Genomic DNA, 71,182 nt, shown 5'->3' with positions numbered 1-71,182 from the left:
TCTTTGGCGATGTTAGACCAAAGTTTGCTTACTAAATTTATATCAAAGGTTCCCTGAGATGGCCATTCAGTATTTTGTTTCGGCCACTCTAATTCACATAACGTTCTCAAGCGCTCTGGCGTCATTTTGACTCCATATGCCCCTGAGAAGGCTTTCTTAAAATTATTTAACATACATTCAAGAGGTGTATTTCCCCCCTTTGAACCTCCAACTCCCATTATATGGGCCTGTGAAGTATCCACTCAGTCACTCACACACTCGCCTTACTGAGAAACGAAGTAGTACCCACTCCACACTTACAGATTGTACTTTCTCACACATACAATGCGCTGGATACTTCACCACACTCTACCTCCCAACCTTTCCCTTTTCCCTACATCAGATCACCATCTGATGTACCCAGCCATGTAGCGTACTCAGTTTCCCCTTACTGAGACGCAGAAGTTTGATCAGGACTTCTCTTCCTCCTAATTAATTGGAGGGCCAAAACCCTTTGTGCACTTACCCTTAGCTGGTTCCCAGTTTATTTCTCTGGTTACCCCCGGTCCGTCGCCGTCGGTGGGCAGGGTATCAGACAGACGAGACTTCTGCGTTCCCCTGGAAAAAATGTTCCAGTGCGCGCTGGGTAAGCAGTTAGTGGTCCTCCCTCTTGTACCCTGCCCAGTAAGGCGAAGGGGCTGCGTTCCAGCAGACCACTTATCCGAGTCACAGAGGCACCATAAAATGTAGCACCCTGCTTGTGGTTAACGCTTAGCTGGAATGAAATATTCAACGCAGCAATAGAGAAATTAAAATAATAATTTATTTGTCGGACAAATAAATAAGAGGCACAGTGGTATATGGTTACCAAGCTCTGGCCTGGCCTCCTGCCATTATGGCCAGCACTTATATTCCCTCAGCTCAGCCCCCTTGCTCCTCCTTTGGCTGCCTCTGTCCAATCAGCCTGGTTAAAATTCCTATTGGCTGTTTGCTAGAACCAATCATAAAAGATACACCCATTTCCTATTACCTGTTATGGGAGACAAAGAGCTATATTTCCTTCTATTTATAATTGGCAAATAAGTAGTCATATATCTTACATTTACCTCGACCAGGCACCTTAATTACCAGATAACCTTTTGCCCTAGACTAGGCGCCTTAACTAACATTTCATCTTTTGCCCTATTGCCCTATTCACTCCAAAACAGATGGTGGCTAATTTTATCTGAACAGATCTTTTTGTTCATCTCCCCACACATTATCAATGAAAGATCTCCTTCTTTGGAGGTCATTAAGCAAAGGCTCAACAACCATATGTCAGGAGTGCTCTGATGGTGTTTTTTCTTGCTTGGCAGGGGTCTGGACTCGATGGCCCTTGTGGTCTCTTCCAACTCTTCTATGATTCTATGATTCTATGATTTCTTACTTTCTAAATCCTTTGCATAATTACATTTAAGCCAATATTTCATACATATATAGTTTTTTTAGAAGAAAGGGAACTTAGTAAAAGCTAAGCTAAATTCTAAGTTTTCTCTAAATTCTCTGAAGCTTCAAAGCAGCTTCAGAGAGAAGCCTCTTCCCTATCCAGCTGCTGTTTGTATTAGCTCTTGCCCTTTTAACCTTAGGAAGATGTGGCTCAAGTTTAATGGGAGGCACAATAATTATTACTATTTGTGTTTTTGCAACCTTGATTGTATTCTATAATTTGTATGGTCAGTGTGACCTTTTGTTCCCAGCCTGTAATTTCCTTTTACAACCCTGAGACACTGCTATAGATCAGGGGGGCCCTTGATCAAGAAGATAAACAGCTGCCAGAGTATGGTTTCTGCCTGGCATGAGAGATACAAACATTTACAAATATATATTTCTTTAAGGTCATTTTTAGAATACAGGAATCTGATCAAAATATAAGCCTTGATTAAAAATGCAGGCTATGATCAGATGCCTCACTCTTTCACTCTCATTAAGAGGTTCTTTAATTCCTCCTCACTTCCTGCCATCAAAGTTGTGTCAATTGATACCTTAGCTTCCTTCTTTTCATAATATTCTTGCTCGCAGTTTGTTTTAAACCACTTAGAGGGTGACCTCCTCCTCCTCTTTTTTTAGCTTCTGAATTGTTAGCCAAGTGCTGCACGTACCTTCTTTGAAGTTATTTTTGTTTTGCTGTTTGACTGTCTTATTGTTTTAGTCTCAAATTGTGGAAAAATCTGTCACTTGGCTGTTCAGGGCTCAAAGCATCTCATAGAAAGGGAAGGCTCCGTTTTTTGCGCTGAGATTCTGCCTTTCTCTCCATCACCTTACAAAGTGCAGGCACAGCCAGGAAACCCTTTTCTGCACCGCTTGGTTCAGTCAAAGCTCAGAACCCCTTCCTGAACCTTTTTAGGGGGCTGTGTCACCTTAGCTCCCTCCTTATACCCCTTTCTATGATCGAGTCATCCTGCTGAGCTCACTGGATGAACTCACAACCTGATCACAGCCATGACAAACCAGATGCCTGAGAGAGAGTTACTTACTTACTTATTTCATAAAAACTTATACATCGCTTGGTTGCTAAAAATAACCCCCCCACACACAAAGCAGTTTATAAAATATAAAGTGACGTTATAAAAAAATATATAAGAAAGGAAAGGCACCGGGCCCAGATCAGCTTCTTTTTACAGTGGTACCTCACGTTTTACAGTGGTACCTTGCGTTAAGTACTTAATTTGTTCCGGAGGTCCGTACTTAACCTGAAACTGTTCTTAACCTGAAGCACCACTTTAGCTAATGGGGCCTCCTGCTGCTGCTGCTGCCGCACCGCCGGAGCATGATTTCTGTTCTCATCTTGAAGCAAAGTTCTTAACCTGAAGCACTATTTCTGGGTTAGCGGAGTCTGTAACCTGAAGCGTATGTAACCTGAAACGTATGTAACCCCGGGTAGCACTGTATAAGTCTTTTGAAGATGAACTTTTACAGCTCTTGCAACTGACAATGAATATTTTACAGACACCAGCTAGTTGGAGAAAGGCCAACATTATGTATATACCTAAAGAGGCTCTAAGAATTGACTTAAAAAAAAAAATTATTGACCTTTTTTTTTTAAATTGAATAATGGCTGTAAGTTATTTACAGAGTTTGAAAAGGATTCTACAGGATTTTATTTATCATTATCAAGGTAGATTCTTGCTTAAAAGACAGTTAAGAGATAATGTCAGAAATGTGATAGATATTTTGGAATGTCTGAATTACCATAATGAGAAACAAGCTCCGTTGATTATTTTGCATGCAGAAAACGCATTTGACAATGTGAACTGGGTGTTTCTGTTTGAAGTCTTGAAATAAATGAATTTTGGAGATAATTTTTATTGAATGGGTAAAATCAATTTATACATCACAGGCAGCCCAAATAATTTGTTACTGGATAATTGACAAAACCTTGTGAGATACAGAAGGAGTCAAGGCATTGTCATTGTCCTTGCTCCTTTTTATTTTGGTCTTGGAAGTTTTGCTTAGAGACATTAGAAAAGATGAAATAATTCTGGGGGTAAAGAATAAAAAAGAAACTTAAAAGTTTTGGGCCTTGTCTGGTGATTTGGAAAATCTATGGGGAACATAGACTTATGGATAAATTAAATGAGTTTGATACAGTAGCAGGTTTTAATGTCAATCAATAGAAAATGTTAACAAAGGATATGACATTAGAAAATCAAAAGCTTTGAAGACATGCTTTCAAATTGAGAACAAAATAAAATATTTGGGAATGATCATGACAAATGTGAATTGTATATTGTTTCAGAACATCTTAAGACATAACATGGAAGGACTTATTATTACCTACTACGGAAGGATGGTTGTTGAAATTAATGGATTTGGCTGAGATGGCAACGTTGATGTGTTTAATTATAGAAAAATCATTGTTGACATTTATTAATGATTGGAAATTGCTTATGGACTTTATGTACAAAAATGGAAAATGAGCTTGTGGTATTTGGGTTTGAAGACTGAAAATAGATTGGTTTGTGGAAAGTACAGTAGAAGAGTTGGATGCTATCAGTGGCAGAGCTTCATGCTCTGGCACTGGGGGGTGGAGAGCAGGTGGGGCGGGGCTAGTGCGCATCCTGGGGGAGGGGCGTGCTGCCTGCAGGGGCATGACACGCGTTCTGGGGGCGTGGTGCGCCGCCTGCGGGAGCGGGGCGCCCAGCATGGGGGGGGCAGCCACGATGGCCCCCTGCTGGGATCATGCTGCCGGGGGCAGTGCGCTCCCCCCACACTCCTCTTCCTCCACCAGTGGATGCCATTATGGAGCAAGGATTTGCATAAGTCTATAAAACTGATACGTGGAAATTTTTCTTTCTTTTCTTTTAGTTGTTATCTTTTTAAAAAGTTTGGTATCTGATGTTAACTTTTGTATGTTGCTTTTCCATTCTTTTTTTTGTTAAGCTTTAATAAAAATAGCTTTCTAAAAAACAAAACCACACACACAAAATAACCTTGCCCAAGAAGAGGAGATTGGCAACTGGCTAGTGGTTAGTTAGCTTTTTTGAATCAAGAGAGGGTTTCTGGAGTGTGTGTGTGTTTGTTTGTGTTGTGTTCTATTGATTTTCAGTTACAAACAAATTGGATATAGAAAATGAGATAAAAGATAATAACATCAGCAATAAAAACAAGTTAGAGTACAGACCCATCACAAAAAGGGAGAAAATATAAAAGAAGCAATCCCAGTTGTGGTTCATTGAACATACAGTAGCCAGATGAAAGTGCCATTCCACAATGTTCTGTGTGTTGAGGGTGGAAGGAAACCATGCTCAATAGAGTGTGAATATTTAATAAAAATACACCATGTTGCATAAAGATTTGTACTTTTCTTTCCAGTATGATGCTCTCGTTGTAAGACCAGTAATTTGTCCATAAGTATGTCAAAGAATAATTTTAATAAAAAGGTAAAATTAGGTCTGGATAGCTTTTTGTAGAATTGAGCAACAAAGCCATCTGGGCCAGGTGCTTTATGAATGACTGCTCTCCACATCAAACAGAGGGCACCCTTTGCATGCCCGCATGCAACACCCCTGAGCCTAGACTCCCGGCAGAGCACTCCTGGACCATCTCCCCAAGTCATGAACCTTGAGGTTCCCGCCAAACCTCAGTTCAAATAACGAATCGCAACTGGGGAGGTGGAGCCAGGGGAGTGAATCAGGTAAGGGTAGGACTCTTTAAGCATAAAAGGGGGTGGAGCCTACCCGGGAGCTCTCAGTCGGCTGCGGGCTTGCAATGATTGCTGTTAAAGGGCTGGGAAGGAATTTTCCCTGCATTGGCAGGTTTCGCCTTTCCCGTAGCAAAACGTCACAACTTTGGCAGTTTTAGGCCTTGGGCAGAATCCTTTAGTCTATCTTCCCTAAATGGGGAGGGGGGAGGCATGAAGTTGTGACACACGTGCCCCCTGCAGCGGTGATTCCAGGGTTCCCTGTTAAAGGGGATTGTGTTGAGGGGAGCCACTGGCCATACCCTGAAAGGTTGACAGTGCACTCTGCTGTGTTGTGGTGAAATGGGGAATGGGTGGGTGGGCTCTCTGCTTAAACATACCGTATTTTTTGCTCTATAGGACGAACTTTTTCCCCTCCAAAAATGAAGGGGGAAAGTGTGTGCGTCCTATGGAGCGAATGCAGGCTTTCGCTGAAGCCTGGAGAGCGAGAGGGGTCAGTGCGCACCGACCCCTCTAGCGTTTCAGGTTTCAGGAAGCTATCCGCAAGCCTGAGGGGGCCCGGCGGGAACTCCCGCCGGGCTCCGCAGGCTTGCGGATAGCTGCCTGCAGCCCGAAGCTCGGGGAGCACAGCGCTGCACACCCTGGGCTTCGGGCAGCTCTCCGCAAGCCTGCGGAGCCCGGCGGGAGTTCCTGCCGGGCTCCCAAGGCTTGCGGATAGCAGCCTGCTGTCCCTGAAGCCAAAACAGCGAGATGGGGCACTGCGTAGCCCTCTGTCTCGCTGTTCCAGCTTCGAGACGGCTGTGCAAAGCCTCTGCAGGGCGGCGGGGTGAAGGCACCCTACCGCCCTGCGGAGGCTTGAAAGGCTGCCCTGAAAGCAGTGCTTCCCCCCACCACCAGCCCCACAAGCTTGGGGGGCAGCGGCAAGGCCTGCTCTTGAACGCACCTTGAATGCACCTTGTTTTTGAGGGGGAGAACAAGAAAAAAATGTTTCCCCCTATTCTCCCCCTCCTATGGTCCGGTGCGTCCTATGGTCCGGTGCGTCTAATAGAGCAAAAAATGCGGTACGTCTTCCAGACCCAGCCCAATCCCCAGACAGATTGGTTAACCCTGATGTGCTCCAGATCCCTGGCTGGGTACTGGGAGGGATAAATGCCCAATGCCTAAGCTAAGGTCTTGTTACATCTGAAAGTTTAATAAAGTTGTGGCCAATTTTAATCCCATAACACATTGTCAGGAGTCATTATTCCACCCGGGGGCCACCTGGGGTCTTGGGGTCTCTGCCTGGGCATGCAAATTTCATACATTTGATCCCAACTTCTATTTCTTCTAAAGTGAAAGGCCAGTCTAGATATACTTTATGACTTGGAGTAAGTTTTTGGTATTTGAATAATATTTTAAAACTCTTTAAGTCCTTCTTTCTAGATTTGGTGACTTTGCTTTATATAGTGTGGAATAGAAAAACTGAAATTCACTGAGGATCTCAGGGTGTTTAAATATCTTTTTATCCTTTTGCCTTTTAAGAGATTTTATTGTTCTCTCCGGTTGTTTTTTATGCAATTGTCAAGCCAATAGAGACAAGTTTTTATTATTAAATTCAAAGAAATGTTGATGTACCCTCTGGAGAAATTGGAGGGATTTCTAAGGATTTTAATTCTGCTCTTTTCCTCAATAGTTTCTTATAGGTCATTTTATTTGTGTTTGTTTATGTTGCACTTCTAATTCCTGTATTTCTTGGAGCAAGGCGATATTTGTACTATACAGTGGTACCTCGGGTTAAGAACTTAATTCGTTCCGGAGGTCCGTTCTTAACCTGAAACTGTTCTTAACCTGAGGTACCACTTTAGCTAATGGGGCCTCCAGCTGCCACCGCGCCGCCAGAGCATGATTTCTGTTCTCATCCTGAAGCAAAGTTCTTAACCCGAGGTACTACTTCCAAGTTAGCGGAGTCTGTAACCTGAAGCATCTGTAACCTGAAGCGTCTGTAACCCAAGGTACCACTGTACTTCTCTTTTAAAATCCTACATCTTTCGCTTATACAAAAATACCTTGCATCATGGCTTTAAAACTGTCCCAAACCACAGAAATATCTTGCTCTCCTATGTCATTAAATTCAAAGAACTCAGGGCAATAGATTTCTGCATTGTAGGGGGTTAGACTAAATTACCCTTATGGTTCCCTCCAACTCTACAGTTCTATGCTATGATTTCTTTAGAAAGTTTCTTTTTTTTGTGAAAATATTTTTTAGAACCCATCTAATTTCCAATAATACTGCTTAATGTATTGTTGCCCTCAGTGTAGTTTTGTCAGAACAGGGGCATGATCAAAGACATTTAGTTTTGTTCTCCTCTCCCTCTTTTCTTTATTTGGTGCCATCCTACCTCTTCAATATCACTGTTTTTTCTGCTGTCTCCTCTTTTTTGGGTTTAGAACCCAGGTGGCGCTGTGGGTTAAGCCACAGAGGCTAGGACTTGCTGATCATAAGGTCGGCGGTTCGAATCCCCCTGACGGGGTGAGCTCCCGTTGCTCGGTCCCTGCTCCTGCCAACCTAGCAGTTCGAAAGCACGTCCAAGTGCAAGTAGATAAATAGGTACCGCTCCGGCGGGAAGGTAAATGGCGTTTCCATGTGCTGCTCTGGTTCGCCAGAAGCGGCTTAGTCATGCTGGCCATATGACCCAGAAGCTGTATGCCGGCTCCCTCGGCCAACAAATTGAGATGAGCGCCGCAATCCCAGAGTCGGCCACGACTGGACCTAATAGTCAGGGGTCCCTTTACCTTTACCTTTAAGCAATACCCCAACCCAAGAGTCATTTCAGCGGCCTCATCTTTTGTAGCTGGAGTAAATTAGGGTTCTGTATAAAGGTTTTTAGCCAGTCTGTTCTTGGTGGGGGGCCCTAAAAATTTTTTCCCACAGGGGCCCAAACCTGCTCTCAGACACCCAACTCTCCATATGCTCCTGAACTCTCTCTTTTTGCCTTTTGCCATATGTCCCATATGAGGAACGCTTTATCTCAGTGTTCTCCTGTCAATTTCCCCCAGGTATTACCCATTACGCTAGAAACATGATGGCCACAACTGATGACAGCATTCCAGCTGAATAACTGAGCCAACCTTGCCTATTTCCACAAAGAGTCACTTGCGTCGATCCTGGAATGCTCCCATCTGCCATGCAGCCTCTTTGCAAGCAAACCAAAATTAGTTCTCGGAATCTTTCTGTCTGTTGCCTTCTAAAGATAATCATATAAAATACCTGCCATATTGCATCATATGAATAAGAATTTGCTGGCCACTTCCTTGAAGAGGATGGGAAAAAAATAGAGAAGCACCTTTAGGACTGCAGCCATAAGTGCATAAGAAGAGTCTGCTGGATCAGGCCACTGGCCCACCTAATCCCGATTCCTCTTCTCACAGTGGGAAACTTGCAAGCAGGATTCAAGCACAAGAGCACTCTCCTGTGGTTCTCAGCACATAGTATTCAGAAGCATTGCTGGTTCTGAGTGTGGGGCAGAGCAGAGCCATCAATACAATAATCTATATTGTCATTGTCCCATACAGAACAACGAAATTAAAAAATCTACACCAGACATTCAAAAACCAACAAGCCTGCTATCCCAGCCTGGTTAGCCCCCTAAAAACTCTGATACCCCATAATTAAATACAATATACTCCCATAAAGACTACCTTACACTGTGTTTAAAACCAAAATTGCATTTGAATAGAAACTGTTTCTCAGACGGCTAGTCCTAGTCTTTATAACCCTGTACCTTCTTCCAGAAGGCAGAAGCTGAAAGAGATCATTTCCAGGGTGCGCACTATCCTGCACTATCTCTGCAGCTTTCTTATGGCACCTGGAAGCATAGATTTGATCCAAGGTGAGAAGAGTGCACCCAATTATTCTCTCCGCAGTCTTTACAACGCTGGACAGCATTGTTTTCCCCCTGACCATGCAGCTCCCAAACCACACACACAGACCATAAGTTAATACAGTACACTCTCCACAGTACAATAGCTAGTATCAGCTAATAGCCCTCTCCTCTTCTATGAATTGTTCAGTCTTCTTTTAGAGCAGTCTAGGTCAGTGGCCATCACTGCCTCTTGTGGGAATGAGTTCCATGGTCTAACTCTGTGCTGTGTGAAGGAGGATTCTCTTTTAGCTGTCCTGAATCTTCATTGGATGTCCATGAGTTATGAGAGAGGGAGAAAAACTTTTCCCTTTCCACTTTCCTCATGCCACATATAATCTTATAAATTTCTATCATGTCACTACTCGCTAACTTTTGTTCTAAGGAATTGGGATGATATTACCATATGTGGTGGCACAAGATTTCTGGGCGAAAGGCATTTCGAGCTCACTTCCTTAGTGCAACAAATTATCCCTCCAGACCAGGGTCCAGCACTGCTTTTCCTCTTTCAAGAAATCATGCAGAACCACACTATCCACCTAGCAACAGTGGCTAGGTTGGAACTGGCCCAGAACTGGAGATCTTATTTCTACTTCACCTTAAAGGATGGTGAAATAGTATGTGACAGTTGGCTGTTGTAAAAAATAAAATAACAAAATTACAGAGCATAAAAGACAAATTAGGGCTTATCCACAATTACCTTTCATCTGTTCATTGCAGGCACAGTCCACCATTTCATAGAACTGTAGAGTTGTAAGGGACCCCGAGGGTCATCTAGTCCAACCCCTTGCAATGTGGGAATCTCAACTAAAGCATCTTTGATAGATGGCTGTCCAACCTAGGCTTAGAAACCTCAAATGAAGGCAAGTCCACCACCTCTTGAGGGAATCTATTCCACTGTCTAACAGCTCTTACAGTCCGAAAGTTCTTACTGATGTTTAATCAAAATTTCCTTTCTTGTAATTTGGATCCATTGGTTTGAATCCTACCCTCTGGAGCAGGAGGAAACAAGCTTGCTCCATCTTCCATGTGACAGGCCTTTAGATACTGATAATTTAAGGTGGCTATCATATTTCCTCTCAGTCTCCTCTTTTCCAGGCTAAACATACCTGGCTCCCTCAACCATTCCTCATAAGGCTTGGTTTCCAGACACTGGATCATCTTAGCTGCTTTCCTCTGCACATTTTCCAGCTTGTCAGTATTCTTCTTAAATTGTGGTGCCCAGAATTGGACACAGTATTCCAGGTGTGGTCTAACCAAGACAGGAAAAAGTGATACTATTACCTCCCTTGATCGGGACACTATACGTCTGTTGATGCAACCTAGAATAGCATTAGCCTTTTTTGCTCATGCATCACACTGTTGACTCATTGTAAGCCTGTGGTCTACTAAGACCCCTAGATCCTTTACTAGATTTTCCTCATCTTCCATTTGTGCAGCTGTTTTTTCCTGCCTAAGTATAGAACCTTACATATGTCCCTGCTGAATTTTATTCTTTTAGTGCCAAACTAAGTCCACAGTTAAGTTATGACACATGTGTCTTGCATGTAATATTTTTAACTTGAAAAATTAATGATGATGATGGTGATCATCTATTTTCTTCAATCAGCTTCACAGCCAGTGGTGGTTTTCTTTTTTTTTAAGACCTGCCTTAAAAGGACTACTTGGTTTGTCCCGGTAAGTTGCGTCCCGGTTCCTCTGAAGGGCAGAGAGGACTTGCAGTGGCTCATCAGAGGCCTAGGTCTCCCATGAACAACCTGAGAAAACTCTCTGACCCTGATGAAAGTTGTGTGCTTTGATCCTCTATTATGAGGCTTGTGCTTGCTCACTCGTGAAAAGAACAAAGGAGTCATTCTGTTTGCCTTTTCTTTTCTTTTCTTTCTTTTCTGCTCCAACAGAAACATAACCTGGAATATACATGGCGGTTGAAATTAATTTCATATCAGAAGCAAAAACAAACACTAAACCCAGCTTATTAAAGGTGAAATTAAATGAGTTATGGGGTAGGGTGAAAACCTGCCTCTTGATGTCAGGTAGGCGCCTTTGCTGGATCGGGAAGTTTATACAGAGTTTTAATCTGTTTTTTGTTTATAGGAATTTCAACTTTTCAAACATGTTAAATTATTGTTGGGTTTTTTTGCTGACAGTATTACCTTTTTTGTAAATTGCTTTCCGGGTGTGTGAGTTGGTTTTCTTTTAACACTCTAGTGGTATGTAAATTTTATGAAGTAAATTAAATAAATATTCAACTGCTTGGCTCAGAATAAGGCAAACCCATTTGCTTCATTTTGCAAGTGAATAGAATTGCCCAGCCCAGATTCCTCCACCAAAGAAGTATGGAAAACACCACCTGCATCCATCTTCCCATTCATCTTCCTTGCAAATATTCCCAGTTTTCTTACCTGTCCTTTGAAAAAGGGATCCATCTCACCTTGCCCAGCAAGACATTCTGCATACCCAGGCAACATAATTTTATAGTGTGCATGTGTGTGTGTGTGTGTGTGTGTGTGTGCGCGTGTGTGCTGCAGTTGGGGACCTGCCCAGCCAGAGTTCAATCCTGATTAATTACAGTAAGAAACTTGCCCATTCCTGTTCATTTGTTTAAGTTTTCTTTCTTTTTTACTGGAACGAACAGGGACCACTCCAGAAAGAGTTCAGATTAGTTTGGCCAAGTTTGCCTTCAGAGATCCAAGATATTCAGCTTTTGACATTTGAAGCATCCAACTTCAGAAATTCTTCTTTTTCCAGACTATTGGGATACAAAAGAACAGGATATTGGAGAGGGCCAATTGTATCTTATTTATTTATTTATTACATCTCTAGCCCAACATTTTTCTCCAAGGAGCTCAAGGGGGTATAATACATGGTTCTCCCCTTCCCCATTTAATCCCCACAACTACCCTGTGAGATAGGCTAGGTTGAGAGTGAGTGACTGACCCAAGGTCACCCAATGAGCTTCATGCCCATGTGGGATTTGAAACCTGGTCTCTCCCAGGTCCTAGTTCAGCAATCTCACCACAACACTACACTGGCACTCAAGCAATAGCATGGGTGGGTGGAGGTCACATCATGTGGATCTGGCCCACATACAGACATTTGGCCGTAGCTCAGGAAATCTGTTCACCCTTGAACTATGCTTGGGCTTACGGATACTCTTGGCCAGCAGGGGTGTATGTGCAAGGAGGTGGGGGGAGAAGCAGCTTTTGCCAAGGAAATGCATCTTCCCTGCCCAAAATAAATCAAATAAATTAAGAGCGTTTGGACAGATATCCTTTTTTCTTTTTAAGTCTTTCCATTTTCAGATTGAAATGTTGACTTCTTCCCCTTCTCAGACTTCTTAGAATAACCAGGATTCCTTCTTTACTCCCCCACAAAAACAACAAACACAGATGTGGAGAGTCTTATTAAGTGGTCGTGGAGGGGAAGTCCGGAGCATCAGCTTCAAGGTGTGCACTGGTCATGTCAAGGGAAGGAACAGTCCCGCTCTCTTCTGCCTTGACACACCACACCCAGAGTCGTGTGTCCAGTTCTGGGTGCCACAATTTAAGAAGGCTTAGAAGACGCCCCTTATCATGTTCTAAGTTCAAAATGAGAGATTCTTCACAAGCCTGGATAAGAAATATGCAAGAGAAAGATGAAGAGCAATTTAGCCTGGAAAAGAGGAAACTGAGAGGAGATATGATAGCCATCTTCAAATATCTAAAGGGCTGTCACATGGAAGAGGAAACTTGCTTGTTTTCTCCTGCTCTGGAAAGTAGGACTCGAACCAACGGCTTCAAGTTACAAGAAAGGAGGTTCTGACTAAGCATCAGGAATACCTTTCTGACAGTAATAGCTGTTCGCCAGTGGAACCGACTCCCACAAGAGGTGGTAGACTCCCCTTCTGTGGAGGTTTTTAAGCAGAGGTTGGATGGCCATCTGTCATGGATTCCTGCATTGCAGGGGGTGGACTAGAAGACCCTTTGGTAGGGTTGCCATATTTCAAAAAGTAAAAAACAGGAGACCCTGAAAGTTGCTGAGCTTTTTAAAGTAAAATCTAAGCACTTTTGGCATTATTTAACTTCTGTTGCCGGTTTTCCAGCACATTTCCAAAAAAATAATCCAGGATGCCATTTTCAGAGGCGAATACCAGGACATGTCCTGGAAAATCAGGATATACGGCAGCCCTACCTTGGGTCTCTCTATGATTCTATGAATTTGGGGTTTTTGAAAGAGTTGTGTGAGAAGTTCCAAGCTGTGCATTTAGTGACCATCTGTACTTTCTGCCACTAGAGGGGAAGAGGAGGAAGAGGAGGAGTTTGTTGTGGGGGATGAAGGGGAAGAAGATTGTTAGCCGCTTTGAGACTCCTTAAGGGGAGTGAAAGGTGGAATATCAAGTCCAAACTCCTCCTCTTCCTCCACCTTTCACTCCCCTTAAGGAGTCTCAAAGCGGCTAACAATCTTCTTCCCCTTCATCCCCCACAACAAACTGTGAGGTGAGTGAGGCTGAGAGACTTCAGAGAAGTGTGACTAGCCCAAGGTCACCCAGCAGCTGCATGTGGAGGAGCAGGGAAGTGAACCTGGTTCACCAGATTATGAGTCCACTGCTCTTAACCACAAGTTGCTGCTCTGAAGCCAACAATGGCCTAAAAACAAGTTGCAGGCATTTCATCCCAGTTCAGTTAAGTGGGCAGACACCATTCCTTGAACAGAGGCAGATTCTTACAAGGTTGATTGGCTCACTGTTCAGTAGTCTGCTTGAGTTTGAGGGTGTGCTTATGGTCCAGGCAGCTGTTGTCCTTTGCCTTCATCAGGCAGTACTGCAGGCAGTTGATTTGGGCAGAGGAAGCAAAACCCATGGAGTGGAGAGAGAGGAAAAGGAATCATACAATTGTGGGGATGGAAGGGACCCCCAATAGTCATCTAGTCCAGCCCTCTGCACTTCAGAAATCCCAGCTAAAGAATCCCAGACAGGTGGTGGAGGTGATTCTGGAGGAGTGGAATGAAACCATGGAGAGATGGAGAGACATCTTAATTTGGGGGCATTAGAGCTGAGAGAGAAAGGGCTCTGTGTACAACTCAGAGTAAATTCAGAGGGAAAAGCTATCAAATCCCTGGCACTTTTCATGGGGGAAAATGGAAGAAGCATAAATGGAAGCAGTAATTTTTAAAGACAAGGACAAAGAAACATGGAAAGCACAAGAGGAAATGGGAACAGAAGATATAGCACTGGATGCAAATTAATGGATACATAACAAGAAAAGAGCTATGGAATAATATCTCAATATATGATCACAGAGGAGAGACTCTTATATAGACAAAGTCAGAAAGACTTACTGTTGTTTAATATGGTGAGATGGTTGTTCAAGTTATTGGAGGCAAAGGTATATGTTTGATTAAAAAAAAAACATTGCTGACATTTATTCAGTACTATTTTTCTAGAAAATGAGGTGCCAGAACTCATCACGAATACCTCCCTTATTCTCTTAGAATGGCAATGGCTCCCACCTGATAGGTGCCAGAACCCACTTGAGAGGTGCTGGAACTGAGTTCCTGTGAGTTCCCCCTGAAAAAAGCCCTGCATTTATTAATAACAATAATTAGAGAACCCTTTTGGACTTTTTTTTAATAGATATTTATTAAAGTTTTACAAAAACAAAAACACAAAAGCATATAAAGAGAAAAAAGAAAAAATACATGAAAAAAGAAAAAAAGAAAAAATGGAAATAGAAAAAAAATACAACATATAAAAGACAGGTAAAAAGTAAAAAAGTTAAAAACAAATCCGTTTTTTCTTAACTTTAAGCTCCTTTGCTTATTTCTTTGACCTCCTCACACCTCCCCTTTTTGTATTCCCATTTACATAATCAGATCAGCAAATCCTTACCCTCTTTCATTAGCTTTAACTCTGTATCTTAACATTTTATATCTCTATATTTTCATCCAATATCAATTCATTTTTGCATATTCTTGTTGACTTTGTTGCTAATACCACTTATTTTCAATCCAACATCATTTTAACATTCATTAATTTTACAATGTTTCTGCAAATAGTCTTTAAATTTCTTCCAATCTTCTTCCACCAACTCTTCTCCCAGGTCTCGGATTCTGCCAGTCATTTCCGCCAATTCCATATAGTCCATCACCTTCATCTGCCACTCCCCTTTTGGACTTTTTGTGTGAAAAGGAAAATGAATGAATTTGAGACATTTGGCTTTGAAGATTGAGAAAATATCGCTTAAGAGAAAATTGAACAGTTGGATTCCATCCTAGAGTGAATGTTTTGTATAATTTCTTTTATGTAACTTACAGACAGAAAATCTAAATTTATTTTTCCTTTCTTCTTTCTTTCTTTCTTTCTTTCTTTCTTTCTTTCTTTCTTTTCTTTTCTTTTCTTTTCTTTTCTTTTCTTTTCTTTTCTTTTCTTTTCCTTTCCTTCTTGTTAGCTTCTTTTTCACCCCCTTTTCTTTTGTTTTCTGTTGTTGTTGTTTTCTTTTAGTATCCTCTGCTTTGGGGCATTATTGGGGTTAAGGATTACACAGACATGAAGGTGGTTTGATGGTTGGTAGAAAGGCCCTGAGTGAGAGGCAGGGAAAGGAAGGCTTCCCAAAGTGTGAGACCCAGGTGAGTGCTGGGAGGTTTAACCACTTTCTGTGTGAGAAAAGGGTGAAAAGCTACCTTTGACAGAGGTCTGTGCATTTCCTTTTCTCTTATTCCCTCCACTTTTGTTTTTATTTAGATTAGTTTATTTTATTGCATTGTATTATGAAAAACTTTTAATAAATCTTATTTTAGAAAAAGGAAGAGCGTTCTTAGAGTGAGAGGGCTTGGAAGGTGGTAGACTCTCCTTTTTTGGAGACTATTATAGAGGGTGGATCTCTCAGGGATTCTTTAGCTGTGATTCCTGCATTTCAAGGCATTGGACCAGATGATCCTTTGGGTTACCTTCCAACTCTACAATTCTATGATTCTATATTTTAGGGTAAGTGGCTGCTTGGTATAGACAATAGGCAATTGACATTCATTCATTCCCCCCAAAATTCAAGGAGTTCAAGGCAGTATGCATGGTTCTCCTCCATCCCCATTATCTTCACTACACCCCTGTTAGGCTGAGTACCTCGCAGGCAGCGACTGGTCCAAGGTCACCCAGTTAACTTGGTGACCGTGGGGATTTGAACCCTGGTCTCTCTGAGCTTCTAAGTCCCATGCTCTAGCCACCTTGCCACACTGGATTAGGAGTCAGCCTTGCTGTGGGGAAGGTAACTGGGGAGCTGCCCTGCCCCCTGTAAGGAAGGCTGATACAAGGGCTCCACTAGCAAAGTGCAGATTCACCTGCCAACAGGTAAATGACCAGTCCCCTTTGGCAGTTTCACATCAAGCAGGAATTAGCTCTAGAAGGTGGAATGGAAGGGATCTTAAGAACAAAAGAGAAGAGCCCTGCTGGATCCAATGGCCCATCCAGTCCAGCGTCCTGTTCTTCCAATGGCCAACCACATGGCCATGATGGGAAACCCTCAAGCAGGATCTGAGCATAACAGTGCTCTCCCTTCCTGCAGTTCCCAGCATTGCTGCCTTCACTCTCAATGCAGAACATAGCCATCATGGCTAGTAGCCATCAATAGCCCTACACTTGCTGAATTTGTCCAGTCCTCTTTTTAAGTCATCCATTTTGGTGGCCATCACTGCTTCCTGTGTGAGCCAGTGCCACTCTGCACATGTATAAGTCCTTTTAAAAAATTAGCCCAAATTCTAATGTTCATCTTCATTGGATGCCCATGAGTTCTGAAGTTATGAGAGAGGGGGAGAAAACTTTTCTCTATCTGCTTTTCTCCATGCTGGGCATTATTTTATAATCATCTATCATTCAACCTCTTACTTGCCTTTTCTCTAAGAATAAAGGTCTCCTTTCCTCATGGGGGAGTTGTTCCATCACTTTGATCATTTGCCCTTTTTTCTGAACCTTTTCCAACTCTACAATATCCTATGCTACCTTCTTATCTCTACAGCTGCAAGATGACAAGCTATACTTGCTGAAAACTAAATCCACTCCTGCTTTGGATGTGTCTGACCCACTAGCAGCTTGAACAGGCAGAGACAATGTGCAAGGGGTGCAGGGCTGCTGGTGGTGGGGAAAGCTGCTCTGGGTCAGCCAACCTCCATAGTCCTTTTAGATCACAGAGATGAAAACAGAGGCCAAAAGTTGCTATCGGGAGGAGACAACTTATCTGATGTTAGCTCCAACTGGCTATTTTCTGGCTTTGGAACAAAATTCTGCATAATAGTTTTCTACTTGAAACAAGCCACTGCCTTCACTGCGTAGGGGTAAGGCTTTCAAAGTGAGCTGCCACCCTCTGCTGGCTTCATTCTCTTTCCTTCTTTCCTTCATCCAGGGGGAATTGGCATGGATCCTACAAATATTCCTGTTCTCCTTACTCCCTTGTGGACCAAGAAAACAAAGAGAAGCACCCCTGCACCCAGAATGTTGCATTTCAGATTAAGTCTGAAGCCTTATTCACACCAGCTTCTTTGTGGTTCAGATCCTGCTTCCTTTTAAATGTTTATCCCAGCTGTAAAGCAAAGAGGAATATTAACATGCCTGCCTATTCAATGCCTCACTGCTCAGTCAGTCATCAGTGCAAAGAACTGTTATGTACCACGCCAATCTCTGAGCTGCCAGAGACTCCAAGTGTTCCAGGTACTTATCCAGGTTCAGTTTTCTTGGAATGAAAGTTAGCAGAGGCTGTGGTGTCTTTAGGAAATATGATTTTATTTGCACACATATACAGCCTGAGCAGAAGTTCTCCACTAGTCACAGCTTTGGATCCAGCACAGAGCAAGCAGGTCTCAGTGTCTTCAGCTTCCAGCCTGCTTCCAGCTTACACGACACTGGCTTGTGTTTTCTGACCTAGGAGCTAGGTGAGGGGGGTGGAGGAAAGACCCACCCATCAGTATAGAGGTCTCCATCGCATGGTTGCATCTCTTGCAGCCCAGATCATTCTTTTGGGATGCCATGAGGACACGTCAGTGGCCAGCTAAGGTCATTTTCTTACAAAGTTCTGCCTAGTTCAGCAACCTCCTCTATTTGAGTCTAACCCCCACTGTGTATAGGCCCCCAAGAAATGGAAGTGTCTCAGCGCATCATCCAGACTGACCCCCCCCCCCGCAAAACCTATGACAGTATATTTTACTGAGCAATGTAAGATATTGTGGAAGGACATGTGGATCCAGAATTGGCCTCCACAGTCACTTACAGACTCCTTGTTAAAACTGTGTTTATGGAAGACAAACTTGCTCGGCTACGAGTGATCTCCGAAGAAGAAAAAGAAGAAGAAGAAGAAGAAGAAGAAGAAGAAGAAGAAGAAGAGGAAGAGTCTTCACAGAATGGGCTGTACACTGTTGCTGAACGGCTGCATAAAGAGATATAATTATTCTATTATAGTCTTGGCAGGCCTCTTCAATACATAAGTGGGAAGAGATGATAAGTGGATAGTTGGCACCTTAGGGGTAGAGGAGGAGGATCTTGAATTGCTCTCCTATTGAGGGGCTGATAAATCAATCCAGCTGCAACACAGCTGTTCAAGGCTCCTTTTAATTCTGTTCCAAATCATAACCTGGCAAGGCGCCTGAAGACAGTGATGGTGGTTTCCCCCCTCTATTCTCTGGCCCCCCAATTCAAATCACTGCCACAGATCACCACTTGTCACTTATCCGCCTGTTTTGGGTTGGCAGGTTTTTTGAACTTTGATTGAAAAATGGCAAAACTTCAAAGGAGATCTTCAGACCTTTCAGCATCATTGCAACAAATACTTTTAACATTTTGAAATCTAAAGGTTGGGAAGTTAGGTTGAAAAGTTTACAATAGGACACCAGAAGAGTACTGCTGAATTAGGCCAATGGCCCCACCTAGTCCAGTGTCCTGTTTTCACAGGAGCCAACCAGATGCCCCAATGGAAACCCACAAACAGGACCTGAGCACAAGAGCCCTCTCGCCTTCTGTGGCTTCCAGTAACTGTTATTCGGAACTGTGGAGGATGGAGCATAACCATTGTGGCTAATAGCCATTGATAGCCCTCTCCTCTGTGAATTTCTCTATTATTATTATTATTTAAAGCTATCTAGGTTGGTGACCATCACTGCCTACTGTGGGAGTGAGTTCCAGAGTTTAACTATGTGCTGCATGAAGAAAAACTTTATTTTACCTGATGGGTTTTAATTTGATCAGGACATCCCTGAAGGACAAAAGGGACAGCAATAATACTGAATTAATAATTTAGTAATATGAATAAAGGGGGGAGAGAGAGATACCCCATTAAAAAACATCTGCAGTCCTTCTTTTTGGTCCCGCTAGAGTATACTGTTGCATCAAATGATACAACAATTCTCTGGGAGCTATCAAGTATAATGCAGCCCTTATTTGCAAACATTTCAGTTTATGCTTGGTAGAAGTATTTCTATACCATTTTCTAGTTTTGACTCCAAATCCCAGAGTCTAACCAACAATTTCTTACATCTTTGCCATTGGCCTCCAATCTCCTTCCAAGAAGTGAAAGTTTACTCTCTTGTTTCAAAGTTCAGAATTAGTGGCCAGATCATAATAGCATAATAACAGCCTTGCTGGATCAGACCAATGCTCCATCAAATTCAGCATCCTGTCCTCCAGCAGTGGCCACCTGGGTGGTGGGCACATGCGCAGGTTCAGATGAACACTCTGTAACAACTCTACTCACAAGGTCACAGGTGCTTAGTCTAGCCCTGAGAGATAGAGATGAGCTGCATTCATGGCATGAGCCAGGCTGGGCTTGACCACAGGCACAACTGTGAAAGAATAATGCAGCAAGTCCTTCATTGTAGGGGGTTAGAGTAGATGACTCCCAGGGTCCTTTCCAACTCTACAATTCTCTGATTCTCCAATAATAATGATGATGATGCAGGTTGAACTGTCTGTCCCCCTACAAACTCTCTCACACACACTCAGGCTAAGAGGTTGGATGGTCATCGATCACAGATTCTTTAGCTCTGATGATATGACCCTTGGGAGTCCCGTCCAACCCTACAGTTTTATGATTCTAAGCCAGCTCACTGAGTCACCACAGGGGGCCTTGACCTGGTTTTAAGAATCCTCAGCACAGATGCCTGGTGTCACTGGAGCAGCTTGTAAAGTCAAGCAGCTCGTGAGGCATGTCACGAGAGATTGGTTCTGTGGCAAGTATCCGTGCTTAGGACTGTGACATTTCTCCATAGAAACTTTCCACTTGATTTATCTCTCTGTTGAAGCCCAAGTGCAAACAATAGTCAATGCCAAATGTAAAAAGGAGATTTAGAGCAATCTTTAGTCACCCTCTGCTGGCAAAAGGGATGAAATACACCTTGCCCGGAAAACAAGTTTGTTTAGATGGACTCATTTCCTTCAATTCTTCTCTCTCTCTCTCTCTTCTTCGTAAATATTTTATTAATTTTCAAGAAAACAGAAAACAATACAGAGTTGAAATGGAACATTATTGTTCATAAAACAACATCATTATGTAGTGTTGGTATGGTACAATATAATGTTGAAACGTTCTCACTCTTTCCAAAAGCGTTCCACTTTTCCAGAACAATCCAGTTAAATTTAAGCCATTTTCTTTTATGCAAAAAGCGTCTTTCATGCCATAGGAAGCAAAGAGAGTTTATAGATCATGATTTACAAGAACAAACATCTATGTTATGCATTAAAGGTAAAGGTACCCCTGCCCATACGGGCCAGTCGTGTCCGACTCTAGGGTTGTGCGCCCATCTCACTTAAGAGGCCAGGGGCCAGCGCTGTCCGGAGACACTTCCGGGTCACGGGGCCAGCGTGATGAAGCTGCTCTGGTGAGCCAGCACCAGCGCAGCACACGGAAACACCGTTTACCTTCCCGCTATAAAGCGGTACCTATTTATCTACTTGCTCTTAGGGGTGCTTTCGAACTGCTAGGTGGGCAGGAGCTGGGACAGAAAGACGGGAGCTCACCCCGCCGCGGGGATTCAATCCGCCGACCATGCGATCGGCAAGCCCTAGGCGCTGAGGTTTTACCCACAGCGCCACCCGCGTCCCATTTTATGCATTAAATTATGCAAATGAAGAAAAGAAGGCAAAAAAGTAAAAATTGCCGTAGTGGTCTATGCTGTTTGCATAACTTATCTATGCTGTTTGCCCCCTTATTTCAGGCATTATGAAGGCACAGAATGACAAGAAAACAATGTGATGTTATACCACAATAAATTACAGATTTGTACATGGTGTAAGCGTGGATGTTGTCTCTGTTGCTAATTTATAAATGAATCCCAGACTGTAATAAATTTGTTCGTTTCAGAAATGCCATGTAGTACCCTTAGTTTCTGTGTTAGTTTTTACATAACAACTATAAACCATTCATTATTATAACAGTAAGCCACAGTTCCACTATTCAGAGCCTTATACTGTTTAGCAGCCATCAGTAGGTATCCTATTATTTGCTTATCTTTAAGATCTGTGTTCAAGTCAGCAAAGGTATTGAGAAGTGCCAGTTGATTGCCTGTGATGTTATATTCCTGATCTCCCCAAAAACCAAGGTCTATTGCACATGGGGGCAAGCCCACCATAGATGGTATTAAGATCTTGTGTGGTAAGCAAACTGGTGTGAAGTACCAGCTCAAGCATGCATATTCGTTGGAGATGGTGCCATGGGTGGCTTATGTCCGCAGACAGCTTTCCGGGTCATGTGGCCAGCATGACAAAACTGCTTCTGGCGCAACGGAATACCATGACAGAAACCAGAGCGAACGGAAACGCCATTCACCTTCCCACTGCAGTGGCACCTATTTATCTACTTGCACTTTGTGCTTTTGAACTGCTAGGTTGTCAGGAGCTGGGACAGAGCAACAGGAGCTCACCCCGTTGTGCAGATTCAAACCACCGACCTTCTGATCAGCAAGCCCAAGAGGCTCAGTGGTGTAGACCACAGCACCACCCGCATACCTTCTACCTTATTTCTACAAGTATATGATACTGAGTCCTCAGACACCAAATAAAGACACATACCCCTCTCAACCATTCCTGAGAAGGCTTGTTTCAGACTTTTGATCATCTTGGTTGCCTTCCTCTGCACACATTCCAGCTTGTCAATATCCTTCTTACATTGTGGCACCCAGAACTGGACATAGGACTCCAGCTGTGGTCTGACCAAGGCGGTACTATGACTTCCCTTGAACTGGACACTAGACTTCTGTTGATGCAGCTTAGAATAGCATTAGGGGTTTTTTTGCTGCTGCATCAGATTTTGGCTAATGTTCAGCTTGTGGTCTACCAAAGCACCTAGATCCTTTCCACATGTCCTACTGACAAGCCACGTGTCCCCTGTCCTATGTTTGTGCAGCTGGTTCTTCCTGCCTAAGTGCAGAATCATAGAATTATGCCTACTGAAATTGCTAATGATTTTCTAGAGTTTCCATCTGGGCTGAAATTACTTAAAAGCATCCCTCTTCTCTAGCTTACTTTAACATTTTATTCAGCTATGCAGCTTTAATTTAACAAAGAGATCAGTCTCAGGGTGTACCTGAGTAGACAATTCAGAAATGAAATATGACTGTTAATTTGCTTTGATAAACCCGCATATCTGAAATTACCCCTTTGGGAATTTTATTTTCAAGAGGATCTGTTTCTATGTGACGGCTAGCAGTTCAGCTTGTGCATTTATTTAAAACTGAACACCGAGTGCTTCATTTAAAAATGAATCCATGAAATTAATATTGATCCAACCAAAGCAAACACAAGCACTGTGTGACAAGTTCAAGAATCTGAGCTTCTGAGTTAATTTGCTTCAATAAAGATTGACTTGAAGGGATTCTCTCTTCCATTCAAGTCAATTAGGGTGACGAAATTAGTTTTAGTTGAATCTCTGGGGCCAGAAACCTCAAAAGTTTCAAAAGAAATAAAAGCACGGATTTACTAATGAAGCCTTGTTGGAGCCTGCTGTAATTTCAAGGATCAGGGCCTGATAGAATCATAGAATTGTAGAGTCAGAAGCGACACCCCAGGATCATCTAATCCAATCCCCAGCCATGCTGGGGTATCCTTGGGTTATGTACTGAGTTGAATAGGATCCAAAATGCAGCAGTCTGATTGGTCCTAGAACAATAGGATTGAGAATGCAGCAGTCTGATTGGACCTAGATCAATGCAGCAGTATGATTGGTCTGCAGGAGCTACCCTATCCAGCTCCAGATGGAAGTGAATCCACAACCTGATTGGCCTACAGAAGAATTCCGGAATTAGCCAATCACGTGCAGCCCGTTGTGTAAATAATGTATATATAGCAGATACTTTGGGGAAACTTTCATTCCTCCTCACCACTATGAGCTGAATAAAGAGCATAAAATCCACTCCTTGACAGGTGGTCATCCAGCCTCCATTTAAAAATCTCCAAGGAAGAAAAGACCACCACTTTCTGAGGTTATCAGTTCCACTATCAAATGGCTCAGTCGGCCTTTAAAATATCAATTGCTCTTCACAGAGAACTCTGGGAATTGTAAGCTCTGGGAGGGAAACACGGCATCTCCTAACAATTCTCAATACCCCTACCAAATTCCAGCTCCTAGGATTCTTTGGGGGAAGCTGTGGCTGTTTAAAGTGGTGTCATAGTGCTTTAAATGTATGGTGCAGCTGCTGTATACCGTGGGCCGGTTGTGTGTCACTTGAGAACAATGCTGTTGAAAACAGCCACGTAAGCTTCTGTTCTGTGCTGGTTTGCTCACTTACAGAGCCAACAGTGTCATGTGGTGGTTAAAGAGTGTTCAGCTAAGAGCTGGGAGAGCAGGGTTCAAATCCCCCTACTCAGCCATGAAGCTCACTGGGTGTGACCTTAGCCCAGTCACTGCCTCTCAGCCTAACCTCCCTTGCAGGGTTATTGTGGGGATTAAATGAGGAGGTGGAGAAACATGCATGACACCTGGAGCTCCTTGGAGGGAAAATGCAAAGTAGAAGTGCAGTAGATAAAATAAATCCAATCAGCTCTTCATTTTGGGGTTTGTGTGGAATGAAAAATTATTGGAGAACATATTTTAAATCCACGCACTACAAACTGTGACCTGTTAGACAGGCATGGAAGAGGCTTCCAGCATTCTGGCATTTGCACCAGGATGCAATGGGTATTTACTTTGTCCTATGGGGAAAAACATTTTTTGAATCCAGAAACCCTGTTGTCGTTCCTTCTCAACCATAGCAGCTGGAGCAAAATCTGTTTCAAGATTTATAAATCTATAAAAAGCAGTACATTTTTTTAAAATATACCCCTTGCAATGCAGGAATCACAGCTGGAGAATCCCTGACAGATGGTGATCTGACCTCTGCTTAAAAATCTCCAGGGAAGGAGAGGAAAGGGAAAGTGAACAAGAATCTGTCAGATCTTAACTTGCAAAAATGTATAAAACAAAAAATAAGGAATGTTGGAAATGTAAAGAAAAGGAGAGGAATTTCTATCATATGTAGTGGACTTGCAGTAAAGTGAAAGCTTACTGGGAAATGATATATAATGAGTTAAAGAAATTGTACAAGAGTACATTTGTTTAAAACCCAGAAGCGTTCCTATTGGGTATAGTAGGTGAAGAAATCCCAAAGAGAGATCAAAAACTGTTTATGTATGCAACTAGGGCAGCAAGGACTCTTATAGCCCAAAAATGGAAACAACAAGAATTACCAACGGTTGAAGAGTGGCAGACGAGGATGATGGAATATGCAGAATTGGCGAAGCTGACTGGGAAAATTTGAAACCAGCGTGATCAAGCTTTCTGAAAGGACTTGGGTAAATTTGTACAATATTTGAAGGACAAGCAAACAATTAACAACACTAGCAGGACTGATCTAAAAGACTTGTAATGATTATGATTCATACCTTCTTATATTTATGTAAAAATGTGACAATTGAAATGATGAAAGATAAGCAGGAAAAAATACAAATGCTATGACACAGAGAGGAAATATGGTAACCATGAGGTGGGAGGGAGGGAAGTTGAACAGCTCGTAAGAGCAAAATTTACTGTGGAAAATAAGGGTGTATTTAAATGTTACAAAATGGAAAACCAATAAATATTATATATTTTTAAAAAGAATCTGTCAGATCTCAGTCACCATCTGATTTCAGCATCCATTGCCAAATTACTTGTTTGGGAGTGACACTAACTGTGACCATGCACATTCCTACCACACCCACACATCCACATCATATAGTATTCAGGTCATTGAATCATTTACACAAAATACAGTGGTACCTCGGGTTAAGTACTTAATTCGTTCTGGAGGTCCATTCTTAACCTGAAACTGTTCTTAACCTGAAGCACCACTTTAGCTAATGGGGTCTCCTGCTGCCGCTGCGCCGCTGGAGCACGATTTCTGTTCTCATTCTGAAGCAAAGTTCTTAACCCGAGGTACTACCGGTATTTCTGGGTTAGTGGAGTCTGTAACCTGAAGGGTATGTAACCTGAAGCGTATGTAACCTGAGGTACCACTGTAGTCATATTTGGGGTGAAACATTACTGTTCTATACAATATGGGGTTGCTGGAAAAGAGAAGTAGGGAGAGAGGGAGGTAAAAAATTTTTACATTGTATATGTGCAAAGCTTTTGTGTCAGCATCACGTAGACAAGTATTTTATTTTGCTGGCACTGCGAAAGTACAGAGGGCCCAAGGCATGGTTGGTTGCAGACACCTACCCAGCCCTATTGAAATCAGTTGGAGTTAATTCCAAGTAAAAAACCACAGGCTGCCCACAACCTTTGAGAAGAGAACATTTCCACAGTACAGAGATAATCACTTCACAAAAGGACCTGCTTTTAACGTCTCTTTCTTGAAGAAGAGAGTAATTCCTTGTGGACCCTATATTTGCAATCACACAGTTCAATATGCACATACACCGTGCTAAAGCGTGGTGTTGATAATGCCAAGGTTGCAAGTTCGGTCCCTGTATTGGACAGTTGCATATTCCTGGTCCCTTCCAACTCTACAACTCTCTGATTCTATGGGCAAGTTTACAGGGGATGTAGATGAGGATACTGAGAACAGGCCATCTTTTTCAGAGTGAATCTCAGTGCTTGGAGACAGCAGTTTGCAGGGATAGCTTAAAAGGCATGGGGTTGGGGGTGCAAATTTAATTGCATACATGTTTGTGACAGGGTTGTGGTGGTGCCAGGAGATGGTCAGAGAAAGCTGGCTGTGATATGGTCCTGTTAAGATACTGGGAGCAGGGGGAGCAGCCAGGCTGGTTTTGTGCCATCCTTGAGTCTGGATTATTTGCTTCCGTCCTGGTGCAAATTAGCCAGATGACTCCAATTAAGCTTCATGGCATCAGGGGCCCACTTCTGATCTTATTCTTTATCCTACGGTTTTAAATCTGAGGGGAATTGCAAGGGAGTTGAGGAAATACTCTGAGGACATGTATCAACCAATAGGAGGATGATATTGAAGCTGTAAGGCTTCCTAAAAATGAACAGCATTGGTCGTGCATGATAATATATGAACCTTACCATTAAGATTGCATTTCTGGTTCTGAGGCAAGGTATAGTTTCCATCTCTCTCAATCAATACAACAATTAGGGGATTCAACTAAAAGAAGTAGAGGATTTATCTTTGCCCTTTGGGGATTTTTTTTTAAGGGGGGTATTATTGTTTCCAGAATCCCAGTAAATGAACCAACCAGTAAAATGAGAGTGCAGATCCTGTACAAACAGTGGAATGAATTGGATGAACAGTAAAAGCTTAAGACATTACATTACACACCAATATATTTTGCAAATCCCTTTTTTAAAAAGTGCCACAGAATTGCACATACACAGCTGAATTTATATAAGAAAATGGCAACTGCAAAGATACTCTGAAACTACGGTCTTTGATCTTGTCTACAGCTGCCAAGAATCTACTTTGTACCTAAGGTGCCAAGAAACAAAAATGTAATGCCTTGCCAATGGAGATCTGGTTGAGCCAAAGCTGCTGTTCAGTTTTAACCAGTGCTCCCCCCCACCCCGGGGGAGAGCATACCCCTAAACATTTTGTGAATCTAAGCTTAGCCTCATTGAGGGGCAGTATTTCAATATGAGTAGGAAAATGAGAGTACCCCTAAACACTTTCTATAGAAGAAAAGCACTGGTTTTAACCAAGTGCCACGTCACCTCAGTGGCTGCAAAGGAGCATCCTTTTGAGAGCACCTGATCAGTAATTTAAGTCCCAATGAGCTTTGCATCCCTGAGAGGATGGCATCAAACAGAAGCAGCACAATTTGTGTGGGGAGAGAAAAGCAGACAAGGGCAGACCCCTACCCCACCCCACCCCGGTGTCTAGGCTTCAATTTGCAGGCAGCCCAGGCGGTGAGGTGGAAACCCTAGTTCTGCCCCAGGAGGCAGATGTCCTTGAGCCCAGGCAAGGGTGAGGTGCAGCCAGCAGGCAAGTGGCAGCACCAAGGAGTCTGGGAGGTCTAGTGGAGAGAAGGACAGATGGAAGATAGGGAGAGACCATCTGCACCATTCTCCTCACACACAAGCACAAGCATCCAAGCCCCTTTCCTTACCGAAGAATTGCTAAAACAAAAAACAACTTTATTTATTTTTATTATTTAATTAAACTTGAATACTGGCCTTCATTTGAAGATCCCAGAGTAGTTCGCAGCATAAAATTACAAGAATATATCTTGTAAATAATCTTAAAAATTATATGCCACTTGATTGTTAAAAAGCCTCAAAGTGGTTTACAAAATAAAGAACATTCAAAAATATTGCAGAATAAAACATCCAAAAATGCTAAAACCAGCAATAAACTACAAACACATCAACTTTCTAAATTTCTCAACGGGCTTTCCTAAACGTTTTTAGCTGGCACTAAAAAGAGTAGGCAGGGAATTCTCAAGATGCTGCCACACTAAAATACTTTTTGAAGGGAGGGTGGAAATAAGGGGAAGTGCTCCCCTGCTCAGAAAAGCACCCCAAGGTGGTTTGAGCATGTTCGATGGCCACAGATTGTTGACTGACTGTATTTGGGGGAGAGGAACAAAAACTGAAGGGTGGGGAAGTGGTTGGAGCCCTGAATAGAAGTATTACACACTGCAACGTTTTGCTGCAGGTGCTCCTTTATTGGAGATTTAATCATTTATTATCATCCCACCTTTCCTCCAGGGAGCTCAGTGTACATGGTTCTCCCCCTCCTCATTTAATCATCACAACTACCGTGTGAGGCAGCTTAGGCTCAGAGTGAGTGACTGGCACCCAAGGCCACCCAGTGAACTGTCGCGCAGCGGTAAATTAATCAACGCAGAGTCTTCTTCATAAACAGAATTAAACTTTACTGAAGAAAATTAACTTGTTCATAAACAGCATAGTTAAAGAGCATACACAGAGTGCTCATAGTAGCTATCTGACTCTTCACAGAGGCATAGTCTTAACTACTGATTAACTAGAGTCCTGGAGCCACTCTTGTCTGCCTTAGATTTACATTCACAGGAACACATTACAACAACAGCACAGATACTACACTGGGCCTGCCTGCAAACAGGCTACAAATTTATAGAGAGAATGAGTGATCCTGTAGATAAATTACAATGATTCAGCAGTTTGCTTTTAACAATTATCAGTTTTCAGGCTTGAATGATTGTGTAGGCCTTGTAGGCCTTGCATTACTTATTCTGCTCTCAAGAACCTTTGTCTCATGACATGAGCCTCATGTCCAAGCGGAGAATTCAGCCCTGGTCTTTCCTAGGTCCTAGTATGACATACTGACTCTGATGTCACATTGGAGCACAACTAGACTACTGCTTCAGCTGGCAAATGGTGCACACTTCTTCATCTTGTGTGGCATCCTCAGTCTTGACTTCGAGGTTCCAAACATCACTCTCCTGACAAGGGAAAAAATAAACAAGTCAGTTAGTAGGAAATACTTGCAGGGCAATCTTGTCAACATCACTCTGTCAGCACTAGGGGTGGGCAAATCTTTCTTTTTTGGTTTCATTCTGTTTCCTCTTTATTCCAAGTTCAGTTCTCAACACTTTGAATGTTTGTGTATATACACACACACGCCCCTCAGGAAAACTCAAGTGTTTTAGTGCAACTTCTTCCCATTATTCCCATTTGTATATGACTAACACACGTTATTGCAGAACAATTTCCTCTTAGTACAATGCATTTTTGCACCTGACTTTCACCAATACACACAATTTTATTCATGATTTATGCTGGTATGTGCTTTTTTGCACACATCACTTGGCTAGAGAAGTCCAGGTTTTGGAGGATGGCTGTTTCGGTTTTGAAACCTGTGTGTGAGGCAGGTTTAAATCAAGTTTCTCCTCTGTCCCTAGTCAGCATCCATTCTTACAGAGGCAGAGTGGGTGCCATGTGGCACCTGTAGGAGTGGGAAATCAGGAGCAGGCTTGCCTCCCAAAACACTTCTGTATGTGCCTAACCCAACTGACATTCATAGCGTTAACAGGTATAGTGACTGAGATGCTCACAGAACTGTAGAGTCATCTAGTCCAACCTCCTGCAAAGTTGCTTATATGCTGTTCAGCTTTGGACCATTATTTGCTTTGAGCACAACTTTAGAAAAGTGGCAAAGAAGTATTTAAGTACTATATGAAGGCCATACCCGCTAAGGACTAATGTATGTGCACGATCACCTTACACCATGTACACCCGCTCAACCCAGTTAACAGTCAAGCGTTCTAAAACTAAAGTGGTGATTTTGGGGAAGAAGAGTAAACCTCACAGATGGAGTTCGGACAATAATCCCATTGAACAACAATGCTATTGTAAGTACCTGGGCTTGGGTTTTAATTCAAAACTGTCCTGGAAGCCACACCTCCTCGCAGCTAAACTGAAATCCTCTCACTTGATTCATTCCTTATTACGGTTTGCGGAGGTCAGGGGCGGGAGTTTAGTTGCCCCCACAGTTAAGGTATTTCAAAAGAAGATTGTGCCACAATTATTGCACGGTGCAGAGATTTGGGGATATAGATATAGTAATGTCCTCCCGTTAGAAGTGGTGCAGAACTCTTTCCTGAAATCACTGTTGATTGTTCCCAAAGGTATACCTGCCCCCTTTTTAAGAGCTGAAGCAGGGCTAATTTCCTTACAAACCAGTGTGCATGTAGCGCTAGCCCTATTCTGGCTGAAGTTGGCTAGCATGAGTAATACTAGGCTCCCTAATAAATGCTTCCTAGAGCAATTGCAATCTATGCCCCGAAGCTCTTGAGCAAACTCCGTCAGTAAGTGTCTCCATTATTATGGGTTTAATGTGGACTCCCTATCAAATTTTACCTCTAACAGAGTCAAACAACTCATCAAAGAAAATTTTTATTTAGTCTCTAAATGGAGGGACCTTCATTCACTGTCCCAGATGTCATATTCATCCTGGTATCCAATATATAAAACATCTTTTGGGCTGGAGCAATACTTTATTAATCTCATGCTGGCACTACTTAGAAAAGCATTTACAGCTTTGTGTTTTCAGTGTATGCCCTCCGCATATCTAAAGGGAAGATTTAATAACACCCCTGTGTACCAAAGACTCTGCATCTGTGAGTTGGGAGATGGGGGGATATTCAACAGTATTTGTTATGATGCTCTTTATATACATCCCCTAGAAAAAAAATCCTTGATTACATTCTTTGTTCTCTCTCCAACCGACCTCCCCTTGAGCAAATATCTATTTTGCTGGCTGGCAATAACATATTTATTACTGCACAGATTGCAAAATTTGCCTTGGCTGCAAGTAAGCTGTGAGCTTAGCACCAATACAAGTATAATAAGGAGAAGTGAGAAGTAGAGTGCTTAACATATGTAAATGTGATTTTTGCATTATTCTATGTTTGCTTTGCTATTGTTGCTGTTCAGTTTTAAATTAATTATTTGTATCCTACACATTGTGACCAATTGTAACGGCTTATAGCTTTTAGCAATAAAGATTTCATTCATTCACCCACACAGCCATTGCCATTTGCAGAACCAGAACTGTTACAGGTGCCACAAAATACTTCTCTGCATTTGCCAGAAATCTATCCTTTTGTGTGCCAGCATCTACACTTCGTAACTCCCTGCCTATTTACATCAAGCAGGTACCACTAGAAACATTTTTGTTTACACAAGCCTACCCTGATGTGCAGAATGCCGAGATGAGCTTTAATCTGGATTTCATTTTATCACTGATTATTTTCCATATTATTTTTAAACTGTAAGGTAAAGATAAAGGGACCCTTGACCATTAGGTTCAGTCGTGACTGACTCTGGGGTTGTGCCGCTCATCTTGCTTTATTGGCCGAGGGAGCCGGCGTACAGCTTCCGGGTCATGTGGCCAGCATGACTAAGCTGCTTCTGGCGAACCAGAGCAGCGCACGGAAACGCCGTTTACCTTCCCTCCGGAGTGGTACCTATTTATCTACTTGCACTTTGACATGCTTTCGAACTGCTAGGTTGGCAGGAGCAGGGACCGAGCAACGGGAGCTCACCCCATCACGGGGATTCAACCACTGACCTTCTGATCAGCAAGTCCTAGGCTCTGTGGTTTAACCCACAGCGCCACCCGCGTCCCTTTTTTAAACTGTATTTACCTGTAATCTCTCTTTTATTCTTTTCGTAAACAATTTCGGTTTTTTACAGTCAAGTGGCCTATAGAAATCTGCACATCAAAACAGCCAGAATAATAATAATAATAATAATAATAATAATAATAATAATAATAATAATAAAGGGCAGTCCCTTATTTTCCCTTCTATGGTTTTTTGCTCAAGAGCAGAGAAAGTTGGGTGACTAACCGGTTGCTCCCTGCTTTCAACTGTAAGGTTTTGGAAGGATGAAAAAGATTGAGGAGAGAGCCAAGCCTCTGCCTCTCGGCAGATAGGACATTCAGGAGTTGTGGGGTTCAGCTCCAGCCCACTGCTGTTCCCTGCCTGAGCAGCCCCTTCCTCACGGTGATTCTCTTCTCTTATGGTGGCCAAGATGTCAGCCTGGGTGGAGAGGTTCTGCAGGTCCAGCTCCGTACACTCCACGGGGGCATGAGGCCAGTGGTGTAGCCTCTCCGTGGCACATGAGGAGACAGGGGCCACTGGGGGGCCACTGGGGGCTGCACCACAGTCCTGTCTAAGGTCTGTCAAGGAATAGTCGCTGTAGCCAGAGTCCCTGAAAAAGTGCTGGTGCTCCGCAACGCTCCTGCCCAGAGGAGCTTGGTTGCTGGCAGGAATCACCTGAGCAAAGTCCCGGTCGGGCTCCTGGAAGGGCCAGTGAACCCCAGGAACTCTTGAGACAAAGTGGACAGCTTCAGCCACACCTTAAAAAATCAAGGAGAGGGGAAAAGAGACAATTTAAGAACATGGAGCAAGATGTTGTTTAGAATTATAGAACTGTAAGGTTGGGACCCCGAAGGCTCATGTAGTCCCATTTTTTTCCTGCAATGCAGGAATCACAGCTAAAGATTCCCTGACAGAGGGCCACCCAACTTCCACTTAAAAACATCCAAGGAAGGACAGTCCATCACCTTCCAAGGGAGTCCATTCCACTGTCAAATGGCTCTTGCCCTCAGAAAATTATTCCTGGTGTTTAGTCAAAATCTCCTTTCTTGTAATTTGAATCCATTGGTTTGCATGCTCTCCTCCAGAGCAAGAGGAAATAAGCTTGCTCCCTCTTCCATGCGGCAGCTCTTCAGGTATTTGAATATGGCTTTCATAAATGCTGTTGAAATTAGGACCCCCCCACCCCCCTCTGCAAATCTCTCAATTTAAAGGCACTGGTTTCCTACAGCCACCTCTCCCTGGTCTCCCAGGAAAGGGAAGAGGAGAAGGCAAATCACCTCATGGATCTCTATGTAGCTAATTCCTCCTCCCAACACCAATGGATTTTCCCTCTGCCTTCCCAAATTGGCAACAGTCTCATCTGTACCTTTGCAAATGAAAAAAAAAAGCTATTCAAAGCAATGGGTCTTCCTGATCATGCTTCCCTTTCCTTGAGCTTCTTCTAATCCAGGGGTACACAAACTGCAACCCCCCAGCAAGATTTTTCTGTACTACAACTCCCATCAGCCCCAGCCAGTATAGCATGTGGTCAGGGATGATAGGAGGTGTAGTCCAACAACATCTGGAGGGCCGCAGGTTGTGCACCCCTGTTCTAAACTAAGAAGGCCAAATTACTGTTGGCTTCTCTCGCAGGCTGTCATTTGCATCTCACCCTCATGATCCTGCCGATCTTTTGGTCATAAGAGCCCTGCTGGATCAAGCCAATGGCCCATCTAGTCCAGTGTCCTGTCCTCACAGTGGATGCCGCAAAGAGAAACTCACAAGCAGTCCCTGAGCACAAGAAGCCTTTCCTCTCTTGCAGCTTCCAGCAACTGGAATTCAGAAGCACTGCTGCCTGTAACTGTAGCAGCAGAGCACAGCCATCATGGCTAGTAGCCATTGATAGCCTTCTCCTCCTCCATGAATTTGCCCAATCCTTTTTTTTAAACCATCCAAGTTGGTGACCACCATTGCCTTCTGTGGCAGGGAGTTCCAAAGTTCAACTGTGTAGCATGAAGAAGCCCGTTTTCTTTTATCTGTCCTGAATCTTCAAACATTCAGCTACATTGGATGTCCGAAAGTTCTATTGTTAAGCATGCTAGATTCCTGTGTTTGAATAAGATCCTAAGTATTTAAAGAAGCGGAGACGGAGAGACAGAGAGAGAGAGAGAGATGGAGAAACCACAATTCCTTCACCGCCCACCCCCTCTGGGCCTCAGAGCATCACCATTAGAGTATTACCTTCCTGTGGCCTTTGCCAAGGACTCAAACGCTTGATGGCTACAGAGAAGGAGTTGGACAGGAACGTGCGGCAAGGGAAGCCAGCAGACGTGGCAGAATCTTGAAATGTCCCCTCCTGGTCAGATAAATCCTCACTACTATGGAACGCTTGAAAGATAAAAAAGATACAGAGGAAAAACACTGTCAACACACACACCTAGTCATCAGCGATGTAAGGAATAAAAAAAACAGGAATATCAGCCTTGCAAGTAAGTCTTCATACACTGAGAAACTGATACTACATAGCCAGGGACATGGGTGGTGCTGTGGTCTAAACCACTGAGCCTCTTGGGCTTGCCGATCAGAAGGTTGGCAGTTCAAATCCGCACGACGGAGTGAGCTCCCATTGCTCTGTCCCAGCTCCTGCCCACCTAGCAGTTCGAAAGCACACCAATGCAAGTAGCTAAATAGGTACTGCTGTGGCAGGAAGGTAAATGGCATTTCCGTGTGCTCTGGTTTCCGTCACGGTGTTCCGTTGCACCAGAAGCAGTTTAGTCATGCTGGCCACATGACCCAGAAAGCTGCCTGGACAAATGCCGGCTCCCTCGGCCTGAAGCAAGGTGAGCACCACACCTCATAGTCACCTTTGGCTGGACTTAACCGTCCAGGGGTCCTTTACCTTTTTACCTTGACTACATAGCCATGATGCGAGTCAGTGTACTGTGGTGGATACAGCACTGGGCTAGGACTTTTGAATCCCCACTCGGCCATGTGAAGGTCACTGGGTGAGACTTTTGGGTCCAATTGCTGTTTCTCTGTGTCTAACCTACCTCACAGGGTTGTTGAATTAAGTGAGGAGGAAGGAGAACTGCATGTGCCACCTTAAGCTCCATGGAGAAAAGGGTGGGATATAAATTCAGTAAATAAAACAAATGTGTGTTTTATTAATCCCACCTGACCACATTCTGACTATCCACAGAGCTTGTCAAAAAAGGAAAAGAACCAGTCCAGTTATTATTGTGATTGGTAATTAATTACCTATTATAAAGTAAGGACATATGTAACTTAGGACAACCTAGCACCTTTCTTTTATTACAACTCAGTTATTATTACATAATAAGAAAAACACTGCTCAAACTATAGAAAGCACTTCACAATTAGCATTTTCATTTTTACAACAGCCCAACGAGATATGCACCTATTATGCCCATTTTTGCAAATGTGGAAACTGAGGACAAAAAGCAGTAACTTGCACCAAGCATCCAGAGGGGATGTGCAAAGAATAGGTCCTCTGGGTCCCACTAGCCTGCTAGCTACTCTCCATTCTACCTGCTCTCACTCAGGAAGTTTAAAGAGCCCTGGGGTAAGAGACACAATTATGGGGCTGTCTAGGATGGTGCAGAAAAGTGGGGAAGGGTGTGGTCAACAGCAAGAAATGCCAAAGGAAGTGGAGAAAGCAATAGAACATATTCTGTAGAAGTGAAAAAAACTCTTGAGAGGTGAGACCTCTCAGCAGGACCAGTGAACCACATCAGTGGCCCATCTCACCCAGCATCCTGTTCTCACAGTGGCCAACGAGATGCCCCTAAAAGGAAGCCCACAAGCAGGACCTGAGCACAAGGGGACCCTCCCCACCCTCCTGCTATTCAGAAGCATGACTGCCTCTGACTGTGGAGGCAGAGCCACCATGGCTAGCAGCCACTGGAAAGGAAGGGGGTAAGAGTTTCTGCACAGGACTGACTCACCATGCTGGCAGTGGTTCTTCCAGATCCGTTTGCAGTAGAGGATGGTGACGGTCACCAGTGCCAACCCAGTGATGATAAACGTGGTGAGGGTCAGCACCACAAAGAGCAGGTCCTGAGTAGCAGGTATGGGATACCTCACCGGCACTACGCTCTCTCCGGAACCGCCTGCAGACACATCAGTGAGGAATGAACAGCCACAGATGCTTCAGTTTGCTCATTAGTAAGGTCACAGATCCCAGTTGCCCTTCAGTAAGCATATTGGCTGGGCAGGAAATGCAAAAGGGGGGGGGCTGCATCTTTCCAGACTGCAAAACTGAAATTCGTTGCAGCCCTCCATCTCAGAAGGTTTGCAGAAAACAAAACATTGAAGGAATTGGCAGAGCCACCCAGCAGGAGATGAGCTTCTTTACTTCAGGGTGCATTAATCTGCAGGCATGAGGAGGCGGTGGCAAAAAACCCTTTCAGTGAGGACATGTGTTGCTTCTATGGGTCAACAGCTGCTAAAAGCTCCAAGCTCCATCTATGGAACTCCCTGCACTGAAGGGGACAAGGGAGAGTTAGGGCCCAATAAAGTGCAATGTACTGTGTGGCGTAGTGGTTAGAGTGTCAGACTAGGACCTGGGAAAAGACCAGGTTTCATATCCCACACTTGGCCATGAAACTCACGGCGTGAGACGTTGGGGGTCAGTCACTGCTTCTCAGACTAAACTACCTCACAGGGCTGTGGTGGGGATTTCATAAGAGAACTGTCTATACGCCACCTTGAGCTCTTTGGAGAAAAAGATGGGATATAGAAATACAACAAGTAACCTGAAAATAGATAGGGCTTCTAAAGCAACGCTGTTATAATTTTACACAAGTAGAAACTGTGGTCTTGGATACAGCAAAAATAGCTTGCGAGAGGGTAATGGTCTGAGTCGGGTTTCCAGGGGCATGATTTATAGTCTCAGTGAAACTTCAGTGATTTCTTCGCTTGACCAGCAGAATAAGTTATGCAAAATGTGAAATTTGAAATACGTGCATAAATTGATACAGATTGTAGAATCTTGCGTTCCCTGCCCCCACCCCCTTAGTATGGAACTTCTTTCTTTTAAAGCATTTTTTCCCTCGCTGCTGCAGTTGAAACAGTTCTAGAATGAAGTGGCATGATGAAATTGCAATCTGAATTGGGGGAAACAGATGGGCAAAAGACCTAGCAGGTACTTACAGTCTAGCTCAGAGGAGGGGGTCCGCCTTGTGCAAGGAATGCATTCCTGATCCCTGAGCCCTCCAATTTGAGTTTTCCTGTAGAAACTGTCAAGAGGAAGAAAAATGGAGCAGACAAGTTATGAGAGCCATATGTACCAAAAGAACCTGAGTGACAGAGGATGCTCTGTGCAGTGGTCATTAGCTCAAAGCGCCCATTGCTGCTGTTTAAGAATTTTTCCAACACTGGCTCTCTGTGTCCCTCAACACTGCAGTGCTAAGGACCAATCCATGCACTCAAATTGTTCCCAATGCAAAATTACTACATCCAATGCTGGATGTATCAATTGGACGAATGCTTCACCATGCACCCAGTTCATGTTCAGTTGCACCAAAACACAAACCAGTGGACAGAGCTACTCTGATGAGAATTTTTTATTTATTTCATAAAATTTATACACTGCTTGACTGGAAAAACAACCACCTCAAAGCAGTTCACAAAGAGAACAATATAATTATCTTCAAAAAACCAACTCTTTAAAACATTTAGAAGATAAAAATAAGCAATTAACAAAAAACAAAAAAAAACCACCAACGGTTTAAAACAGACATCAACTTTTTAAGCATCTGGACATGTTGCCTAAACAAAAATGTTTTCAGCAGCTGCTGAAAAGAGTACAGTGAAGGTGTCCCTCTGATGTCAACAGGCAAGGAGTTCCAGTGTTGGTGCTGCTGCACTAAAAGATTGAATTCTTACAAATGTGAAATGGGTATTATGTGGCACTTGTAAGAGTGCCAGTTCCACAGGTTCTGTGTTGCTCTTGGAGTTCACCTTGTACTTACCCGGGGAAACACTCTCCACAGGCTGCATTCAAGATGGAGGAGCAGTTGTGTCTCTGGATCCGGTTGAGGAGACTGCATGAGACGCAGGGCTTGCAGCCAAGGTGGCTCAAGTTGTTCTTGAACCTCCTGGGTGGGCATGGAACACAATGGGCACTTCCCCCTTCACCGTAACCACACTCCTGTCGAAACACAGGAACAAAGCCATTGACTGTAGCTGCAGCCTGAGACCGTGTCCCCCCCACCAAAAAAGAGCCAGATGAAATGCCACAGGCAGAAGGTTTGGCATCCTTTTCTAAGTTGTTTTCCCCCCTTCTTCTTAACTATCAGTTTCTAAAATACATACAACAAGCAATCCCAATGTACCTACTGCTACCCAATAAAAATTCAATAATTATACAATGTAAATGACACGGTTAAACACAGTTTGTAAATAGATCCGAATTCATTGCATCCATTAGGGGTCTTCTACCTGAACCGGTATGACATACTGGTTAGAGTGCTAGACTAGGACCTGGGACACCAGGGATCAAATGCTACCTCAGCCTGGAAGCTCACGGAATGGCCTTGGGAGCTAGTCACTGCCTCCCAGACTATGCCACCTCAAAACATTGTTATGGGGATTAAATGGGGAGAAGTAGTACGTAAACCGCCTTGGGCTCCTTGGAGGAAAGGTGGGATACAAATGTAAATACAGTGGTGCCTCGCAAGATGAATGCCTCGCAAGACGAAAAACTCGCTAGACGAAAGGGTTTTCCGTTTTTCGAGCTGCTTCGCAAGACGAATTTCCCTATGGGCTTGCTTCGCAAGACGAAAACATCTTGCAAGTTTGTTTCCTTTTTCTTAAAACCATTAATACTGTACAGTTGCGACTTGACTTCGAGAAGCAACTCATAGCAAATGGTGTGGTAGCCTTTTTTGAGGTTTTTGAAGACTTTGGTGATTTTTGAAGCTTTCCCAAAACTTCTTTTGCAGCCATTTGGTAAGTTAAACTTTTAAAACTTTTTTGGTGGTTTTTGGATTTTGGGTTGGGGTGTTTGGAATTCAAGAACTTGGTGTTGGGGAGGGGTTTGCAAGAATCTGGAAGCTTGTGTGGTTTTTTTCTGCATTTTTATGATTTTCTGTGACCATTAGGCCACTCTGCTGTTTTTTTTAAAAAAAATCTGGGTTTGAATTTCTGTGTGCTGGGTGACTGGGGGAACAGTTGGGAAGGGGTTTGCAAGAATCTGGAAGCTTGTGTGTTTTTTTCTGCATTTTTATGATTTTCTGTGACCATTGGGCCACTCTGCTGTTTTTTTTAAAAAAAATCTGGGTTTGAATTTTGAAATGCTCTTTACAGTATGTGTGACTTTAAAGAGCACTTAATAAACTCTTGTTGTACCAAATTTGGCTTTGTTTGGACTGTTTTTGACCATAGGAACGCATTAATTGAATTTCAATGCATTCCTATGGGATTTCGTGCTTCGCAAGACGAAAAATTCGCTAGACGAAAAAACTCGCGAAACGAATTAATTTCGTCTTGCGAGGCACCACTGTAAATATATAAAAATAGTAATAGTAACAACAACAACAACAACAACAACAACAACAGCGCTTCCATTTAACAGATTACACCAGTAATAGAAAGTAGAAACTTTGTTCTTCCTGCTGAATGCAGCTCTAATAATCCAGACCTGCATTTCCTCTAAGGACATGATTTAATTTCTACCCATTTGCAAAGCTAAGGTGAGGGTGAAGGAATGGGTTTCTGTGTAGCAAGTTTAAAACTGACTCAAACCCCCCCTTTTGTTCTTTCAAAAGAGAGCATTTTAAAATGCGTAAAACTTCAGCTGTTGAGCAAAAGCAAAATAAGGACACAATTGCATAAACGAGCTCTCCCCTTTATCAGTCACAGCAAGGGATGACCATGACTCTTTAGGGGAGCAAAGAAAACACGTCAATACTTTATCTTATGTGCTCACCACAAAATACGTAGGGACCGATGTCCGGGAAAAGAAACCCATTCCTTCAAGGGAATGCCTCTGTATAAGCCAGTGTGATTTATAGATCTGTGGACTCCACTTATGTGGGTTCCCAGCAGCTGTTCCTATTCCAATCAAATAAGAGCTGTCTCCAATATCGTAACTGGAGTGATCAATTGAAAAAAATCTTCTACACCAGGAATCTCTAACCGGCATCCCACAGCCAGTGGTGTAATGTGTGTGTGGTGGTGGGGGGGCATGGTCCCAGACACAAAATTATGAGGGGGTGCAACCAGGCACTCCCACAGGGATATCTGCCCCACCCTGGTGGGTGGCAGAGCAACTCAGGCCCACGGGAAGCTGGGCTCCATCTTTTGTGGGTAGGTGGTGCAGCACAGCCTCACGTGGCTCCAGTGGGATGGAGCACTCTGGCACCGACTTGCCCGTCCCAGGTGCTGGCAACCCACACTATGCTGCTGCCCAGAGCGGAGGGGGCCAAGCCCAGAAGGTATTATTGACAGCCCTGAACAGCTTCAGATTACCTTGGAAGGCTCCATTCCAGGACCACATTTCAGACAAGGGCTGCATCTCCCCTGATCGTCCAGGTACTCATCCTGTTGGCATGCGAGTGGGTTGGCAGGCAACTGTGGTACCTGTCAGAAGGAAAAGAGCCTCTAAAGGTCTGCATTAACTTGCATCTGTCCTTAGCTTAAGGTTGTGATCTTTCCCAGGGACCTGGATGATTGTACAGCAAACGGAGCAAACAAAAACCAGCACAACAATCCTTTTTTCTTAGGGCTTAACTTCCTAAACTCCCAAAGTGCCTCTGCTTGAACCTGTTGCACACAGAAACTTCAAAATCACTGCAAGAGACACCTCTTGGTGCACAATGATGGAAACCCCACAACCATGGTACTGCTGAATATCAGTTATTTGGAGACCTGCAAAAGGGGCACTTTATACACGTCCTGCCTTCAAGAACACCCAGCTCATTAAGTGCATAAGACCACCCCTGCTGGATCAGGCCATGACTCATCTAGTCCAGCATCTGGTCGTCAGTGGCCAACCAGATGCCCAAATGGGAAGCCCACAAGCAGGAAACGAGCATGAGCCCTTTCTCCTCCCGTGGTTTCCATCAACTGGCATTCAGAAGCATTGCTGCCTCCAGCTATGGTGGCAGAGCAGAGCCATCATGGCTATTAACCAACAATAGTCTTCTCCCTCCAGAAGTTTGACTAATCCTCTTTTAAAACCATCCAAGTTTGTGGCCATCACTGGCTCCTAGGGGACTGAGTTCCATAGTTTCACTATGCGCTGAATGAAAAGAGACTTCCGTTTATCTGTCCTGAATCTTCCAACATTCAGTTGCATTGGATGCTCACGACTTCTAGCGTTATGAGAGAGGGAGAACTTTTCTCCATGCCATGTACCATTTTATAAACTTCAATCATGTTCCCTCTTACAGTCATACCTCGGGTTGAAATAGCTTCAGGTTAAGCATTTTCGGGTTGCGCTCTGCGGCAACCCAGAAGTAACGGAGCACGTTACTTCCGGGTTTCGCCGCTCGCACATGCGCAGATGCTCAAAATGACATCACATGCATGCGTGGAAGCGGTGAATTGCGACCCGCAGACGCACGGAAGCCGGTTGTGTTTGCTTCAGGATGTGAACGGGGCTCCAGAATGGATCCTGTTCGCATCCAGAGGTACCACTGTATTTGCCTTTTCTCCAAACTGAAAGGTCCCCAACACACCAACCTTTCCTCCCAGGGGAGTCGCTCCACCCAGTGGCGTAGCGTAGGTTGTCAGCACCCGGGGCAAGGCAAGTAATTTGCGCCCCCTAACCTGTGGATTTGCGCCCCCTATCCCGTGGATTTGCCCTAACCCCCAGATGTTGTGGTCGGTGCGGCCGGCCCCCCTGCACCCCCCACGCTACGCCACTGGCTCCACCCCCTTGATCATTTTGGTTGCCCTTTTTTTGAACCATCTCTACCACATCCTTTTTAGGTGAGGCAACTGGCACTGTACGGAGCATTTCAAATGTGATCCCACAGTATATTTGTATAAGATTTGTAATACTGGAAGTTTTCTTTTTTTCATGGCCTTTTGTAATGATGTTTCCCTTTTCCATGGCCGCCACACCCTGGGTTGACACTGCCTCTGAGCCTAACCTACATTGCAGGGCTGTTGTGAGGATATGAAATTTATATACTGCCCTCCATTAGAGGATCACAGAGTGGTTTAATGTTTAAAGACACGAAAATACATGGCATGATAACAAACCAAAGGCTTGGGATAAGAGGAATAAATGAGGGAACAGGGAGTATCATGTACTCCTCCTTGAGCTCCTTAGGAGGAAAATATGGGATATAAAAGTACTCATCCCCATCGACCTCCTAGTAAATTTTTAATACATTTGCAGTGCAATCCAATGCATGTCAATTCAGAAGTAAGTTCCACTGTGTTTAAATGGGACTTATTCCCAGGTTTGTTTTTTTGGGGGGGGGGGGAGATTATAGCACCACAACCTTATTTTGGCTTTTCAGGAGCTTATCACCTCTGAAATGATATTCTAGCCCACTGATAGCTTTAGCTCTTATGAATTTCTCCAATCATTAGAGGCTGTGCTCTGTAACTCCCATAATGAAGATTTAGATATAATCCCCCAACACTTGCCCTCCCCTCAGCTTGACAGCGCAAGAGAGCTTTATGCAACGGAGCAGATAACAATGGAGAAGATTCTTACATTGGTAACAAACGCCACCATAAGTATCAGCCACGCTTCCTTCATCATCTCAAACTCAGCAGTTCCTCAGTCAGAAATGCAGCTGGCCAGGCACCCTTGTGAACGTCGTTCCTTAGGATCTAAACTATGAAAGAAAAAAAAGGGGAAAGAGTGGGGGGAGAATTAAGAATTAAGGTTTTTCCCAGACAGGGTGATCCCCCCCCAAAAGTCTCTTGCACCCTGAGATACAAAGCAACTTTGTTGTGACAAACAACTTTCAGCATCACAAATAGCTGTGCCATTCTTAATCCCTGCTCAAATTTTAGTTAGCAAGTCTCAACAAATGAAACTGATCTGTAGAAAATGTAACTTGAAAAGAGACGTTGCACATACTTTTGTAAACCAAGAACTCTTTAATAGAAATACATTTTTTAAAAAATTAGTTAGCAAGCCAGGAAGGAGCAAAGCATGCATTGGTTGCATTTTTTAAATTTAGGTGAAGGTCACAGTTTAAATAAAACCACGCGTATTACTGCAGATAAGGAGAAATTTTTTAGTTCTCAGTCACTACCAATCTAGCTATCAATCTACAGTGCATGATATAGTATTACAATCATGGCCTTGAGGATTTATCTCATATTTTTCCTGTGACATGTTGTTACGAATTTATTATCCAGCCTTCACCCTAGGTCCCAGGGTAGGTCACAACAGGAAAATGCAGTATTCATTTGGAATATTGGTACTCAAAGTGTTTGGCAGACAGCCTAATTTGGAGGGGTGGGGATTCCATAAACTAAGTTTCCAAAGGGTCTAGTAAAAAAACCTTGATGCTACATCATGCTTTTTCTGGTATAATCTCCCTGTTTTCCATTTCTAATAATTTTAAAACGTCAATAAAAGTTACGTTTTAAAAAAATATTTAAAACGGTTTTTAAAAACTTGCAGTCACAAAAATTGACCGATTCTAAAAATAATAGTGGCTCTGCTTCCGTGGCTTCCAAATTCGTGATGTGCGCTTTTGTTGTCAACTAAACCTCACCACCTGTCATTCCAGCATCCGACCTGTCGGGTTCAAAGAGCCAGAAAGCCAATAAGTTCCCTGGAATGAAAGATTAAGCCCCTCTCCTCCACCGACTCAACGCTGCAAGCCCGGGCTTGCCCAGCAGCCCAGCCTCTCTAGGAGTCCACGTGGACCCGCTTCATCTCCCCTTCGCCTGGCTGCCCTCCCAGCCTGTAGCTCAGGGCTCGATTCCCGAAGAAGCCTGGCCGGGCTCCCAGCTTTAGGAGGCGGGGGCGGGATACATTTCTTAAAAAGTTCCAGTTACAGATAGGTAGCCGTTTTGGTCTGCCATAGTCAAAACAAAAAAATTTTTTTCCTTCCAGTAGCACCTTAAAGACCAACTAAGTTAGTTCTTGGTATGAGCTTTCGTGTGCATGCACACTTGTATCTGAAGAAGTGTGCATGCACACGAAAGCTCATACCAAGAACTAACTTAGTTGGTCTTTAAGGTGCTACTGGAAGGAATTTTTTTTTTTTGTTATTTCTTAAAAAGTGAGGGAGGTCGAGAAGGCTCCTTTCTCCGTCCCTTTTTTCTTTCCTGCATTGCACGGGGTTGTCTATTTGGTCTTTGGGTCCCTTCGAACTGTTCATTTCTATGATTCTATGAAAGCAGTTCCTGCCTGCCCGCAACTCCGCTCCCTCCCCATACTTCTTCGGCTTGTTTTCCCCGTCTAGAAACCGGGAAAGCCAAAAACTCCCGTTTCTCCTTCCCACGCGAAGACAGGCAGGCAGGCTGTGGCGATATGCCTAGACGCGCCCGACGGGGTCTCACCCAGAGCACCGTGTACACGTTCTGTAAACCCGCGGGCGCCCTCCGGACCCGATTACCTGGGGACACGCAGGACGAGCGAGTCAGCCCTCGGAGTCAAACCGAACCGACCCCAAGGCAGAGACTGAAGGTGGAGCAGCGCAGTTACCCTGGAGGCGCACACCTGTCAGACTGAACGTTTACCTGAACAGCAGCGAAGGATATATCTCTGGCTGCTGCATCCCGCGGCGGAGACAAATAGAGAGACTGCTCTCCCATTGGCTGACGGTTGAGCCGCTATACAGACTGCCCTTCCCGAGGGGTGGGCTTACCGACCAATCAATGGAAGGCGAAGAGGCGAGATAAGAGAAGCCGCTCTCCCATTGGCTGTTGCCCAAGCCGCTATGCTGATAAGCTTCCCGAGAGGCGTGGTTTACCGTGCACACACTGGAAGGATAAGCTCGCTTGGTTCTTTATTATTTTATTATTATTATTAAATTTTTATTGAATACAAAAAAAAATCAAATAAGAAAAGAAATAAACAAATTTCATACATATACACATGAATAGAATTATTTATACATCTATAAAGCAATATTCAAAAAGAAGAGGAAGAAAGGAAAAAAAGAAAAGAAATTAAAAATAGAAATTTAGAAAATAGAAAAATGTTAACCATAAACAACAATTTCAGATCTATGAAGGTAAAGGGACCCCTGACCATTAGGTCCAGTTGTGGCCGACTCTGGGGTTGCGGCGCTCATCTCGCTTTATTGGCCGAGGGAGCTGGCGTACAGCTTCCAGGTCTTGTGGCCAGCAAGACTAAGCTGCTTCTGGCGAACCAGAGCAGCGCACGGAAACGCCATTTATCTTCCCACTGGAGCGGTACCTATTTATCTACTTGCACTTTGACATGCTTTCGAACTGCTAGGTGTGCAGGAGCAGGGACCGAGCAATGGGAGCTCACCCCATCATGGGGATTTAAACCGCCGACCTTCTGATTGGCAAGCCCAAGAGGCTCAGTGGTTTAGACCACAGCGCCACCCGCGTCCCTTTTTTAAACTGTATTTACCTGTAATCTCTCTTTTACTCTTTTCGTAAACAATTTCACTTTTTTACAGTCAAGTGGTCTATAGAAATCTGCACATAAAAACAGCCAGAATAATATTAATAATAAAAAGGGCAGCCCCTTATTTTCCCTTCTATAGTTTTTTGCTCAAGAGCAGAGAAAGTTGGGTGACTAACCGGTTGCTCCCTGCTTTCAACTGTAAGGTTTTGGAAGGATGAAAAAGATTGAGGAGAGAGCCAAGCCTCTGCCTCTCGGCAGATAGGACATTCAGGAGTTGTGGGGTTCAGCTCCAGCCCACTGCTGTTCCCTGCCTGAGCAGCCCCTTCCTCACGGTGATTCTCTTCTCTTATGGTGGCCAGGATGTCAGCCTGGGTGGAGAGGTTCTGCAGGTCCAGCTCCGTACACTCCACGGGGGCATGAGGCCAGTGGTGTAGCCTCTCCGTGGCACATGAGGAGACAGGGGCCACTGGGGGCTGCACCACAGTCCTTACCTGCTAGCTATTGATATATGCAATGGGCAGGCACGGCTTCCACACAGGACGATTCCTCTAGCAGTACACTTTTATGAGTGCCACATAATATTCAATATGCCCTTGTAAAAAAGTGATAGTTTTGCGCAGCAGCATCTACAACTTTTGAACTCCCTGCCTATTGTCATCAGGCAGACACCTCCACTGTCCTCTTTCCATTTCTGTTTAGGCAAACCTGCCCAGATCTGTAGGATGCTGACAAGTGTTATGATCCAATTTTTAGCTTATCATTTATTTTAATTATTTTCTGAATGTTTTAAATAGTTGCTTTTAACTATTTTTACTGATAATTTTGCTGTTTTATTCTTTTTGTAATCTGCTTTGAAGGTTTTTTTTTGGTGTGTTTTTTTTTAATGGAGTGGTGTATGAATTTTACAAAATAAATCCCTAGCAGAAAATAACCAAGCTAGGAAAGCAGACAGTGTGTCAACACAGTGAATCTCTATTCTACCAGTATACGTGTACCTTAGAGCAGCAAAGGCAGTTTTGCTAATGCTGTGTATAGGTGGGTGAGCAAATAAGTTGAAAAAGAACAGAAAAGCTCCATTTGATTCCCCCCACCCTTCCCCGGGGCTGGACATCCTGGCACATGTCAGGGATCCATGACACAACTGCCCCTGAGAAGAGGGTGACTTGACCTTTCAAAGTCCAGGTGCTGATGCAACTGTCCTTCTGTATCCTTGGGATGTCCCTGGCGTTGCATCAGCTGAATGACATTTTGCATCCCGTTATCTGACAAATTCCAGAATTTTGTTTTAACGGTAAAATTGTCCCAGGACAATATTTGAAAGGACAAAGGAGAAAACATAGAGGCAAGATAGTTGTGAGCAAAACTGGAAGTCATTTATTGATGACTGTGGAGTTCCATTAGTTCCACAAAGAAGAGGAGGGTGAGGGGGTTGAATTACTCTAATAAAAAATAAGAATATTTACAATAGAAGAACCTTAACCTATAAATCTTAAGCAGAAAACTTGTTCCTCTAGCAGTGCCCCCCACCCCCCATGTGTGTGTAATAAAGAGAGAGCTCAAACCAACTTTGGAAAGCAACCAAGGAATACTTAGAAGTTGGGGGTTGAGCAATCCCTAACTGGAGCATGATCTGATTCAGTTATTTTCCAGATTATGGACTCCATAATTAAGATGCTGCGTGACTTGCATATAATCGATACAACAATATGCATTAATGCATCTCAGTAAAACAAGTAAACACAGACACTTTGCTTGCATGATCTCCAAAGGTCAATTAAGCCTCACTAGCTCGGCCAGCAGGAGTTGCCAGAATATGGCTTAGTGGCACCTTCCCCACCATTTCCACTCCACTTTGGCACGTGGCACTTCATATCACAGCCCATAATAACCTTCCCCTTCCTGAGTACGTCTACTTTTTCTAGTTTGTTTTTCAGAAACCCTTGGTGTTGGCTGTTAGGGAGGAGATGGAACATAGTAAGGAGAGATTACACTTTGTCACTAAGGACCAGCACCTCAAATAGACAGCCTTGGGCCAAAATAACCACCTCCTATCTAAATGTTGGGGATTCTGACCTGTCCACTGCACCCCAAACCCTGGATGTTTCAGTGTCCTATCTACTGATTTGTTTATTTATTGCAATGCACTTTCAGAAGCAAAAGGGGAGCTGGCTTTCATCACCTGAGGGCTGCCTTGACCCTTGTTTGTTTAGGAACTGTTTGTGAGTTCATTTAGACCTAGGGAGGTTTACTGTAAGGCATCAGCTGCTGTAAACAGAAGTGTGATTCCAACAGTTTTGTTAATGATTGACAGCACTTTTCCTTCCACTTCCTACCTGCAAAATTCCAGCAGATGACTGTAAAGAAGAACATCAACACAACTTTGTCCCTTGCAGAGGATCAGGAATGATACCCCTAACAATTACCTAACATTGAGTACCCCTGTTGGACCCTATTGGGGGTGGGGCATCTATTCTGTTCCAGACAAGTGCAGAGCAATGGTGAAGGAACAACAGGAAGGAGAAGAGGTTGCTAGGATGAGACATTCTGCAAAAGAAATCACTGGTTTCTTGCCACCTTAACTGTGCTTTCTCACACTTGTGTTGTAAATTAGTCTCTCGTAATTGGAGAACAATGGCAGCCTCATGGGTAGGTAGCCGTATAAGATGTCAGTCATGATGCAGCATTGGCTGAAAGGGATAGGCCACAAATTGGGAAACTTTCAGGTTGGTGGATCTTTTATGTCTTCTTCGCCTTTGGAGGGAGATGGTCAGATCTTGGGAACTGCTGCTGCAGCTGCTACTCCCCCCCCAAAGGCTTTTGAGGTTTTTCTCCCTGAGGATGTTAATTTGCAACATCCTTTACCTCGTCCATCCACCCAACATTAATGGAAGTCTCTTTTAATCTGTTCATGTGCACGTTGGGTCCAAAGATCTGGATAACATTCAGTTCCTGTCCACTTCTTAGTTGTTGTCCAAGGATATGATAGATTACCAAAGCATTTCTAAGAGCTCTCAGGATAGCACATGTTAAAACCGGGCACAATAATTTTGCATATGTCTAAAAGATCATCTTCCTCCTCTTTTCCCATAACCAAAAGTCCTTCCCTGAGGCTGCAGTTTCCCTCAGCTTTTCTCTCCCTCACCTCCTCAGCACATTGCTTCTCTTCCATTACTGGTAGTGACTCTTCTGGGCTTCCTGGGGTCCTCCTCTGTGTGATAAGCTTTGGATCTTCCTGTGGTGGAGACACAGATTGCCCAGGTAGCGCAGGCTTCACTAGCTTCATTGCAAGTGGGTAGACATTGCAGAGCCACCAAGGGTTTTCAGCTGGGGTGGCTAGCTGGATTGGGAGATCAGGTCCTTCTGCGGGGACACTGGACTGCACTACCCACTCCCTAGCTTGGCAAACCCCAGGAGATGATGGCGCTCCTTCAGAGGAAGTGGATGTCCCCAGCCGATTCCACACAGAGGTTGGAGGTTTTGCAGGTGACAAATCTGCCTGCTGCCTTGTCAGTGGGACGGGTGCTGGAGATGACTTTGACAGGGGGGAGGGTGCTGTTGGTGACTCTGGCAATGGAGTGGCTGCCAGCTTTGGCAGGGGCTTTGGCAAGGCGGTGGACACTAGCCTTAGCGGAGCCAGGGGGGCCAGCCTGAGCTTATGTGGTATCTTCAGCATAGGTCTTTCCAATGTGGCCTCTGTCTTTGCAAAACTGCTGTTGGCAGAATTTAGTGGAGAGATGTTTTTAGCAGGCATGGAGATTATGTGCTTCTTCTTGCCCAGGGGATGGAAGACTTGCACAGACTTTTTAGCAGGCATGGAGATTATGTGCTTCTTCTTGCCCAGGGGATGGAAGACTCGCACAGACTCTATCATCTGCAAAGCCAGGTTGGTTCTGGGGACCGCCTTTGAGGGCACCTCATTCTTTTCTCCCTTTACCCCAGCCAGGTTCCCTTTAGCTTGGGCCTTCTCTCTACTCTTAGTTTCTCCAAGATTTCCCCCCGGCTTGGAATCATTGTTTGCTGTCTTGGATTTGCTGCTGTTCAGCATGTCCTCACCCATTCTTAAAGCTTCCTGCTGGAGCCCAATGGTTTTTGCCTTCCTCTTTCTCAGAAAGTCTTGGCAAGGCATCTTTCTCTCCTCCTTGCTTTTCTCTTCCTGGCTTTTCTGGCTGGAATGGCTTCCTCGAGAGCACTTGGCGCTCAGCCCTTCTTGAAGACGCTTGGAAGAGCTGCACGCCTCCAACTCTAGACTTGTTCTGGGGAAATTTCCCACCAGTTTGTCTTCAGTCAAAATGGCCTTCCTCTTCCCCTTTATGTTAGAAAATGTAGAGTCTGGAGCCTTTGACACAACAGACTTTGGATCAGTGTTCCGGCTCTTTCCAAATCCCTCTTTCCTCAGTTCTGGCTCTGCAGAGATCCTGGGGAAATGACTTGAGGGCTGTCCTGCCAATGTACCCCCACACATTCCCTTGGCTCCTGTAACACTAGGAACCTTGCTATCATCTTTGATTCGCCCCTCAGTCTGCTGTTGGTTTTTACTGGCAGTGTCACATTTAGGTCTTGCCTCCTGCCTTACAGTTGCTGTGGCTAACACCTGGTCGCTTCCTGGGTCCTCCCTGAATGTCCCCTCACTTGCCTCATTGGAACCCAGAGGTGTGGAAAGACATTCTGGAAAGAGCGGCTCAAAGGATGCAACCAGGTTATTGATCTCAGGGTAGTCACTGAAGAGATCGTCCGGCAGATGGAACAAACCCCCAAGGTGGCTTCCTTCAGCTGCCAACTGAGGATTATGTGATTGGTCCCCCTCATGTGTCTGAGTGGCTACCACTGAAAGAAAGACAAAAGGAAGATACATTAGAAGATATAAATAGACATCTCCTCTTCTATGACTTTGTCTAATCCTCTTTTTCCATTTTTTTTAAAAAAAATTATTATGCAATAGAGTCATAGCAAAGAAAATAACACAGTACCAAGCCCATGGTGTCATCTTACATGGTATAAATAAATAAATAAATAAATAAATAAATAAATAATTTTTATTTATACCCCACCCATCTGGCTGGGTTTCCCCAGTCACTCTGGGCAGCTTCCAGCAAATAATAAAATACAATAAGTCACCAATACAAACTACATAACCAAATGGAACGATTTCCACATAAAAATAAAGATACAAAAATTAATACAGTGGTACCTCGGATTACATACACTTCAGGTTACATACGCTTCAGGTTACAGACTCCGCTAATGCAGAAATAGTACCTCGGGGTAAGAACTTTGCTTCAGGATGAGAACAGAAATCGTGCTCTGGCGGCGCGGCGGCAGCAGGAGGCCCCATTAGGTAAAGTGGTGCTTCAGGTTAAGAACAGTTTCAGGTTAAGAACGGACCTCCGGAACGAATTAAGTACTTAGCCCAAGGTACCACTGTATAAGTAATATCAGTTAATATCAGTAACAACAACAAAAACTCCCAACAAAACTTCCCTCAAAATACCCCAGTCCTTGCTGGGCAGCAGCCACAGCAGCAGTCCTTATGAGGCCTGTCAGGTGCTGCCCCGGGCCAGTTGGAGAGTGGCAGGACCGGGGCCCTCAGGTACTCAGCATTGGCAGTCCATATAGGTTCTCCACAGACAGGTTTGTGAGGCTGCTGAAAGAGCTTTCCTTTCTTTTCTCCTTATGTATGAAAAAAGGGAGACCAGGTTTCATCAAAGGTATTTTCCTTTATAACCCCATCTAATCCTCTTTTAGAGCCATCCAAGTTGGTGGCCATCACTGCCTCCTGTGGGAGCAAGTTCTACAGTTTTAACAATGCACTGCATGAATAAACCCTTTCTTTTATCTGTACTGAATCTTCCCACATTCATCGGATGTCCACGAGTGTTATGAAAGAGTGAGGAAAACTTCTCTGTGTTCACTTTCTCCATGCTGTGCATCATTTCAGAAACTTTGATCATGTCACCTTTTCCTTATCTTTTCTCTAAACTAAAAAGTCCCAAATGCAGCAACTTTGCCTCATGGGAGAGTTGCTCCACCCCCTCAATTATTTCCAAACCTTTCCCAACTCTTTTCTGAGCTGAGGTGACCAGAGCAGTTGCACAGTATTCCAAATGGTGTCACACACAACAGATTTGTATAGTGGCATTATGTGCCCTGTACTTACTAAGTTTTGGAAGAAAGTGCTGGACTGTATAACTATGTGTGCAGAAAAAGTTAAAACTTTCAGCGGATAATATTCTTTTGAGCCATATTGTACAGAAATGAACAACGGGACAAAGGAAATGGATTCTACGCACCCTGGTGGTGGCCAACAGACTGATATTGATTAATTTGTGGTCAGGGGCTACATATCTTCCAGACCCTTGATAATCTTGGTTGCCTTCCTCTGCACACCTTCCAGCTTGTCAATATCCTTCTTAAATTATGGCACCCAGAACTACACACAATTTAGGAGGGTTCTCACCAAAGCAGAATAGAGTGGTACTATGACTTCCCTTGATCTGGACACTATATTTCTCTTGATGCAGCCTAGAATAGCCTTAGCATTTTTTTTATTTTTTGCTACTGCATCACACTGTTGACTCATATTAAACTTGTGGCCTACTAAAGACCCCTAGATTCTTTTCACATGGGTAAGCCAGGTGTCCCCCATGTTGTATATTTGTGCATCTGGTTATCCCTGCCTAATTGTAGAACCTTACATTTGTCCGTCTTGGAATAATTCTGTTAGTTTGGGCCCAGTTATCCAATCTGTTAAGACCATCTTGAATCCTGATTCTGTCTTCTCTGGCGTTAGCTAGTTCTTCCAGTTTGGTTCTTCTACAAATTAGATGAGCATCCCCTCAATTCCTTCATCCAAGTCATTTATAAAGACCTTGAACAACAGTTTGTTGCTGCATCTTTTTTTTTTTAAGATTCCCAACAGCAGCTTCATAATCTTACCAATTTTTACTTTCAACCACTCGTTACTGTATACAAATAATGGCTGATAACTTTGCTAGAATATAGGCTACTAAAAAGAATGGCAACCTCATCTATAGATGTAACAGCCACCCCAGTTTTAGATCCATTCTACACAGGCTACTAGTAGAGAGATATATGGAAACCTTTAAGATTCTGTACGTCCTCTCTGGAAATAATGAATACATGTCTATTCTTCTAAAGAAGTAGCAAAACAGGTGATCTGGTCTTCAGAGCAGTTATGCATCTCTCTCCCTCTCCCTCTCCCTCTCACCCCCCACCCCATCATTCATATATACATCTATATCACTATAAGCACTATGTTACACAAAGGGAGAAGTATATATACACACAGACACTGCATTTGGGTTTAAATGAATCCATTGCTTTTTGCAGTCTGATCGTATGCATGTTTACTCAGAAGCAAGCCCTACAGAAGTAAGTCTACAGTTGCAGGCACAGCCGAGTTCAGTGGCACTTTCTCCCAGGTAAGCATAATAGGGGTGCAGCATCCTTAATTTATAAGCTTATTTTTGCTACATGTGAAGAAGATTGGTTATAAAAAGAACTGCAGCAGCAAACTTCCTTTTTGCAGCGTTTGCAAAATGTGTTCATCTCCCACCACCACCCAGCTGGAAAAGTACCAATCCCACTTTGCTAAAGGGTCAGGCTAACCCTGCGCTATTCCCTATACCTTTCGCTGTTTACCTAAAAAAGTGGGGAGATGACTCTCCGTTCCTTTGCTCATCATGGTGTCTGCTCATTATGGTTCGAGGCAGGAAATGAAAAAAGAAGTTGGGAAGAGCATCACATGCAAACTGGCAATTGTTTATGTGCCATTTCTCTCCCCTTGCAACTTTATCAAGAGAAAGGCGGGACTGAGAGAAATGGGAGGCAGATCAGACAAAAAAAGGGAGGCAGCTCAGCTTAAAATGAAACTATTCTCTCCAAGTAGCAGCAGATTAAAGCCTGCAATCTCCTCCTTTCTCTAGAGCAGAAGCATTTGTTCCTCATCCATTGCTTTGTGCGGCCTGATCCTATGGATGTTTACTCAGAAATAAGCCTGCTGAATTCAAGAGGGTCTTACTTCCAAGCAAGAGTGGCTAAGTTGATCACTTAAGGCCAGTTCTACAGCTTGGTTTTGCTACACATGAAGATGATTGGTTATAATAAGAATTGCAGCAGCAAACTCCCTTTTGGTAGCGTTTTTGCTGGTTCAAGATCAGCTTCATGGCTCAGCAAGGATTTGAACCCTGGTCTCTCCCAGGTCCTAGCCCACTCTTCTAACCACTACAATCCCACTGGCTCTAGGTGCATTCCAAAGTGTAGGTACTGCAACACTAAAAGATGAAGCTCTTACGAAGACAGAATTGCGATTATGTGGCACTCATAAGAATGTCAGTTCCAAAGACTGAAGTGGCTGAGTGGGCACAGATGGTCCAAGTTGAGCTGGAAGGCAAACTGGTCCCAAGAAATGTACACTGAGGGCTCAAATCAAGTCAGCAGCCAAAAGAGGGGCACCCATGGAAACTGCGGTTGTATGAACTGGTTTGCCACCATCACAGTATAACCCCCAAGATTCTACGCTGCCAGAGAATGTTATGATGCAAAAGAGGATGCAAAGCAATGGGCAGTTGGGCTATTGGATCAGTGAGTGCCAAAGTAGCTGGTAGTGGCCCCTGAGAGTGGTGGGAACCTGTATCACATTCCTCTTCTTCTTTTTGCCTGTTCTACAAATGCACATTGGCTGTTGTGCAAAATGAAATAAACCCACACATTTGAAAGTACTTATGACCTAGTGGGAACATCTACTGCCCACCAAAATCCATGGAATAGGCCTTAGGGATGGCTAACCTCAGCACTGTTGGGTGTCCCTAGGACTTAGTAAAGGTAAAGGGACCCCTGACCATTAGGTCCAGTCGTGACCTAATGTGGTGCTCATCTCGCTTTATTGGCCGAGGGAGCCAGCGTTTGTCCGCAGACAGCTTCCGGGTCATGAGGCCAGCATGACAAAGCTGCTTCTGGCAAACCAGAGCAGCACACGGAAACGCTGTTTACCTTCCTACCTGAGCGGTATCTATTTATCTACTTGCAGTTTGATGTGCTTTCGAACTGCTAGGTTGGCAGCAAGGACCGAGCAATGGGAGCTCACCCCATCGCAGGGAATTCGAACCACCGACCTTCTGATCGGCAAATCCTAGGCTCTGTGGTTTAATCCACAGTGCCACCCACGTCCCTACCCTAGGACTTAGCTGTGACTAATTTGGGTAGATTGTGCCCTTCAGCTTTTGAACCAAAACCTCTTTCTCTTGTCTATCCCAGTTTCCATGTATGCAGCTATACGTTGCCCAAAGACTTCACCTGTTCCCTAGATGCAAACCCTCAATCTCACTGCTTGCTTCTCAGATTCTCTCTAGCCCCCTGGGACAATGGAGGGTCCCTTCTAAGCACCTAGATAACTCAATTTCCTACCTGCCATGATGACAAGAGGATGTTCCCTTTATACAGGGGTGAAACTGGATTGTGGGTCATTAGGCTTGTCTCACCAATGCTTACCAAGGAAGCGTCCGGTAAGGAGTAGACAATGGAATTATGATGATGCAAAAAAAAAGTTTGTTGCCATCTCTATGGCAACCATGCAGATGCTGAGGAAGGGGCCAGGAGAATCTTAGAATCAGAATTGGATGATGGAAGATGATGTCATTGCAGAAGGCTGAAAAGTGGGACGGAGCTTAGGGTGGGGGAAGTGTGATCAGACTACCCTACGCACTAGGCCATTCTTTGCAGGCTCCTTGGGAAATCCTTTGTCTTCAGCCTGATTTAAGACAGCATTGGGGAATGGGACTGAGAATTTGTACACACAGTTGTGTGGATTCTCCTTTGGGTTTTGTCTGAAGGGTAGACCAGCATGTGGCATATATTAAGTGCCAATTAGGTCCAGGCACTAGGTTCAGTCGGATCCAGCTTTATGTAGCTGTGTAGAATCATAGAATCATAGAATCATAGAATCATAGAGTTGGAAGAGACCACAAGGGCCATCGAGTCCAACCCCCTGCCAAGCAGGAAACACCATCAGAGCACTCCTGACATATGGTTGTCAAGCCTCTGCTTAAAGACCTCCAAAGAAGGAGACTCCACCACACTCCTTGGCAGCAAATTCCACTGTCGAACAGCTCTTACTGTCAGGAAGTTCTTCCTAATGTTTAGGTGGAATCTTCTTTCTTGTAGTTTGGATCCAGTGCTCCGTGTCCGCTTCTCTGGAGCAGCAGAAAACAACCTTTCTCCCTCCTCTATGTGACATCCTTTTATATATTTGAACATGGCTATCATATCACCCCTTAACCTCCTCTTCTCCAGGCTAAACATGCCCAGCTCCCTTAGCCGTTCCTCATAAGGCATCGTTTCCAGGCCTTTGACCATTTTGGTTGCCCTCCTCTGGACACGTTCCAGTTTGTCAATGTCCTTCTTGAACTGTGGTGCCCAGAACTGGACACAGTACTCCAGGTGAGGTCTGACCAGAGCAGAATACAGTGGCACTATTACTTCCCTTGATCTAGATGCTATACTCCTATTGATGCAGCCCAGAATTGCATTGGCTTTTTTAGCTGCCGCGTCACACTGTTGGCTCATGTCAAGTTTGTGGTCAACCAAGACTCCTAGATCCTTTTCACATGTAGTGCTCTCAAGCCAGGTGTCACCCATCTTGTATTTGTGCCTCTCATTTTTTTTGCCCAAGTGCAATACTTTACATTTCTCCCTGTTAAAATTCATCTTGTTTGTTTTGGCCCAGTTCTCTAATCTGTCAAGGTCGTTTTGAAGTGTGTTCCTGTCCTCTGGGGTGTTAGCCACCCCTCCCAGTTTGGTGTCATCTGCAAATTTGATCAGGATGCCCTTGAGTCCATCATCCAAGTCGTTGATAAAGATGTTGAATAAGACCGGGCCCAAGACAGAACCCTGTGGCACCCCACTAGTCACTCTTCTCCAGGATGAAGAGGAACCATTGATGAGCACCCTTTGGGTTCGGTCAGTCAGCCAGTTACAAATCCACTGAGTGGTAGCATAGTCAAGACCGCATTTTACCAGCTTCTTTACAAGAATATCATGGGGCACCTTGTCAAATGCCTTGCTGAAATCAAGGTAGGCTACATCCACTGCGTTCCCTTCATCTACCAGGCTTGTAATTCTGTCAAAAAACGAGATCAGGTTAGTCTGACATGACTTATTTTTCAGAAATCCATGCTGACTATTGGTGATCACAGCATTCCTTTCCAGGTGCTCACAGACTGTTTGCTTAATGATCTGCTCCAGAATCTTCCCTGGTATTGATGTCAGACTGACTGGGCGGTAATTATTTGGGTCCTCTCTTTTCCCCTTTTTGAAAATAGGGACAACATTTGCCCTCCTCCAGTCTGCCGGGACTTCGCCTGTTCTCCAGGAATTCTCAAAGATGACTGCCAGTGGTTCTGAAATCACATCTGCCAGTTCTTTTAATACTCTTGGATGCAGTTCATCTGGCCCTGGAGACTTGAATACATCTAGACTAGCCAAGTATTCTTGTACTATCTCCTTAGTTATTCTGGGCTGTGTTTCCTCTGCTGAATCATTTGCTCCAAATTCTTCAGGTCGGGCATTGTTTTCTTTATCGGAGAAGACTGAGGCAAAGAAGGCATTGAGGAGTTCAGCCCTTTCTGTGTCCCCTGTTTGCATTTCACCATCTTCTCCTCTGAGTGACCCCACTGTTTCTTTGTTCTTCCTTTTGCTACGAACATACCCATAAAAGCCTTTTTTGTTGCTTTTAACCTCTCTAGCAAGCCTGAGTTCATTCTGTGCTTTAGCTTTTCTGACTTTGTGTCTACACGTGCTGGCTATTTGTTTGAATTCCTCTTTGGTGGTTTCCCCCCTTTTCCATTTTTTGTACACATCCTTTTTTAATCTTAACTCAGTTAAAAGTTCTTTAGATAGCCACCCTGGCTTCTTTAGGCACCTTCCATGTTTCCGTCTCATTGGTATTGCCTGAAGTTGTGCTTTTACTATCTCCCTCTTAACAAACTCCCAGCCATCATGAACTCCCTTTCCTTTTAGTATTACTGTCCATGGGATCTCACCCAGCACTTCCCTAAGTTTTATGAAGTCGGCTTTCTTAAAGTCGAGAAATTGAGTCCTAGTATGCTTGGCTGCTCCTTTCCGCTGTATAGTAAACTTCAGAAGAGCATGATCACTCGCGCCTAATGATCCTTCCACTTCTACCCCACTAACCAGGTCATCAACATTGGTTAGGACCAGATCTAAAATGGCTGTTCCTCTTGTAGCTTCTCCCACTTTCTGGACAATGAAGTTGTCTGCAAGGCCAGTGAGGAATCTGTTTGACCTTATGCTCTTGGCTGAGTTTGACATCCAACAAATATCCGGGTAATTGAAGTCCCCCATTACTACTATCTCCCTTCCTTTTGCATGCTTGGCCATCTGTTCCAGGAAGGCATCATCTATGTCCTCCATTTGGCTTGGGGATCTATAGTAAACTCCCACAATGAGGTCACTGTTATTCTTCTCTCCCTTAATTTTGACCCAAATGCTCTCACTTTGGCTTTGAGGTTCTAAATCTTGGATCTCTTCACAGGTATACACATCCCTGACATATAACGCCACTCCTCCTCCTTTCTTGTCTGGTCTGTTTCTCTGAAATAGATTGTATCCCTCCATTATTACAGTCCAATCGTGGGACTTATCCCACCAGGTTTCAGTGATGCCTATTATGTCATATTTAGTTTGCTGTACCAAGAGCTCAAGCTCATCTTGTTTATTTCCCATACTTTGCGCATTAGTGTACAGACATTGAAGTCCATTAATCATTCCCCCGTGTCTCTTATTTAAGGATTTTTTCCTCCCACCACTAGGTCTGCGTGCTGTTTGCTCCATTCGGTCTATGACATTTGGATGATCATCTTCATCAATTGATAGACTCCTACCTTCAGGAGCACTGTCTCCCTCCCCCACATTAGTCAGTTTAAAGCCCTCCTGATGAGGTTTCTGAGATTTTTTGCAAAAACATTCCTACCAACCGTTGTGAGGTGCAGCCCATCGCTTGCCAGAAGTCCATCTTCAAGAAACTGCATTCCGTGATCTAAGAATCCAAACCGTTCCTGTTTACACCATTTGCGAAGCCAGTTGTTCACTTCCACTATTTTTCCCTCTCTCCCTGGGCCACGTCGTTCAACTGGGAGGACAGATGAGATGACAATTTGTGCATTTAATTGCTTCAATTTCCTGCCCAGAGCCTCGTAATCTCTTTTGATCTTCTGGAGGCTATTGCTTGCAGTGTCATTGGTTCCCACATGAACCAAGAGGAAGGGGTATTTGTCAGTGGGTTTTATGATTCCTTGCAGTCGTTCAGTTACATCTTGGATCTTAGCCCCGGGGAGACAGCACACTTCCCGAGACATCTTGTCAGGCCCACAGATCACTGCTTCTGTTCCCCTCAGTAGGGAATCCCCTATCACCACTACACGCCTCCTCTTAGGTCTGGTCGGGGTTCTTCCGTGAGCTGTCCGTTCCAAGGTCGCCTGCACATTCCCTGAAGACTGCCTTTGCTGCTCGTCTTCATATACCTGATCGACTGTAATGAGGGAGAGATAGAGTGTAGTTATTCCAGGTTATCTTTTGGTTTCTGTGTTGCAAGGAGAGGATTCCCATTACAAGAATCCAGCTGTGCTGTGAATTGCAAAGTCCTGAGTTCAAATATCCCAACACCGATTCACTAGATAGCCTCTGGAAAGGCCACTTTTTCAGCCTGTACTTTTTTCAGTCTGCTGCATGGGCTGGGGAAAGATTACAAGATAATCTTCATTCAAATGTGGGTAGCACCCTGGAGAGCCCTCCTGGCTCATGAGGAGACCATTTCCATTTTCCAAAGAGGACATCCTCTTTGGGATTGGGGTGGGTCTCCTCAGTGTTTTGTTGAGGCTGCTCAGCTGACACGCAGGGAAGCTTTCTTGAGCGGCCTCAGCAAACCTCTGGCTCATGGCCCCCTGTCAGTTTTTTCCTTTTTTTACAAGATTTCACTCATGATCAATGTGGATTCCTGCCTAAAAGACAGTTAACTGAATCTTGGTGGACATGTAAAAAAGCTAAAAACTATTGAATACAAATACCTACACTGATACGGAGGATTTGAAGGGCAATTTTCCTGCTGGGACTTAGATAAACAATTAGAGACTATGGATCTTTATTTCAATACACGATCACAGTGCTAAGACTTTCATATGCACAAAGATGGAAAGATTCATCATTACCTACAGTGGATGAATGGTTGTTGAAATTACTGGACTTAGCTGAGATGGTGGAATTCATGTGTTTGCTCAGAGAAAAATAATTGTCTACATTTACTAGACTGGAAACTTCTTATAGACTTTGTATAAAAAAGAAAATGAACTTACATCGGTTTGATAATTGAAGAAAATATTGGTTTATAGAAAGTGGAATTTGGGGTGTTATCTTGGAGTGGATGCTTCAACAATTTTTTATATATAGCTGACAGACAAAGAATCAAAAGCTCTCTCATCTTTCTTTTTTTGAGTTTTTATTTGGATTAGTTTTTTATATTTGATTCAAAAATGTATTACATATTCTTTTGTGTATTCTTTTTGAAATTTCAGTAAGAAAATAAAAATTCTTAGCACACAGAACTTGCATGTTCATTTAAAACTTCCTTGACTCAAACCATTAAAGTAGGCTTTTTTCTTCTGCCTTCCCTTCCTTTCTTCTTGAAGGCAGAAAGCAGTTCAAGCATCAAATGTAAATTTCCACCAGCAGTTCCATATCTTTTTGTTATAAATCATAAGGCTCAGAAATAATTAAGGGAGACTTTTGTAGATCCCATGCCCATTAGGGCTCTTACACAGCTTTGGGTCCAAGGTGCTGATTCCTCAGCTCGCAAATCACTTAACCCCCATCAGAATTCCCAAGAGCTGACAGCTTTTCAGCCTCTTGAAACAGAAAGTGGCTTTTCCAAAGCCTCCCATTCACTCTTTTTTCCAGAGTAAATTTAATCGCCAAGATTTATGTCTGGCTGTCATCATGTAATGATCTCCACTGGCAGCCCACCAACAAAAAACATTCAATTCACCATGTTCCTCCTCCAACATGCCCCACAACTGAAATATCTTCATTCTGTCTGAAAAACACTTTGTACATGTTATGTACTGAGTTGACTAGGATCCAAAATGCAGCAGTCTGATTGGTCCTAAAGCAATGCAGCGGTATGATTGGTCCAAAGGCGCCACCCAATCCAGCTCCAGGTGGAAGTGAATCCACAACCTGATTGGCCTACAGGAGAATCCCGCAATTAGCCAATCACGTGCAGCCCATTGTGTAAATAATGTATATAAAGCAGATATCGTGGGGGAACTTCCATTCCTCCTCTCCACTATGAGCTGAATAAAGAGCATGAAATCCACTCTCGACTTTGAGTATATTTCAGTACACCTCAGTCATGTTGCTTGTTCTAGGAATCATGGTCCTTAAAAGACAGAACCTTGCCCCTGATTTGGGAGTGTTGCTTCAAAGTTGAAACAGAAAAGTTTGGATGTTGCTAAAGATCTACATTTGAAAATGAAAGTTTTTGTTTTGTTTTTACTCGGCAAACTTTGGGACACAGAATAGATTCCAAACACCTCTTTCAGCATTTTTATTTATAAAAGTTTGCAATTAAAACAATTTACACCTTTTGCTCCCCAACTGAAGCGCGCACACACACACACGCCAGCAGTGAGCTATACACAAGACTGGAATTACAATTAAGATGGGTAGAGATTTATTTTCCTGCCTCCAGCAAATGGCAAGACAGCAAGCAGAGGAAAACATGGATCATATATTAAAATTTAGTGTTTTTGGATAACATTTCTCAGGTTTATTAAGGCAAATGACAAAAAACAAAATAAAAACTGCTCTAAATGGAGATGGGATGTGGGAACTGCTTGCCCCACATCCCTATTTCTCAACCAAGGGGAAAGGCAAAGAAGAAGAAACCAGTCTCCCACAGGCTGTGTTCTGAATGCTGAAGTCCTGACATATTAAAAGGTATTTAACACCACTTGGGTCACAAGACTGGGCAGCATTCCCGTCAATTTCCGACTTGTTAGCCACCACACACACACACACACACACACACAGAGAGAGAGAGAGAGAGAGAAAGAAAGAAAGAAAGAAAGAAAGAAAGAGGAAAGCATACTGATATTATTTGCTTATTTTTTCTGTCCCTTGTCCACAAGATTGGTAACAGTTAACCTGAGTTCTGCTGGAAGATCAGTAGTAGATTTTCTTTTGCAGTTAGAAAAAGTATAATCTGCCCAATAAGTTGCAATTAACACAAGGTACTCCCAACACAATGTAACCTCTAGACAGCATAACTCAAGCATTCTTTTCAGAAGTCACTTCAAAATATATTTGCATTTCAAGAGAGAGATAATTCCCTGTACGGAAGGAACCACTAGGCTTGCATCACACCTCCACAAAGAATTAGGGGCGGCAGGGGCAAATCTATCATGGATGTGCTAAGACCACACAAAGAAGCCTTTGCTAAACTAACATCCTCCAGATGTTGCTGGTCTACAATATCCATCAGTCCCGGTAAGCATGCCTGTGCTGGTAGGGGATGATGGGAGGTGTAGTCCTATAGTCTCTGGAGGCAACAAGGTGTGTCATGGTTGGCATAAACTATTGCATCACTTTGCATAACTTCAACGGAACATTCTCCTAGCATTCTCCCATCAACAGATAACAAGCATTTGAAAATGCCCTGATGTACAGAAGACAAAGCGCCAAGTGTTCTGATAAGCTGGTTAAGGATGGGTATCTTTTGCTATCTGCCTTTATCAACAGCTTTGATGGATTGAGGCAGGATTTCTACTTTCTTATGCATCAGCAGCATTCTTCAAAAAGGGCAACAATGCCTTTTCGTGGGTATTTACAAGAAGAGGAGTAAGCAGACAGACATCAGTTGCATTCTCAGAGGAATCAGAAACACAAAAGGGACCTTCAGCACACTCCTGGGGACCAGTCCTGCCTTTGTCCAACACACAGCATAAATACAGGTAGATAAATTAGAGGGCAACGTTGGGGAAAGCCAGCAACCAAGAGGCTTAACAGAGACAGAAGCCACCTTCATTCAGCTTTGGGGTCTCCACTGATTTTGTGTCACTATGGGGCAAAGGTGAGGATCATCCAGCTGATGACGAAATAGAAGAGGAAGATGGGGTAGACTGCCAGGGCTTTGCGATTTGGGGGCTGGCTGTCTGCCAGGAAAGCAGTGGATGCTGAAAAGAAAGAGAAGGAATATTTAGAATACACACAAACAGTTGAAAAAGCAGAAAATTACGGTTGTATCCAAAGCAGCCCCAGCAGCACCTACATTTATTCTGTGCCCCACATGCACCCCAAAATCTTCCCAGGAGGACACCTCCCAACCCTCCAGAGCTTATGTGAAGGTGTGCAATGGGGAGAAGAGGGAACAGGAAAGTTCCGATCCACTGTCACATGTCTCTTGCATTAATGGAATGGGAACACTGGACACCAACCTGAAAATTCAGATTGCATCTTAAAAACGTAAGAGTCTGCTGGATCAGGCCAGGGTCTCATCTAGTTCAGCATCCTGTTTGCAGAGTGGCCATCCAGATGCCTGTGGAGACCCTCAAGCAGTATCTGAGTACAAGAGCAACTCTCCCCTCCTGTGGTTTCCAGCAACTGGTGTTCAGAAGCATTCCTGCTTCTGACTGTAGAGGTAGAGCATAGCCATCATGGCTAGTAACCATGACTAGTCAATAGCCTTTTCCTCATCCATAAATTTGTCAAATCCTCTTATAAAGGTATCTAGGTTGGTGGCCATCACTGCCTCTCGTGGGAGTGAGTTCCATAGTTTAACTGTGAACTCTGTGATGGAAGGACTTCCTTTTCTCTGTCCTGAATCTCCCAACGTTCAGCTTCACTGGGTGTCCATGAGTGTTACGAGGGAGAAAAACTTTTCTCTATTTGCTTTCTCCATGCATCAGACCACAGAACACCAGAATCAAACATGATACCAGCTGAACAAAATGCTAGCTCATGGGGACTTTTGCAGACAGGACTGAAAAGGTTCCAGACTGCACTTCCTTCTCAAACATACCTAGCGTTGACCAGGCAAACATGGCCACCACGACTAAGAGACGCACAATGAAGCCAGGAGTATCAGAGCTTGCTAGCAGGACAAGCCTGCAGACCAGGAGAGCCACCGTCAAGGGGAGGATGCAGTAACCCAGGACACAGAGGCTCTGAAAAAAAGATCTTGGGAAGGAAGAAATAGCATTAAATTCTGGGTGGGTGTAGGGAAGAGAAAGTGCAGGTGTATAACACTCACTTCTGGAGCACAGATGGTCAGCTTCTGGATTCTGGTCTCCAGACAGCAGTCCAGAAGCATATTGGGGAGCATAAATTACCCCTCATGAACGGCCAGAGGCTTCACAACAAAGCTTATGCCATCTCACCTTAAGGGCTTATGCAGTTCGAGAAGCACATATGACTAAGTGGCAGGGCAGCAGCTGTACTTTGGAATTCCCTGCCTATTGATGTCAAGCTCATGCCTTCCCTGCTCTTTTCAGCACTTGCTAGAAACATCTGTGTTTAGACAAGCCTACTCAGGCATGTAGCATACTGATGTATGTATGTATGTTTTAATCTGTTTTTAGTTTATTGATTATTTTTAAAAATGTTTTAAATACAGTCTACTCCCATTTTGCGCACATTCAAAGAACACGTGACTGTGCACACACATATCACCACAAACCCAGAAGTGGCAGGAAAAGGGGGTGTAATGGGGTGGGTTTAGGCACGCTCTGCCAATGCATGTGATAACCTGCAATGTAATCTTTGCTTGTAGTTCTTTTAAACGGTATTTACCCGAAAATTTGATTGTTTTAGTCTCTTTGTAACCTGCTTTGAGGTTTTTTACGATCAAGCAGTGTATATATTTTACGAAATAATAAGCATTTACATACAAATATGGACACTGACATTTGAGTCCATGGGACACTGAAGCATAGTTCTGCCTTTTACAGCTGAAAAAGATTTCCTTTTCTCCAGAACGTGCAAATATCCAGCAGAAAGGGAGACTCAACAGAGTCTGTTCTCAAATGAGAATGCACATGGTGCAGCCTAAGATGGCAGTCTGCATCTTTGGCAGAGGCCTCAATGGATTTTATTTTTTTACAATATTAAAAAAGGTTTATTAAATAATCAACATATTTAACAACAAAAGAAAACAAGGAGTCAGTTAGTGGCATGCTATTAAGAGAGCCATTGTACATGGTTGGATAGAACACCGGAACGTGAAGAGGTTCAGTTATTTTATTTTTATCTCATAAAATTTATAGACTGCTGCATTGTTAAAGAAAAACCTCAAAGCAGTTTGCAATCTAAGGTCAGACTATAAAAGGTTATTGTTCTAGCATGAACAGAGAGCACTACTAATAGTGGGCATTTGTATGTGATCAGTACCAAATAAAATTTGGTGGGGACCAAATATGACTTTATTTGGCTAGCTGGTGCCTCTTGAAATACGTATCATGCGTAAACTTTTCTGAAATTGGGATGCATAGGGCCTTCTGAAACCAAATGGGAATGGGAAAGTCCGATGTAATTTCTGCATCCCTGAGTGATAAGTCAATTTAGCTGCAGACAACAAATATATAATAAAGAGTTTTACAAACTAGTTCTGCAATGCCCTCTTCGGATATTGGAAATGAATGTGGCTTGGCATCAGGGTTGACTTGGCTGCCTACAATCTCAGGGATTTCTTGTTTTTCAAAGGGACTCTTCGTCGTTACTCAAGCAAAAAAGGAAGATGTGGGGAACAGCTTTGCAAGGAGGGCTGCCTCTCTCCCATCTCCCCAGACCCCTGCCACCAGAGAACATGGTTACAGCACCCACCCACCACACACTCACATGGTCCCTCCAAGCAGCTTGGAATTCAGTGTGATGACAACGGCTCCAAACCAAATGATGACGAAGACCTCTGCAAACTGGGGACCTCTGTCTTCTGTGCTATTTGCTGCTCCTCCCTGAAGCATTCTGGGAAAGCGGGAGAAACAAGGGAATTAGATCAGCAGCAAACAGCGGGCAAATCTGGAGAACTGGTGCATTGATTTAGGAGTGTCAGACTAGGGACTGGGAGAGACCAGGGTTCAAATCCCCACTCAGCCATGAAGCTCACCAAGCCAATCACTCAGCCTGACCTACCACACAGGGTCGTTGCTGGGATTAAATAAGGAGGGGAAGAATCATGTATGCCACCACAAACTCCTTGGAGAAAAGGGCAATGTGCTGTAATTAAGTTAAATAAGAAGTCTGGATGGCATGCAGTTACTTCTTCACTGCCCTCTATATCAACAGAATTCACTGCCACATTGGTGCCGAGTCGAGGGATGTGGCAGTTGAGCCAATGTAGCATAATGGTTTCAGTGTCAAGCTAGGACCTAGGAGAGACCATGGTTCAAATCTTCCCATTTGGCCATGTAGCTCACTGGGTGTGACCTTGCACTCTCAGCCTAACAGGGTTGTTGTGAGGACAAAAGGGCAGGGAGGACCAGAACCTTGTACACCATCTTGAGCTCCCTGGGAGGAAAATTAGGATATAAATGTAATAAATAAAAAATAAAGTTTACCCTCTGCCAAAAAGGAGAAGCCCTTGTGCAGCCCATAGCCTGTTGCAGCAACTGCCAAACCCAGATTAGGCCCTATATGAGGATCCTGAGAATCATAATCTTTAAAAATGCTGGCTTAAAAAAATATTAGCGTGGCATTGTTTTATTCATATTCTACATTGCTTTGGTTTATTATTGTAGCTTCAGCACTGCATTTGGCTGTTTCCCCCAACAAATCCCAGAGCAACGAAGGGGAAGGGAGGAATGTTGGTACTTACAGGGCAAGTAAAACACACAGGACTAGAGGACCCCATAAATCCCCTGGAAGAAAAGAAAGAGAAAGAAAACCAATGAAGGGGTGGGGAGCTAAGGAAAGGCATGACTTCCTTTTCCTCCAGCCACTCTCTGCCTCCCCAGTCACTCTTGATTGTAGGGCATCAAATTGTTTATTTATTCCCCATGCTTTGTCCTAAGGCCGTACGGCATGTTACAACATTAAAAAAGAATATTAAGAAGAGTTTAAACGACTTGCAACCACAGAAATAAAATGGGTCTGTATCCTCTGAAGGCTACACATTGAGCTCCCTCAGCACCCAAAGGTCTGTAGGGAAGAAGGTGGCCTTTGGGGTATTTGGGGCCTGAGTTGTTTAGGCACAAATGTCAGGTCAAATGGAGAATTTAACCCACCAAATATTTCACTTAAAACTTCTCTTCCCTCCCCACCACACCTCTGAATTCCTCGTGTTACTCCCTTGCTTGAAAAAAAATGCTGATTTTTAGACAGGTTAGTAAGAGAAAAAGGTGGATTTATTTCCACAGGTTTCAAAGCTTTGAAATGAATCTGGCACGTACAGTCTCTCAGGAGGGCACTGCTCTTTTTGGGATACATGACATGGACGAATTTCTTCCCAACTGCTTTCAGGTCCCGCATCTGAAAAGTTTGAGGAATGGGCTGTATTACTGGGCTGTACAAATTTTTGGTCAAAGGATGCTATTAGAGCAATGCTAACCCTCTCCCCGCCCCACAAACTGACAGGCTGGATGGGGTCAGAACATGGCCCAGGTTCCTCTCTGCCAGGTTCTATCAACAGAGTGCTTCCACTGAGCTGAATGCATGGTGAGCAGAAGCTATCATCAGTGGTTGCTGGTGCAGACCCACAAAACAGGGCATTTGGGTGGTAGAGCTGGGCTAACCAAGGATTCACTGGTTCCTGAGACACTCCAGCTATCAGCAATGGGCCTGATCCAGGCCTCCCTGCTATGTCAATGTAGAACAGCAAAAATGACAGGTTTACTGTGACACGCAACCCACCCCCACCCCTTCAGCCTGGAACAAGCAGCAAGACTCCTAGATGCCTTCATAGGAATGTAGGGGGCTGCCTTATACTGAGTCAGACTCAGTATTATCTACACTGACTGGCAGCAACAGCTCTCCAGGGCTCCAGGCAGGGACCTATCCTGGCCCTATCTGGACATGCCATTGGGGGTTGAATCCAGGACCATCTGCACACAAGGTTCTACCACTGAGTTATAGCCCACCCCTTGACAGATGGCATGCCATGTTAACATTAAAATATTGTGTTACAGACAATAAGACTGAACTGTGATGCATGTTTTTTATTTTCATGACTTCTGACAGGGTCCCTACAACAGGGTCAAACTAAACTTACTCTTGGGTTGTGCCCTATAGCACAATCTAATTATTACACACCCATCAAGTGAGCAGTGCGCCAGAGACACTTAAATTTCCACATTATTAATTACTGTAAAACACATCTTCGGTTGAAGAGGTGATGTGGTTTAGCCAATCCCCGAAATTAACCTGCATAAATTGCAAGCACTTTGGAAACTCAAAGAACACCATTTTAAGATATTCTTTTAAATTTCTACCCCTCAGCCTCTACAAGACACTTACAATTGTGTCCTTGACCGGCTCATCCAGGGTGGAGTTGTCTTCGTCTGGGGAACGAGATCCCACAGGAACTGTGATTTCTCCTTCTACTGGAATATCTTCCGATATTGACACATCTGCAAGGCCTGCAAACTGCATATTTTCAACACACTTTTAATTATTGTTATCATTAGCTTTTATGAACCACCTTTCTGCCAGGCACCCAAGCCAGTTTACAATTTTAAAGTACTGAAACAAATGATATATACTTGAAGTTTAAGCATGCAAAAGCGGGGAGGGGTAGCATTCTTGGGGAAAACAAAACATACAATGTATGGTTATGATTGCTTTTTTAGGTCAGACTAAAGCTCTACATTGAATAGCCAAACTGTAGAGCTGGAAAAGGACCCTTAGGGTCATCGAGTCCAACTCCCTGCACATCTCCTTGACAGGTGGCCATCAAACCTCTGCTTATAAACCTCCAATGAATTACAGAATTTTAGAATTCTAGGTACCCCCAAGGACTATCTAGTCCAACTTCCTGCAATGCACCAACAGGCTGGACACCTGCAGAACATGGTGCTGTTAGGATTCCAGCATTTGCCTACCAGATATATGCATCTTCTAATTAGGAGCATCCTATTTTACGCTATTGCAGCTCTCATAGAAATTTAATAAATAATAAAATAACTGTGGGAGAGGTTATTGTTTTTCTTTGTTACTATGTTATATATTTTTGTGTTTTTATATTGTAAAGAGCCCTGTGAACCTTTGATGGGCAGTTTAGAAAGTTAATAAATAATAACAACAATAAAAATATTCACTGACAAATATAGATTCAACAAAATTTGGGGGCCTGTTTCTTAAAGTTGTTTTAAACTATTTTTAATATTGCGTTTCAATATTAAGCTCATTTCAATTTTTGTGACCCACATATGACTGAAAGGCTGGTAATGATTTGCAGCAAGAATAATAGCAAGAATAATGCTGCAGTTATCAGCTCCCACTGGCCTCTTTTCAATTTAAACGTAAGAACACAGCAGCCCTGTTGGGTCAGCTCGAAAGTCCCAGCCTCCTAGGGAACCAACGAAGGAGGGTGGAGGCACGAAGAAGCCCGGAGCTGCCCTTCCCGAGTATTTGGCTGGTGCTCAGAGGTAGACTGCCTGGGACATGGAGGTTCGGCTGCCCTTGGTCTTCTCCCTCCCTCCGAGAGCGCTATCAGGGGAGGGGAGTGGGGTCACAAGCATTTTAGTCGGGCAGGAAGTCTTGGGGACCAGGAGCGCCCTGCTTCTGACGTCATCCCATCTTGTGGCAGGGAGTTCCGTCGGTCAGCCCTGCGCCTGAGGGGGTCTCACGCCCTCCCCGCGGCCTTCTTCAGCCGGTTCACCTCCCCTCGCCTCCCTTCGCTTCTCCTCCCGACCCACCAGCGGCTTTGTGCCTCCATCTGCCCGCATCGCTGCCGCTTCCTCGGCTGCCGCCATCTTGGACCCAGCTACTATGGAGCGACGACGTGGCCAGTAACCACGCCCCCTACCGCGTGTGCGTCATCATACCGCGCCATCGTTCAGGCGCTTCTGTTGTCATGGCAACGGAGAAGGCCTAGGTCTGAAGCCAGAGGCGGGATGCAGGACGCGGGGCGCTGGTGGGGGAAGGAAGAGAGAGCCGAATTTCTCATAAGGAAGCATAAGGGCCCCTCTTCTACTCCCCCACGACTCTGAGTCACACGCACACTATGTTCTCCCAAGTTTTGAAATATGATCATGAGAGACAGCGTCCCTTCCCCAGCCTGGGAATTTGGACTATAACTCCCATCACTGCCGGCTAGCACGGCCGGCGGGCTGATTGGACGGCGCTGGACTGGTGGGGCGGTGGTAGCGCTGGCGGGGCCTGATGGGAATTGTAGGCTGAGGAATGTTGATGGACGTTAGGTGCTGTTATTGTTAACATTACGCCACCTTTCAGGATATTAATCCCACGAAGGTGGCTCCCAGGTATTATACTGTTATTGTTGTTGCTATTTTACCATCTCCGCTAATACAGATACATAGTATTATAGGATTGCAGAGGTGCAAGGGTACCGAGGGTCATCTAGTCCAACCTCCTGCAATGCAGGAATCTCAGCCATCGCAGGAATTGCCGAATGGGGGTCCACCTGTATTTGATCGGCGAGTCATAAAATATGAAATCCCACATGAAACTGCTGAATCAGCAAGAAGGTGAACGTGACTTTTCCTGAATCCTGATTTTTTGTGGGTCAAAACCACAGGAGCTACAATTTATGCTTCAGATCCATAATCATGGCTTTCAAGAGTGTATCTCCAATAATAAAACCACACTTCTACAAAGTGGAAAACGAAGGGTACAAATTTATTTATTTCAATATTGATTACATTTCTATCCCAACTTTTCCTTCAAGGAGCTCAAGGCAGCATACGTTATTCCCACCATTCTCTCTCTCTCTTTTTTAAAAATGCTTTTTCATTTCAAATACATCAACACCAACAAAATACACAGATATTTCAAATCTTTTTACATCTGTCTTATTTTACACTCCGTGGAGCAGTTGACTTCCCTCCTTCCCTTCTGCAGGTTTTCTTATTCCAATCTAATCCACAGTTCCTTAGTAGTAACTAAGCCATGACATAAGTTTTATTTCAGTACTGCTAACGTCTTCAAGTTTCTACGGTTCTCACTTATATAGACCATAAATTTACTCCATTTTGGTACCTTGTTTCCTCCTGACTAAAAATCCTATGGGTCAGTTTTGCTAATTCCGCATATTCAACCATCTTTGCCACTCCTTCACAGTTGGTAATTCCGGTGTTTTCCATTTCTGGGCTATCAGGACTCTGGCATATTCTCACCATTCTCATTTTGCCCTCACAACAACATTGTGTGGGGTAGGTTAGGTTGAGAGGCAGTGACTGACTCCCAAGGTGGTGCTCAGTAAACATGGCCAAGTAGCAGGATTTGAAACTTGGTCTCTCCCAGGTCCTAGCCCAACACTCTGACCATCACACTAGCACTGGGTTAAGTCACATTTTTTTCAGTAAAAAAAGAACAGCATCAAAGTTCTGTGTCTTAAACTAGCATCAGTGTCAGGATGCATATTTATTTCTTTTACAGCCTGAATTTTGCTCCATTTACCGTATTTTTCGCCCTATAGGGCGCACCGGCCCATAGGGCGCACCTAGTTTTTTTGGGGGGGGTAAAGAATTTTTTTTTATCCCCCCTCCCAGCTTGTCGGCCAGTGTCGGGGCTGAAGGGGGAAGCCAGGGGTTTCCCCATAAAGCCCTGGCAAGTGGCTCAGGGAACAGCGGGCGGCCTTCGGGATGAGCAAAAGGGGACCTTCAGAGGTCGGAGCTAAACAATATAAATTGAGAGCGTTTGCAGATGACCTAGTATTAACTTTACAAGAGCCAGACACTAGTACGAAAAGAGTTTTAGAGCTAATTCAAGTATTTGGTCAAGTAGCAGGTTTTAAGCTGAATAAACAGAAAACGAAAGTACTGGAGAAAAATCTAACAGTTGCTGAAAGAGAGAGGTTTCATAGTGAAACTGGATTAATGGTAGCAAAG

The 71,182-nt window shown here is 43.9% G+C and overlaps 3 protein-coding genes across 4 annotated transcripts; all 3 read right to left on the bottom strand.

Annotated features, from left to right (window-relative positions):
* Window positions 1-28,330: 28,330 nt before the first annotated feature.
* On the bottom strand, window positions 28,331-44,318 carry EDA2R (ectodysplasin A2 receptor). Of its 2 annotated transcripts, none has more exons than XM_053374147.1 (9): window positions 44,234-44,318; window positions 42,243-42,366; window positions 40,040-40,150; window positions 37,540-37,718; window positions 36,719-36,804; window positions 35,512-35,676; window positions 33,788-33,934; window positions 31,814-32,325; window positions 28,331-28,903 (listed from the first exon to the last, which is right to left on the bottom strand). In XM_053374147.1, exons 2-9 carry the CDS (start codon window positions 42,288-42,290, stop codon window positions 28,817-28,819), a joined length of 1,335 nt encoding a protein of 444 aa, XP_053230122.1. In that variant the 5' UTR covers window positions 42,291-42,366; window positions 44,234-44,318; the 3' UTR covers window positions 28,331-28,816. The 2 variants fall into 2 exon arrangements, with proteins under 2 accessions (XP_053230122.1, XP_053230121.1); XM_053374146.1 differs by lacking the exon at window positions 44,234-44,318 and adding an exon at window positions 44,110-44,227.
* Window positions 44,319-46,446: 2,128 nt separating this feature from the next.
* Window positions 46,447-54,641, bottom strand: LOC128406761 (uncharacterized protein C2orf78-like). Its single transcript, XM_053374433.1, has 2 exons — window positions 54,519-54,641; window positions 46,447-49,919 (listed from the first exon to the last, which is right to left on the bottom strand). The coding sequence occupies exons 1-2, from the start codon at window positions 54,523-54,525 to the stop codon at window positions 48,097-48,099; spliced, it is 1,830 nt and encodes a 609-aa protein (XP_053230408.1). The 5' UTR covers window positions 54,526-54,641; the 3' UTR covers window positions 46,447-48,096.
* Window positions 54,642-60,714: 6,073 nt separating this feature from the next.
* Window positions 60,715-69,140, bottom strand: YIPF6 (Yip1 domain family member 6). Its single transcript, XM_053373822.1, has 7 exons — window positions 69,029-69,140; window positions 67,629-67,757; window positions 66,566-66,644; window positions 65,992-66,034; window positions 65,016-65,141; window positions 63,202-63,359; window positions 60,715-62,356 (listed from the first exon to the last, which is right to left on the bottom strand). The coding sequence occupies exons 1-7, from the start codon at window positions 69,083-69,085 to the stop codon at window positions 62,241-62,243; spliced, it is 708 nt and encodes a 235-aa protein (XP_053229797.1). The 5' UTR covers window positions 69,086-69,140; the 3' UTR covers window positions 60,715-62,240.
* Between the last annotated feature and the right edge of the window lie 2,042 nt (window positions 69,141-71,182).

The sequence above is a fragment of the Podarcis raffonei genome, chromosome Z, assembly GCF_027172205.1.
Source record: "Podarcis raffonei isolate rPodRaf1 chromosome Z, rPodRaf1.pri, whole genome shotgun sequence".
NCBI lineage: Eukaryota > Metazoa > Chordata > Lepidosauria > Squamata > Lacertidae > Podarcis > Podarcis raffonei.
This window is presented reverse-complemented; position numbering and strand designations above follow the sequence as displayed.

Coding starts and splice junctions, on each gene's coding strand:
- EDA2R (XM_053374147.1), bottom strand. CDS start 42,290: ATGATGAAGGAAGCGTGGCTGATACTTATGGTGGCGTTTGTTACCAAT. Junction 37,719..40,039: donor CTGGAATGGAGCCTTCCAAG/GTAATCTGAAGC, acceptor GTGTTTCGACAG/GAGTGTGGTTACGGTGAAGG. Junction 36,805..37,539: donor TGTGGAGAGTGTTTCCCCGG/GTAAGTACAAGG, acceptor TCCTCTTGACAG/TTTCTACAGGAAAACTCAAA.
- YIPF6 (XM_053373822.1), bottom strand. CDS start 69,085: ATGGCGGCAGCCGAGGAAGCGGCAGCGATGCGGGCAGATGGAGGCACA. Junction 65,142..65,991: donor CTGTGTGTTTTACTTGCCCT/GTAAGTACCAAC, acceptor CCGCTTTCCCAG/AATGCTTCAGGGAGGAGCAG. Junction 62,357..63,201: donor GTTTGCCTGGTCAACGCTAG/GTATGTTTGAGA, acceptor CTTTCTTTTCAG/CATCCACTGCTTTCCTGGCA.